Source organism: Triturus cristatus, chromosome 4_2 (genome assembly GCF_964204655.1).
Source record: "Triturus cristatus chromosome 4_2, aTriCri1.1, whole genome shotgun sequence".
Taxonomy (NCBI): domain Eukaryota; kingdom Metazoa; phylum Chordata; class Amphibia; order Caudata; family Salamandridae; genus Triturus; species Triturus cristatus.
Genome location: NC_140586.1, coordinates 201698444 through 201770532, shown reverse-complemented (window position 1 = coordinate 201770532; position 72089 = coordinate 201698444). Strand labels below are relative to the sequence as shown.

The 72089-nt window shown below is 45.8% G+C and overlaps 3 long non-coding RNA genes across 3 annotated transcripts; 1 reads left to right on the top strand and 2 right to left on the bottom strand.

The window, feature by feature from the left end:
• Positions 1-32622: 32622 nt before the first annotated feature.
• On the bottom strand, positions 32623-35665 carry LOC146833386 (uncharacterized). Its single transcript, XR_014960228.1, has 3 exons — positions 35566-35665; positions 34019-34138; positions 32623-33362 (listed from the first exon to the last, which is right to left on the bottom strand). It is a non-coding gene; the product is annotated as an uncharacterized LOC146833386 (long non-coding RNA).
• A 19830-nt stretch (positions 35666-55495) lies between these two features.
• Positions 55496-57092, bottom strand: LOC146833385 (uncharacterized). The gene is made up of 4 exons (XR_014960227.1): positions 57007-57092; positions 56755-56919; positions 56530-56651; positions 55496-55942 (listed from the first exon to the last, which is right to left on the bottom strand). It is a non-coding gene; the product is annotated as an uncharacterized LOC146833385 (long non-coding RNA).
• Positions 57093-57907: 815 nt separating this feature from the next.
• LOC146833384 (uncharacterized) lies at positions 57908-59464 on the top strand. The gene is made up of 4 exons (XR_014960226.1): positions 57908-57988; positions 58076-58240; positions 58344-58465; positions 59053-59464. It is a non-coding gene; the product is annotated as an uncharacterized LOC146833384 (long non-coding RNA).
• The last annotated feature ends 12625 nt before the right edge of the window (positions 59465-72089 follow it).

The following is a 72089-nucleotide window of genomic DNA, read 5'->3' as shown; positions in this document are numbered from 1 at the left end:
GCCTTCTCCCTGGGGGAGCTAAACCCGGCCGCCTTTTGTGAAAGACCTTCAAACGAATTTACGCACAATTCTCACTGGCAGAGGAATGCAGATGTTTTTTCCCCCGTGAACGGCGTTTATCAAAGCAATTCTCATCTGAGTGTAAGATTTTTTTTCACTATTAGATGAAAGACCAAGAGACGACACCTTTGAGTCGGGAAGAACACAGCTGTTCTAGAGATACACCGAATTATCAAGCTAACCACGATATTAAATCTTTATAGATAGGTGTCTAGAAAATATTTTGTCTCTGAACACAGACATACTAGACTTTGCCTTATCTCGAAATAGTGGTATAATTGTATCGACCTTGAAAGGCCCAAAGGCTGAGCTGGCCCTGCTGGGACTTAAAACTGTGATCTGGTCTAGAGGCAGGCGCTCTACCCACTGCACTATCGCAGCAGCTATATCTGGGCATTACAAAATCTGGTAGAGTTCTAGTCAGTCATTTCCTAATACTTAGACGTTTCAATGCTCTTTCAATATAAGGATTTTTTTTCCTTGGGGGCCCCTGGCAGTAAGTGAATGTGTGCGGGCTATCTAATTTGCATATAACATGACATGGCATCACAGGAAATGACACCACAGGAAGCGCCAGCAATTGACAATTGTAAGCTAGCAAGAAGTAACTTTCTTAATGGGGTTATCAGTAAAACATGAAAAACATAAATATTAAAACTAATAAAATAAGTACCTATATTTTAAAATTCTACTAAGTGGAAATATATTAGTCACACTCGGTGGAAAGCTTTAACCTAGGCCTCTCCAAAACTTATATCTTAAATCAAATGTTAACAATTTGCAGATTATTGCATTAGGTATATATGTAACATAGGGAAAAAGCTGTGAAGTATTGTACAGGGTCAATGTAAAGCATTCCCAATGGCAAGCATAAAGTCAAGGAGTGATAGGAAAGGTAACTGGTTTGTGGGTTGTTGATGCATTGTGAAGGCTTTGTAGATGATGCAGCTGTGTTTGAAGATAATGTGGGCTTGCAGGGGGACCTGTGGTGTTCCATTGCAGTGGAAGGATGTAGTCATATTTTTTGCTGCAGCATATAGAGTTCTCTTAAGGGGCACCAGTGTGGATCACAATTTCAATATGGTTTCTCAGATACACAGTGCAAGATAAGGTATGTGCAAGAAATATATAAAAGCAAATAAAACAGCTGAAAATAGCTTGACTTCTATCAAAAAAACATCACCCAAGTCACTGAAAAACACCAGAAGCTACCAGACTACAATCATATGCAGGCAAAAAGGGTGTAATGCCATGTGCCATGAGCCATAGCTATAACATGTTTGTCAATGTCCTCTGAAGACTAGTATACACTTACATAGTTCCAGAGTGCAGTTCCTTTTGTAAATTAGCATGATGCAGATCCAATTAAGTCTTTTGATATATATCTCCTTTCACCTGCATATGATTATTTCTCTCAATGTTGTAGAACATCTGGAAAGCACATGTTCAAATGCAATTAAATAATGCTGTAAACCTGCCTCACTGGCCCATTTCATTGGGTCTCACATTACTGTACTATAGCTACAAGGCCCTGGGAAGGGGGCAGGCCTCTAGGGTTGTATCTGGTCAGTATTTTACTGTAATGGCCTGTACTTTCATGTCTTAACCAGAGCAAAAAAGAGGAAATGTCAGCAGAACGTATTGGGAATAACAACATAGAAGAAAAAATTCTTGCCTCATTAACTAAGTAAAATCTGTTAAATTGGAAGAGTGGAGAATATAAAGACAAATGGTGTAGAGCAGAGGTTTTCAAATTGGTGAGAACCCACCTCCCTGCACCCTGGGGGGGGGGGGCTTCAATTGATCTCAGGAGGCTCCTCCCTCTGGCAAGGATAAGCATTTATCATGCTGCAAGGTAACATAGACGGAACATCATGATTATTAATACAGTGCTGCATATTTAGTGAAACAAAATAGTAGCAGTGAGCCACTCTATAATGAGCCATCAGTAATTTCTTTTTTTTCACTTTTGTCCTGGCGGAAGTAGGTGTCAAATTGGTAGAGGGTTCCAAAAACTCTTAAAGGCCATTCTTCCATTCCAGATAAATGACCACAGGGGGTGTGGCGCTGAGGCCAGGGTGAGTGACACGGACGCTGGGGCTCACGGTTCGATCCCCGGCACCAGTGGCAGGTCAGCCCAGCACCATGTGCCTCTGGGCAATAGCTCGCTTAATCTTCCCAACGGCCCCCAGCGCCGGGATGCCTCCGGATAGCTGTGCGCTTTACAAATACTGGATTTACATTTTACTTTTACACCCTGCAGGGCTCCAGCTGCCACTGGCATAATGGCAATCATGTATTTGATTACATTTTTAAAAGGAGGGATAGCTGAACATAATTTTAATGGGTGAATTGCTAAATATGTTCAGTTCGGCTAATTTGATAGAATTAATATGAGAAAATGGGTTTGTCATACTGGGGGCTTCCATCAACTCACTTCTTTTTAAAACACAAGGGAGGGTGCATCATTAAAATGATTTAAGACCGTTGATATGGTGACTATGATATTATTAAACGGACAGACATTATCAGCATAACTGTCACATATAAATGGAAAACAGGGAAGCCAAGAAAAGCTGCACATCTGATCGTATCTCCCAAGCTTTGACCCTGTCCAAAGAACTATTCCATATTGTATCAGAACTAGGATCTCCTTCAGCTTTCTTATTTAGAGCACTCCAAACATCTATGTGATCATTTTGCTCCGTTCTTATTGAACAAGATTAAACTAAAATGTGACAGCATCCAGGCAGAAAAAAAATCCTATACCTGATGACCACTCACAACAACCCAACTTTGATTACTTTAAACTCTTTCATACCAATTACTGGAGCTGATCTTGGCGCCGCTGTTAAAAGCTGCCATCCATTAGGCTTATGCCCAGCCAAATGCATGAAACTTCTGTTCCTTTTTCTCAAAACTGAACTGCTGGACATGTTTAACTGTTTGGCAGGGCAAGATATTTTCCCCACTGACAGGAAAAACGCCACTGTAAAATCCATTAAAAAAAACCTACTCACTGCACAGGATATAAATAACTTTCGACCAAATGTGCCTTTACAATTCATTAACAAACTTTTGGAAAAGTTGTTTTATGAGAAACTCCAGCAATTTGTCAAAGACAACAATCTTTTTGGTAGCTTCTAAACCAATTCTGGAACAGGGCACAGTTGATGATCCTTTTGGTTTAGGATGTGCTTTGACGCCTAGTGGACAATGGGGGTGTTAAGGAACTGGTACTTTTAGACATGCTAACAGCCTTCAATACTATAAATCATTCTTCCCTGAAAAAACCTAGATAAAATGGGGCTGGGCCGCCAAGTCTTATTTCATGCATAGTTAATTAAAACCATTACATGTACATATAAAACAGGTTAAAATATTTCCATTATAATACAAATAAAGCTCCCTGTTTACCGCTTATACTGATTTTTACAGATAAATACAGACAGAAATCCATTTATTTTCCTCTCTGTATTCCTTTTTAAATGCGGATAAAAATTGAAATTGGATTGTTTTTGAGTGATTTTAAATGCTGTCAGTCATGACTGCCAGGCCAATAGCTGTGCGGATTGACAGACAAAGGGATTACAAAAAGATAGGGATTTTAGTAAAGAGCCTTAAACAGCAGTAGGTTTGCACAACCTTAATACTAAAATGTACATATTTTCTTATATATGCATATTTTACCATCTGAGTGTGTATGTATCATTGAAACCTGTCAGGTATTCAGGCACGAGTGCACATTAACTAGTTAAGTAAATGCAGAAGTAAACACATCTCAGCCTCATTTTTTCACCAAACCTAAAATAAATATGAATAAATACAGGCAAAAGTAGCAAAAAATAAATATGGATAAATACAGATGGCAAAGACAAAAAATACCATAAAACCGGAAGACCTAAATACAATATAAACATTAAGACATCAAAAATAATATAATCAACTAAACAGTACATGTTATCAATTTGGTCTTTCGGCCACCAAGGTACACACAATAATAATTTAATACAATCAATTAAAATATAACCTCCAATGTAATAAGTATAGACCAAGGACTGCTTCAAGTGGAAAAACCCCTCTGACAAGTAATAGTAGAAGTGCAAATGTGCTGTGCAAACATTACCATAAGTAACTTTTTGTACTACTTTATGGTGTACTGAATAAAGTGCTGTTTTCCATACAGAAGAATCTAACAAAATTACAAGGCTTAATGTTTGTAAGATACTTCAGTCACCGGCCTAGAAGTGAGATTGTACTAAAAACGTTAAAACACTGACAGGTTCCAAGGTGTAAAAGAGTTGTATGTCTGCTATCTCCAATGGAAACCAAAGATCTAGCCGTGACTAGGAACGCAAATCAAAGAGTTAGGTGCTAAAATGTTCATGGTCCATAGCAGGAAGATTCAAGGATCTCACTGCCTTCCATACCAATTTCACTGAAGCTCCTTCCAATAGAGAAATAACAGCTGGGTGGCATAACCTGATTTGCAGAGCCCTTAGAGAGGGGCGTAAGAGTCTTTGTCTGTGTGTTAACAAGGCCGGGCAAGCACACAGTAGATGGAACAATCATTCATTGTTTTGGCCACACAGCCAGCACTCTAGTGACCCAGTGCTTTTTCCAGGGGGGCATAAGATCTTTCGATGGGAACATGCCCAAACGTATAAGCATGAGATCGTGTTTCGCCTTTGAGAAGTGCACAGATAAATAAGTCTGGGATCCCTAAGATGTGTATGACGGCATGACCTCCCACGCAAGCCCTTTGCTTGCTACAGTGGCCTTATCAATAACAAATGATGACATTTTGGCAGCTTTATTTGTGATACGTTTAAAGATGGCATAGTACATGGGGGTATTCCAGGCATCTTCTAGTCAGACAGCTGCAATGCAAAACAGTAGTGCTGGAAATACAGAGTTCTTGTTGTGGGCTTGCCTTTCTATTTCCACCCAACACTGGTGTCCCAGTGAATTAACTTTGGCTGCCCTCATCCTCCAACAGAATTTTACCAGGGCGCCCTTCCTGGATAGGCCCTAGTGGAGCAGGCCAAACTCAAGTTTAATTTGGGCTTGCAAGACATACTGCGGGATCAGAAAGAGTTTTTTAAAGAGGTTCAATTGCAAGATGTTTAAGGTTGCAGCATCTTTCCCCCGAAGCAATTCCAAGCTGTAAGATATTGAGGGCATAAATTTGGCTCCCACGACCTGAAGAAGATGAAGCATTGAGGTGTTTCTGGTCTTGTGTTACAAGTTTTTACATGCAAACAGCAGATTCTTAGCAATGGCTCATCTATATTATATATGTAATTTGTATGTTAGATAGGATCTAGATGGACACCGAGATACTTATAGGTCTTAACCACTTCTAAAATATTGCCACCATCCCACCAAGCAAATTTAGGCTGCCTTGCTACCTCAACATCTAAAGCAAAGAACCTTTGTCTTGCTATAGTTCAGGCTCAGTTTCAGATTTTTGGTGTACCCCAGTAATTGATCTATCAACCGCTGTTGCCTCAATTGGGGTTTTACTCAGAAAGACAATATCAGCAGCTTATTGTAGGCTTCTAATCTGTGCCATGCACAACCTGGTTGGATCCCCCTGCACTAGGGCCAGGTGGCTGAGATCGGCCATGAAGATATTAAATAAAAAAGGTCCAAAATGCACCCCTGTTTTAAGCTCACATTCATATAGATTTTGTGGGTGGTTTTTCAGCCATCCCCTATCTTGATTTGAACCCATGTTTTGGAGGTTGATTATTGCCTCCAGAAATGTTGCCAGTACACTCCACCTTGCCAGTTTGATCCACAGTAAGGCCCTCAGGACTTTATCAAAGGCAGCCTAAAGGTCTATAAAACGAAAGAACAGCTTGCTTGTTTATCCAAGAGGGTGACACCTAGCAAGTTTGTTAGAGTGCTTATTCTTGCCCAGAAGCCAGTTGGGTTTTTCGGGATTATGTTCGAACGGTAATTTGAGGCCCAGATCTTGGCTTCTATGTCTGTCAAGGCGATGAATCTATGGTTGCACGGATTGGAGCGCTTGTCAGATTTATAGAAAGGTTGAAAGATACTGCCACGCCAGGCTCCTGGAATTGTGTTTGATACTATGGCATAATTGAAAAGAGGAGTTAAGTAAGAGGACCAGAATCAGACTTCTTTTCTTTTTCAAAAAGGCATTTGGAAGGCCATTGGGCCCTGGTGCCCTATGATTGGAGCCTTTTTTATAATGTTTGGGCTACCTGTTTATCACTGAACAATAAATAATCTGCATCTTGTGGGAACAGGCGTCCTTGCTTCTCCCTGCTAAACACACCAGACTCTGCGTGTGGAAACGAGGGGGGGAGTGATGCTGGTCCACTGATTTGTAGCGATGTGTGTTGACCAGGCCGCTTCCGTGATGTCAACAGTGTAGTGCCGATTCCACCCATAGGTCAGTTTGTTCATTTCGTCCCAGAATAATTTGGAACTCGTTTCCTTGCTTGCCTATAATAATTTGATCCAAAGGCCCATACTGAAATTTTGGAAAATAAAACCTAATTGGGTAGAACGCCCCAAAGTCAGGCACTCCTGATCTCTCTATTGAGTTGGTTCTACATAGTGTGTAATTGTGGTGTAAACCAGTCTTCCCTACTCTGGCCAATACCTTGATGTCTTGGTGGTTTTGTAGGAAAGTTTGCGGTAAGAGATTCAACAAAATTCTCCCATGCCTGGTTAGGAGACAATCCTGAATTGGAGCTCAGTGTTTCCTGTGTGAGGTGGTTGGTGGTAAAGTCCATGATAGTCCCTGCTGTTGTGTCCTTCCATATGAGGCACCTCAAGTTGAACGTCTGGGATAGTGATGACAGACCTTTTGCTTCTGGGGCCGAGGTGGAATGAGCTGCAATGTATATGTTTGGGCAAAATGATTGCTATCAGATCTTGTTTTTATAGCAAAATATGTAAGTCCTTTGAATAGATCAGGGTCAGCCAGAGTAGAGTCTAAAGTGGAGCCTGACTTGTCTGTGAATCTAGAGAAGAATGCTGGATTATCCTATGGACTTTACCCACTGAGAGTACAGAAATCCAAGGCTTCTAAATCTGTTATACACGACTACCCTTGTAGAGCCCTTCTTGTTTGTTTTCAAGCGCTTTCCGAGATATGATTTGGAGGTTTGACAGCTGACCCTTGAAGTAAATATATTTTAAAATCACCTGATGCCAATATGAAAGCCTGTTGATACATTGGATACATGGCATTCAAGGCTTTAAGTAGACCAATTAGGGTTTGGATCTTGACGGGTTTATGCTTATGGGCTGGGTGGATGTACAGGTTTACAATTAATAGGGTGGTATGAGCTTCACGCACTGCATCCATGAAAGACCCACATCCACTGCATCTGGTGGCCACAAAATGTCAGTCGAGATGTAAATCGACATGCCTCCTATGGCCCTGCTGCCAGGTTTTTTCCAAGAGTGCAAAGTCATAGTCCAGTAGCAATGATGGAAAATCATCCTCACCCACCTTTGCATCAAGTCTGTTAACATTCCAGGCCCAGATTCTGCAAGAGCGGCCCTGGAATCAGGCTTTGGGGCAACCTTCATGTGGCTCTGAAAGGGCTTTTCACTTTGTAATCATCGCTTGCTGGAAGTCATCAGGATTAACCTGCTGCTGAACAACTCTAAGTGGGATTATTGACTTTGTTATTCGTAGACCTATCCTAGGTACTGTGGGGTGCTCTAGGTCGATCACCCCCTTCAACATACCTGTTATTGGCAGAGGAGGGAGCAAGGGGCTCGGTTAGCAAGCTGTTGAAGGATTCCTCATGTCGTTACCCCAATCTACGAATGTTTCCCTATAGGACCAGACTTGGGATGCAGTGGTTTAATCGGACTAGATAATGGTGGTAATGTCATTCCCTGGATGGTCAGGTTAGGTCTAAATTCGACCGCTTCTCTGTTGATAGTCCCAATATGATGCAGGCATTGTACTGCTTCAAGCAACCTTAGCACTGTGCTCTGATTTAAAATATTGTAGCGGCCCCTTGATTTATATTAGAGTGTGAGTTAAATCTTTGTGCTATCTTGGTTAGAAATTCTCTGCCCCTGACACCATTCCTGAATCGGGGTGATTGTCACAGGTTCCACTGGCGGCCGCATCCAAGGTTGAGAAGCTTGAATAGCAAAAGGGTTCATCTTGGGCGCTCTTTGAGTTTCTGTGTACGAATCCACTATAGTGACCCTTCTTGGAACATTATTCCCTACTGCATAGGGATGCCTGTTGAATGATTTTGGTCTGTCCGGATTACTAGCCCATAATTCGGTAATTGGAAGTGGTCTATCCGTGGAACCTTCAACACCCTGATGTGTCACTAGTAGACCTATGTTGTGGACAGAGGAGACCTGAGTGGAGATTTGCAAATCATACGTTTTTGCGGCTCGTGGCCGAGAGTGACCTCTTGGAGCGGTAGCACGATTCAAGGCTTCAAGGTGTTCTGGCTTTGTTAGAGCTAATGGCCCAGAGCAGCTGCTTGGTGAAGGAACCATGGCAGAATCCATGACTTCGAAGTGCACCTCCAGTTGCTGAAATATCGTATATGGAGTGATGATCGAATCTACAGTTAGGTTCAGCTCTGTGGCTATCCTCCTATTCGGGTGGCGTTGATATGTTTGATTTTAAGTGGGAGTTATGCTGTTACTCATTTTTTCCCTTTCTTTTTCTGGATTTTCTGAGTCTCTTATATTCCCTCTTTGAAAGTGAGGGTTGTGGGCTTGAAAGCGGAGCGGTGTCTACCAGGTCACTTTGTATGGCAGGGTGTGTCAACAAGATGATGACTGATTTATCCATAAACGGCACCTCTCTTTGCAAGGCAACTTTTTTTCAAGCTCTTCCTGTGTTGAAAGTTGGAGCAATGTTCCTATTGTTATTGGGCTATCAAGTCGGCCCTGTTTAAAAATAACACACCGATAGCTAGAGGAGAATTTTGTTTTGGACGCCTTCAATTCTTCCAGTAATTCTCAAAGTATTCTTATGACCATTGCAAGCGTCTCCATGTAATAGAGCATTGACTAGTGTGATACGCGCTAGCTGGATCACGTTGTACTTTTCTGATTGAAGTGTTTAACTCCTGCAGTTTGAGATCAATGCTCTGGACGTGCACAACAAGTGTATTGAGTCGATCAACTTGAGTATGCAACTTATCGGTGTGATATGCCAGTGCTAATGAAATCACTTCCATGGTGCTCAATAACAGAGGCCAAATGGATGGGCCTGACGGCTGATTTGTGGTAACCGAGGATGACCATTCCATCTGACAGGTAAGGTGGAGGCGATGTCCTTTTGGGCCCTTTTGTCTTCAAAGGCAAATAGAGAAGGATCTAATCGTCCCATTGTCTGCTCCTCAATATTTGTCCTGCACTGGGAGCCTTCCTCGACAGAGGTGGGGGGGGGCCCTAATGATAATTTGATCGGAAAGAGCTAAGAATTATAGCTATGTTTTGGGGCAAGGGTGGGAGAAGAGCAGAGCTGGACTGTGGGTAATACATGTGAGTGTTTAAAAGGGCTTAAGAGCATTTCATGCAAAACTGAGTAGTCTTCATTGGCCCTCTCCAGTACAGCATCATTCAAACCTTTGTGAGCCTGTTTTGGATAGTACATCCCAGGCATATCCCGATCTGCATGCTGGGGCTGGTGTGGTTTAAACCCCCATCCAGTTGGAGGTCCTGCTCCTGTATTTGCTGATGAACTGAACAGTCAGTCACGGAGCTTGGTCTATGGGGCCTCTGCTTCATTTCATGTACTAGGACCTCTACCAGAAGCTGAACCCTGGTCTGGTTATCCAGTTGCGCCGTTGTGGAGATGGCAATACGTGATGGTGAAGGAAGCCCTAGGACCTCTACCGATGTTCCTGCTTCCCCTGTTGGGCATGGCACTGACTGTACTTGCTGTTTGTCCTCGACTATAGGAGTTGGTAACTCCTTTGATAGGGGTGATTCGCTATCACAATCAATCCCTTGGTCTGCCTGGGCAGTAGAGCTGGAAGCTTTACAGGTGATTGTTAAAAACTCTGTAATCTTGGCTTTTCTTGGGCCCAGTAGCTTAGAACAAGGTGCAGTTGATGTTGGGAGGACAACCCTCCCCTCAGCTCCTCTCTAAGAAGGGAGATGTAGCTGGAGCCAGAGAGTTGACGTTGAGCATTGGCTTTTCCTTCACTCCGCCCCGTGTATTTTATTGGCCTGGGGCTTAGGTAACCCACATACCTTTCCTGATCTCATGTTGCTTGGCAGTGAGCTGGACTGGTTAGTCATGGTTCAGCAGCCCTAATTTGTTGAGTTAAGGATGACTGAGAGAAATATACTGCTGAAATCAAGGTGGGAGAGCTTCTCAGGATGCGCAAGCCGCACCTGATCACAGTCAGACTGCTTCCGCACCAGTCCCAGCTCTAGCCTGGACTACAGAATCTAAAGATGTGTCACACCACCCAAATCTAGACTGGGTAGTAATCCTTTTTATTAGCCAGTCAATTTAGACCTGCTCTTGCGTTTTTTGAACGTACACTACACTTTATTCTATGCATCTAACTGCTCCCTTAGCTTCTTTAGGTCCCCTACTGGTTCCTGGTAGCCCCCACTAGCTCCCGGTGGGGTGGACTGGATCTTTAGCTGGAGGCTATGAGCTGAGGGCTAATGTGCTGGAGCTGGAGCTGGTGAGGAAAGACCAACTGTATAAAGAAAACCCCCAACACTCACCACTTGCACATTACCATAGGCTCTCGAGCTGGTGAAAGCAGCAATCAGCAGATCCTTGGCTTGCTGGAGGATTTATGTGGCCTCCAAGGGCAGCAATCAGTGTGTCCTTTGGTTGCTAAGGATTGATATAGCCTCCCAGGGCTGTGTAGAGACATTCATGGGGACATGGCTGGCAAAACGAGGCAGAAAGTGGCAGGCAGTCTCCAAACAGAGGATGATACTGCCCTCTTACTGCTGCACCCCTTTTCTATTTTTGGCCAGAAGTTCCATGTCTCCCTAAACTCCTGCCAAACTCCAGCTGCAGGGCTCAATATGATGCAACATTGATAGCAGCAGTTGAGAGTAGTTGAGAGCAGCTAAAAGCTGGTGTCACCTTCTTTCATGCACCCCAGATACATGAGTCACATCATTGGCGGCACAAACACACCAACACACTGCACTGCTCTGCTGCCCTTCTCCTTGGCTCAGCTTTAAGATTTGCTGTGGCCGTGGCTGCGTGGATCTGGGTGCCGGGCTGTGGGCTGCGAGCAGCGGGCTGCCGACTGAGGTGATTGATGTTGATTATGCTGCTTTTCAGGGCTGCACTAGATGCTGCGCCAGTGCTGTACCAGTGCTGCCTACCTACACACTCCCCCGAGATGCGGGTAGCATTGCCACAGGCATGAGCACTCCATTGCTTGCAGCTTTTCAGACATCACAACGGTAAAAAAAAAACAAGCCCAGACTGAAAGATACAGCTATGGACAGCTACGTGCAGCCAAGTCATCAAACAGATTGCATTATTTCTAATAGCCAATCAGCAGATCACTATTTTACCACCTTTTCATTCCACACCTAAGCAACATAACTGAATCCTGTCCCACTGCTTTTCAATCCATCCTTCTACAACACCTAGGAGTCAGTTTCTTCTGTATCTATGTGGAAGGCACTCACATTATATTAAGGGCCTACTTTAGGTTTGGCGGTCAAAGTAAAGGTAGACAGGTTGGTGGAGGACCTTATGTCTGCCACTCTGCCTTTACTTCGCTCACCAAATTTAGAGATGTCCACTGGCCAGTGGGCATCTCCATGACATAGTAGAAGCTGCCACAATGCTGGTTCCTGTCACTGTATGAAAAGTTTTTTTTTAGTTTTTCAAAAACACACAGTATATTAACACAACCCTCCAGGTGTGGAGAAGTCTATTTCTTCTCATCTTGGGATTTGGGGGTATTTGTCCATACCCTTTCCATAGGTCTAGGGTTCTGATGAACTGGGCTTCACCGGGTTTATCTATCATTTTGTCTCCATGGTAAAGGAAAGGATAGGTATCAAGTTTTGATATTTTATTTACCTGGCAAAAATCTGTGCAGAATCTGATGGTACCGTCCGATTTAGGTACTAATACAATGGGGAGTTCTATTAGTAACTGGATGCTTGAATGGCCCTTAATTCTAGTATAATTCAGACTTCCTTGTCTATAGTGACCCTCCTAGCTTCTGGTATTCTATAGGGCTATAGCTGTACTACTTCGCCAGGCTCTGTGATAATGTTATGTTGAATAACATTAGTGCGATCTGGATTAAGGGAGTCAGGAAAGCGACTTAAAACTTCTATTATTTATTTATTTTTTTCCTCAAAGTTCCTCCTCAATACAGGCTAGATCTGCAATAGTTTAGTAGAGGCTATCTCTTCCTGATGTGATCGTGACAGGGCCCCCCATTGTGTCTTTGCATCGTTGGAACTCTTCAACCTCTTTTAGTGCTGTCTTCGGAGACCTCAGGTCAGTGATTAGCTTAACAAAGTTAGATTTTGTTTGTTTGGATTGTGAAACACGTTTGGATTCTTAAGCTGCACCTACATACTGGAACTCTGTCTCGCCTTGTAAGTTGTGCCATGACACTGGCTGTTGAGCATTCACAGAGTTATTTAAAGATCCTGAGTAAACCTTTTTGCTGCTCGGCTAAGTTGTGAAACTTTTTTTATTTCAAGATTAATTTTATTGAGGTTTTATATCAGTAAGGTACAGGTACAGTAAAGATGTAAGGAGAAAAGATAAAACAATTTCCTGTGGAGGTATCATAACAGGCAGTTCAGATCAATCTATCATTTTAGGTTGGAAAAAACTGCATGTATTGTAGTTGGTGTGTGTTATTGCAGACTCTATTTCCTAAGGATGTGGGTTTTTAGTGATATTTGTATGGAAGATTATGAGGAACTGACTGTTAGGTAGCAATCAGAAGTAGGTTATCCATGTTGATTGTATGGTATATGATAAGAGCGGTAGGAAAGGATAGAAAGAAGAATAGGTAGAAGCCAGGTCAGGCAAGAGGAGAGACGGGGGTGAGGGGTGTGGGGACAAGTGTATAGAGGTGGCGGATTGCCAGGAGGGAAGGGCGGTGTGGGTAGGGAGTGGGTTGAGGGAGTATGGGGGAAGGGACTGGTGGATACTATCGGTATGCATTCTGAATAAAGGTGTCTAACATGGACCAAATGTTGTCATTTTTCCTATAGTTAGTCTTTAGAAATGTGTTTAAGGAGTTATCTGCCCCTCTGGTGAATTTTATCCTTTCCCACCGGTGTGTGGGCTTAGTTTAGAAAGATCTTTCCATTTGGAAAGAATTACTTTGAGACCAGTGGTTACAAGAATATCCCAGGGAAGGTGGTCTTCTTTGTTAAGTTTATAAATTATCTCAGGAAGAAGGATACCCAGGGCGATAGAGGCTAGGGTTGGTGTCCATGTCAAGTTCAGAATTTGTGATATGGTTTTCCCCATTTCAGTTCAATAGTGTATCCTGACCCTGAAATGGTTCAAAAAAGACCTTTTCAACTCCTTAGTAGGTGTATACCGCCGAAGCGTGAAGGAAATGATTCCTTTTGTTATTTAACCCTCACACACCCTATTGGTGTCATGCTTCATCATCGGGTTCACCCCAACTCCTAAAGGTCAGGGTTGGCTCGACCATATCTCAGGGAGCGCTTAGGAGATGTAGGCCAGGGGGACTTAAAGATAAAAATCCTACTCCACCACCCAGGTATCTCTTTATTAGTGGTGATGTAGTGGATATTAAAAAAGGTATAACGAGGGTGTGTGTCGGAGGTTATGGTCCTATGACCCTAAGGGGTAGCCAACATGTTTCAGCCCGTAGAAGGATGGCCAAAAATGGTCCTGGGCTTTCGTCATGGCAAAAATGATGAACCCCTTCCCTATTTCAGCCCAGATGTTTTTAGAGTAGGTGTTTTCTAATAGCATATGACCGAGGTCTCCTGGTCCTTTTTCGCAACTCCAGTATGCGACAGAGTTATGGGGGTCTAATTTAAATAGTTTAACAGGGGTCCAGTGGGTCATATGCGCCACTCAGTCTTTCCTCTGAGCTAAAGAGGGTGTGATCTTGTTAGAGGTAGGATTTGCCTAAATATGTGGACAGTTCTGTGTAGAGTCTGTAGGATTGTTAGTATCATGGAGGAGGGATTCCCATTTGTTTTGTACTGGTTTTGTTCATGCAGAGCTGGTTGGTGATGAAAGTAGGGAGTAAAGTCTAGAGGCTAAAAAGCCCCTTTAGAAAATGTTCATAGAGTAGTAGGCAGATCAGCAATCACTGGGAGTGTATGCTTGGATATAATAACTTTAATTTTTTTAAAGTAGTAGAAGTCCAAATCATTTAAGTCATATTTAACTTCGAGTTGAGAGAAGGGCATAGGGTTGCAGGGGGAGCTTAGGTCTCCTATGTATAGAATTCCCTTTTGTGCCCAGTTTTCTAAGAATAAGGTTTTGCCGTCTAGTTTCAATTGTAAGTTGTGCCATTCCCACTCCCCACCCTCATTGCCTTGAAACCCTTGTGGGTATGTAGTGCGCTTTACAAATTATTTGATTGATTGATTGATAGTGAGGCCAAAGTGGAGTGTTGCATTTTATTTGGAAGTTTGAGGTCATTTTTACGGAGTGCTTGTGCTCTGCATGTGAGGATCCTTGTTGAGTGTTCAGTTATTATTCTCTTAGTAGTAATGAAAGAGATGATTGAGAGGGATTCCGCTAGTGCCTTTTCAATCTCAAGCCACAAAGGGGTAGATGGTGTTTGAGGGAGAGAACCAGAGTCTACCTTGTTTAGCTAGGAAAGCGTGCTGTTATCGTTTGTAGTCTGTGTATACAACATCAGAACAGGAACAGTCTCTCAAAAAATCCTTTGGCTCAAGCAAAATAAAGGTACTATTCCACTGAAATGTTGAATGTTTACTATAATGCACCTGTTGCTAGACTGATTCTTTGGTATTTTTAGGTTTCTGTAGAATGTTCCCATTCTTATGAAATTCATGTGAAAGAAAGGAATTGTACACAATTGAAATTGATGTAAGGGCAAAAAGTAACAGAAGCCTTGTGTTCTATTTAATAAAAGCTACAGTGGTTCGAGAAAATAATATTTAGAAAAGAATGATACATTTGCAATCAACAGTGCATGTGAATTTGGTTTATCCTATTTGGTCAGCCTGCCTCCACATTGATCATCTTCGGAAACGAGGTAGCCCATTTACCCTTACATCGCTGCTCAGGCGATAAATATCAGTTTTATATATGCCCGTCATCCATGCGGTGCTCTGTCTTGAACCTTAACGTGAGAAATTTATACGTACACCAAAAAATCAGATTAATTCCATAAATATTGAATGCTCCTGCGTATATCACCACAAACCAATGCGACCCTGAACAAAGATTATTGTCATCATATCCGCAGTGGACTTCTATAATATAAAAGGTCTCATGAATCACCCTAAATCATAGATCTTTGATTCTCCAGTTTTGGCGACAGATTACACAGATTTGTGGCTTTTCCTGACGAAGGCGTATTTTTCGCCGAAACGCGCGTCGAAGACTAAGATATGGCCACATGATTGTCTTGTTTTATAAAAATTGCTATTTTATGAAATCAGTGCAACAAGTGATTATATATTGTATGTTTGTATTTCACAAATGTGAAGTTTTATCTTGTGATATCTGATGATATCAAAAATAAATATTATTTTGTAATTTTTTAATTCATTCTTGGTTACACTTATTTGACACACACAACATAGAAATGTTCTAGATCTAATTATTGCCTAGGAAGTTATTGTTTCATTGTGTGACTTAATCACATACAAACATCACAAAATGGAGAAATCAGAAGGGGTACCCAACACAAAAATTATTAGAAAAGTATATGTTTTACTATAATAAAAAGGTATGAAAAAACAATTACACAAACATGGTGCTCACATAATAATACAAAAGGCATAATTCATGACATAATATACTGTGTAAAACAAAAAAAACAATAACACAAATTTAAAAGCAAAAATCCTTCCAGTCCAATAACAGGAACAGAAAATGGCAGTCAATGCTTCCTTATAAATGTAAGTCAAGAGTGGGCGTCAATGGCGTTTCGACCTATATTATTCTAAGGTCATCATCACGACAGAGGCACGTTTAAGGGAGCATACCAAAAATAGAATTTTCATGTTTCTGGAGGGACATTTCGAATGGGAACATATCATAGCAACTAACCTTATGGCCGGGGAGGGAGTCGCTGTCTCCTTTTGATTCATCTTACAGTGTTCAGATATTTGTTGCTCTGAACCTTCATTGAGTTGAGTTGGAATAGTGTGCTGCTTCTGAATTTGACACATAATTTATGATCTGTGCTTCATTCTTCTTTCTTTTGAATTTTAGATTCATTTTGGATGAGGTTGCTACGATATGTTCCCATTCGGAATGTCCCTCCAGAAACATGAAAATTCAGTTTTTTTGGATGCTCCCTTAAATGTGTCTCTGTCCTGAAGATGACCTTAGATCAGCTTAATCTTCACATTACCATAGCTAATATCAGCTGGTGAGATGGTTGTCACTCAGTACGGGCCAACACAGATCTGAGGTGATGGGACGGGGGGGGGGGGATTAGGTATACTTACCTCCTCGCCGCTCTGTCCCACGTCGTCTCTCCTCCACTGAACAAGAAGCAGCCATGCTCCCCTGAGCCAATCACAATGCTGCAATGCAGTGTTTTGAGTGGTCTGAGTGCGTTCAGACAGGGACTGGGGGCCAGGGCATGTTCTAAATGCAAGCTTTAATGCAGCCTGAATTGGAGAACATGCTAAAGTGCACATGACTGTTTGGCTGGCCGAGAGGGCCTGTCAAAGCAACATGAGCACTTTAACGTGGCCACCACTCCTCCCCTGCTATATCAACAAAGCAGTAACGCTCTCATGCTCCTGCAGCAGGGAAGAATAAAATGATAATAACATTGTGTTATTATAATTTAATTGTCCTTTCTTTTACTGCTGCACAGCAGCAGTGGGGCGACGCTCCTCCGTCTTAGCCGAGGAGACGCCACTTTTGTTACTAGTTTCAGTCTTTCCTGTTTCTTGTGCACAGAATAAGATTTTGTCCTGCCCCCTTGGCGGGTTACATCACTAGATTATTCAAAACCACCAGTCTGTCCAGGTTTATACATGTGCATTCTCAGCCCATCCCTGATAGTGTCACTGCAGAGAATGACATCTGAAGTTCTTCACCTAAGGGGCAGGCAACACACCCCCTCCAGCAAGTATTTTTCAAAATTTCTCATCGGTGCACATGACAGAATGCATCCATTCTTAACCATTTGACTTCTGTGGACCCCCACTGAATCACCACTCAAACCCAGGGGCACTGGACTAAGGAATTTCTTCGATTTGAACCTCAAAGCAACACCAGAAATATAGCAGCAAGTACACATCAAACAAATACACAAATTATGAAATATTGTATTTAATTCATAATCTACAAATATACAACAACCCACCCCCCAGGGAACACTTAATGTAAGTATTGTGCAAGAGTCTGCCTGGCAATGGTCTCCTGACCCTTGTTGATCTGACAGAGCATGGAGTCCTCCCAGGCCAGAAGTAGCATCACCAGGGTCAGTTCTGGGATGCCTAGACTACAGTTGGCAACCCCTGACCTACTGGTCCTCCTACTGGTGAGCTACTGGTGACTGTCTTCCTCTCTTACCCCTCAGTTTGGACTTCTGCACCCGCCTCTGCGGAGTGGTACTGCCAGGCACAAAAACTGTTGAGACGCTTGTGGCAGACGCCCCCCAAGGTTCTCCTGACACTATGGCCCCCCCCTCAGTGGATGGCCGCCTGGTACAGACTAGGCTTCCTCACTGGGGTTGCCTCTAGGAACTATCCAGGCTCTAGGACTGGGTATAGGGCACCCTGGGCCTCTGCCCACCTCTACCTCTACTCTGAGAAAGGACATGGGGCCATCTACCCATCCCACTACACTGGGACCTGTCTGGGCTACTGTGAACCTTGGTTGGGGGGGACCTGAGCTACTCCCTTTAGGATCACTCCCAAATGACGTTCCAGACCCTCTGGCACTCACTCAGAAGTCTGTCTCCTTTGTAAGTTCCCTGGGGTCAGACAACTTACACTTCACCAGGTGGCGGCATAGCTCTGGAAAACAGTGACTGAACATATACTCTCTTGCAAACAAATTATACAGCCCCTCAAGTGTGTTCACCATACTACCCTCCACCCAACCATCCAGTGACTTGAAATAGAACCCCACAAAATCCCCCAGGACTGGCGAGACAGTATCTCACTGCCCCTGAAACTCAACGTACACTCTTCTGGGGCAACTTCATACTTCCTTACCAGGGCTTCTTCCATGGGGGTAAGCCTTCCATGTCACTCCCTTCTAGGGCCAGTAGAATGTCCCTCCCACCACCAGGAATACGACTCCTTATGCCAGTTCCCCAATCCTCCTCTGGGATCCTGCGCCCCTCTGAGGCTACCTCATATGCCTGAACCCCCTGGTGTATGTTATCCCCCTCCGTGAAGTTAGGCACCAAGTCTCTGGGAATTTGGACATTTTCTTCAGTACTGAAAATGATACTTTCACTGCCACCACCTGTGCTGGACTCAGCCTTCTGGCTTCCAAATCCAGCTTTCTCATTCTCAGCTCATGAGCAAAAATTATTTCCTTCTCTTCAATCTCCAATTCCTTGTTCTCCATTTCCCAATTTAGTTTTTCCAGCTACATCGTGAGTTTCCTGGCTTCCAGTCTGCCCTCCAGCTCCTCTGGTGACTGAACTTGAGAGTAAACAATGCTGCCAGCTCTAGAGGGAGGTTCCCCCACCCCACAGGCAAGGCTGGCTCCTCCATCCATTCCTGATGCAAACTTGGCTACTCATCCTCCATAACACCATTCCCATTTTCTGGTTGCACAGCTGCATCGCTGGCTGCTAACCAGGCCTTAACCCCTTCGGTGCTCATGACGGAACGGTTCCGTCATGAGCCACGGTTGAGCTGTGCTCATGACGGAACCGTTCCGTCATGACCACGCCCGCGCAAGATTCCGTCAGCACAGCGGCGGAATTTGCGCAGCATGGAAGGGGTTAAGTGCATTTTGCAGCTCCTCTTTTCAGTGAGAACATTTGAGCTCCCTGCGGAGACCTTTGAGCTGGGACACCATTTAGGTTTCCAATTTCTCCTGCTCAAACTCCAACTCTGCACATACAGCTGATGGCTCTCCAGATTGAGGCAGGGTTGTTGCAAAAACTCAAAAGGTTGTGAAAGAGAAAAAGAAAAAAATAGTATGCTGGTACGTAGTGGTCTGAGATATAGAAGTAGTGTACACCAATCACTGTAATGTACAAATCCAAGTCCCATCTTTACAGCTGAATAAGAATGTTAGAAATGGTGGTTTCGATTTGGCAGTGGTTTGCACCATGTCCAAGTAGGGACCTTCACTCTAGTCAAGGTAAGTAAGTTACACCCTCAGAATAACCTGTGCTTACCCCCTTGGTAGCTTGGCAAGAGCAGTCAGGCTTGTCCCCAGAGGAAATGTGTAAAATATTGTACACACACACAGTAACAGAATGAAAACACCACAAAAGTACTCCACAACAGTTTGAAAAATAGCCAATATTTATCTGAATGAAACAAGACCAAAACAACAAAAATCCAACATACACAAATCAAAATACATATTCTTAAAGCCTAAATGCAGTTATAGTGCTTAGAAACACAGTAGCTTCAACTGAGGTTATGCGGTCATACAGACCCTGGTTAAAGTACCCTGGAAACAATGACAAAACAAAGACGTTGCAAGACTCCGGGGAGGTGAGGCGATGCTGAAGCTGGTGCAGCGTCAATTCCTTACTGTCAGTGCAGGTTGTTGGAACGTTGGGGCTCAGGACGGTGCATTGTCCAACAGAAGTGAGGCGTCACAGAAGCAAGTGAGGCGTCAGTTCCTGGAGGCGGTGCAGAGTTGTTGAGCCAAGAATGCCCGGGGATGTTGCGAAGCACAGGGGAGGTCATGTGGCATTGGCGGCCAGGCGGCAGCTCTACTTGCGGTGTGGAGTTGACGAAGTGTCCAGAGTCAACCCATGCGGTGTCGATTTCGCAGTGTCTAGGTCACACCTTGGGGCCACCCGTGCGGCAGCAAAGTCAGAGTCGTGCGCCACAGAGTTCAGTGACGTAGTACTCAGGACTCCCTCTATGGCAATTCTTCAAAGGCGCCACAGGGGCGCCGTGGCCTGCGTAGCAGTTTGCGTAGAGTGGGGACCACTGCTCCAGTGCAGGAGGCGGAGCGGTGTTGGAGAGCAGCGCCGACTCCGAAGTCACACTCGAAGTCAATGTGCTGGTTATTTCTTGTTTAGTACAGCAACTCACATCCAGGAGCCCAGGAACTAGATTTTAGCACCACTTGGCAGAATAGATCTCTCAGCAGAAAAGTCCAGATGGTGCAGGTGAAGTCTTTAATGGCCCTGAGACTTCCAAGGGGAAGAAAGCTCAACTCAAGCCCTTGGAGAAACTTTGAAAGCAGAATGTAGAGAGCAAAGTCCAGTCCTCTAACTTCAAAGACAGAAGCAGCATGCAGCAGGGCAGCACAACAAAGCAAGCTCTTCTTGGCAGAATGTCCTCAATCCAGAAGTGTTATGAGTATATGGTGTAAGAGGTCCGGTACTTATGCCCATTTCAGCCTTTGAAGTTGGCAGACGTCAAAGGAAAGTCTTTGTAGACACACTACAGAGGGGTGGAGACTGCTCCCACCACTCTAGCTCAGAAAGACACATCAACCTGGTGATGAGCCATCAGTTTATGCAGGGCACAATTCAGGTCTCTTTGTGTGTGACTGTCTAGAGTGAATTCACAAAGCCCAACTGTCATCCACCACAGACGTGTATTCTAGGGACAGGCGGAGGCACAGACTGGTTAAGCAAGAAAATGCCAACTTTCTTTCACCAAAAGATTCATTTTGAAATTGTGAGGCCAGATACACCAAACTCCAATTTGCAGTTAGTTCCCAATTGGAAAATAAATTTGTAAGAGTTTACAAGGCAGCTCCAATGCTAACCTATGGGAGAGATAGGCCTTGCTATAGTGAAAAACGAAATTAGTCATATTTCCTTTTAAATACACTGCACCCTGCCCATGGGGCTACCTTGAACCTACCTTAAGGGTGTCCTACATGTAATAAAAGAGAAGGTTTGGGCCAGGCAAGTGGCTGTCCTTGTCAGGTTGAAATGGCAGTTTAAAACTGCACCCACAGGCTCTGCAGTGGCAGGCCAGAGACATGTTTGAAGGGCTACTCATGTGGGTGGCACAATCAGTGCTGAATGCCCATTAGTAGCCTTTGATTTCCAGACCCTGAGCACATGTAGTGCATGGTACTAGGGACTTATTAGTAAATCAATTATGCCAATCATGGGGAAACCAATCATACAATTTTTTTAAAGGAAAGTGCATATGCACTTTAGCACTGATTAGCAGTAGTAAAGTAACCAGGGTCCTAAAGCCAACAAAAGAAGGTAAAAAAAAAACAGCCAAAAAAGGCAAAATATTTGGGGATAATCCTGTAAAAAGGGCCGCGTCCAACAATACCGAATTCATTTTTAGTCTCCAATTAATTTCTTTCCCCCTCTACAGGGTGCTTTATTTTAACTCTTAGATCGTTTTTTATGTATGTATATATATATATGTGATCAAGGCTCCACGGAGTCGAAACGCGCCATGGCAGGCATACCCTGAGCTAATAAAGAATTATCGTATGCACCGAATTGTGGTCCGTGCTCCTTTCTGTGGATCGACAGGCGCTTTCCAGGGCGGAGGCGAAGGAGTGCTTTGGATATATATATATATATACACTTTATTAACCAGCTAATGTTATTTAATTTTCTAAACAGTCGCAGATCTCCTGACTAGGCGTTGCAGACCCTAGGTTAAAAAACACTGACAGAGAGCGCTAGGTGGCGCCTGACCGGCATGGCCGCTTCGTGGTGAAGCTCCGGGCGCCGGACCCCGCCGATCCTCCCTACTCCGCTGGATCCTGCCCTGGCCGGCCGCTTTTGGCTGTCCTGGGGCCCTGAACCGCCTGGCTATCACTGGCACGAGTTTGGGGCGTGATTGCCCCCCCGGAGCTGCACCCGCCGTCTCTCATTAGTGCCCGGCGGGAGGCGGCTGTGATCCTGGTTGCTGGGTGCGGGCGCGCGGCTACTCAAGCCCGCGGCGCCCACGACGCGGCTAGGCCGGGAGGTCCTGGCGGCCGGGAGAAGTCGTCGCTGCTCCTTCCTGATGCCCTTCAGCTGGAGGCGAGGAGCTGTGGGGCTCATTCCAGGACGCGGAGCTGTGCTGGAGGTCAGACGGTGAGTGCGTCGCTGACTGGACTCCCCGGCGGGGCGACTTGAGTGGCTGTCGGGGTTGGAGGTGGCGGGGGGCCCTCCCCATCGGGCCGGGTGTCGGAGGTTGTGGCGCGGACGGGCACCCTGTGACCTTGGCTAGTGTGCGGTGGCCTGACCCCGGCTGCGGCGCGGAGTAAAGAGTGGTGCCCCTCCAGGCAGGATCCAGGGCTGCGGACGAGCAACAGCTCCTATGAGCACATCGGTTGCCGGATTGGGCAGTTGGCGAGGTGATACACCGTGGGGCTTTTGGCGAATGGCCTTCTGATCTGGTGAGGTGTCCTTCTGCCGGTCGCATCCCGAGTCCTTGCGGAATCGCCGAGGCTGGTTCCGTTGCCCGTTGACTGGGCGAAGTGCCCCGGTGCCTGCGGTGCCACCGCCATGGGTAAAGACAGGGCTTCCAGGCCGGCGCCCGCGGCCACCCAGACTAAGATGGACAAATTCACGACCTCCGAGAAAGGGCCGAGTCCCGCCGGGGAGGTGGCCCAAACCCCTAGCACGGACCTTGCTGCTATCTTGCAGGGCATCACAGCATCCCGCTCCTCCCTGGAGGGTATGGTGGGAGAGGTGAAGGTGGACGTGGCCCTTCTTCGACAAGACCTGTGAAATGCCACCGCCCGCATCTCTGAAACTGAATCTAGAATTTCGACAGCTGAAGACGATATCCGCCAGCTGCAAGACCAGGTGCGTGAACTGACCACCCACTCTAAAGAACTGCACCGCCGGGTTGAGGACGCGGAAAATCGTGCCCGTCGCTGTAACCTCCGCCTGGTGGGTTTCCCGGAGGGAGCAGAGGCGGGCCGTGCGGATGATTTCTTGGAGCGTTGGTTTAAATCCTGGATGCCGGCGGACAGCCTCTCGGCCTGTTTCGTGGTGGAGAGGGCCCATCGCTCCCTGGCTCCTAGACCCCCGGGAGCGCTGAATTTCAGAGACAGAGATGCGATCCTACGGGAGGCCAGGTGCTCTACGACTCTCCAATACCAAAATCACACTATAATGGTATTCCCGGGCTACACCCGAGAGGTCCAGGAGCTCCGGCGCTCCTATATGAAGGTAAAGCAGAAGATGCGATCCATGGGCCTCCAATATCAGCTGCAGTTCCCAGCCCGCCTCCGAGTCATTTTTCAGCAAAAGACCTTCTTCTTCGACACGCCACGGGCAGCCTGGACTTGGCTCGCTGAGGAATGTCCCCTGCGGCGCGCTGGTCGGGGATTACCGGTGGAGGGGCGAGAGAGGCGAGAGGCGCCCGATCCTCCAGATCCCGACGCCGACGGCGCACGCTGCCCCGAGGGCGCGCGGGGGAAGAGGTGATTGTCACGCGCTCCGGGGGGCGGCCGCGCCGAGCATCCGGGGCCTCCTCAGCCTCTTCGGTGGCGCCCGCCAGTCCTGCTGCCGCCGGGCGGCGGGCCGTATCCCCCCAGCGAGCGGACTCTGCGACCCAGCATGCTCCTCAAGTGGACACTTCGGACCTTTCCCGCAGCCCTACCATTTGACTTCCATCTACTACTTGTAATATTTTTGTCGGGGAGGGGAGACTGGGATGTGTTTCCTGGTTGTTGGACTTAGCAGTCGGGCCTCGGTGCTCCTACACACTTGTTGCTCTCGGCCAGGGCGGGGGAATTGGGTTTGCTCTGATTTCTTAAGGGGTCCACTGGCACTCAGGCCCGAGCGTTTTAGCTTGGTTTTGGTTACACACTGTTAGGGTGACAGATGCTTCTGTTTTCGAACTATAGGGTGGGGGGTGCGGGTTGGGGTTGGTTTGGGGTTGTTTCTTCCTCCTAGGGAGGTTTTTGTTGTTAGAGGGTGCAATCCTCGCTGTTGTGGTTCTACGGCATCATGTAATGTTTGACCTGCTCTCCTGTCCGATCTCTTCATGTCCCTCCCTCCAGGGAGCTCTCCTGCCCACGCGCTCATTGGCCCCTGTGTGGGCACGGTGCCCGCTGGGTGATGGCTCCATGCGCGCTTCCCGACTCCCCCACTGCTCCCATTCGGGGCCACCTTGTCTATCTCCTGTCATGCATGCCCCTGCTTGCTCCCATGGCGGACACACCCATGCCTAAGGCTGCCGTGCGCATCTTGTCCTGGAATGTTAATGGCCTGCTGGATCGTTTTAAGCGTATGGCGGTCCTCAAATATGCGCAGCGTGCGGAGATTGACGTGCTCCTTCTTCAAGAGACCCACCTTATGGGTAATAAATGTCCCTTTCTCGCCCGCTACGGATACGATAGGGTCTGGCACTCAGGCTTCGCTAGGGGCTCCCGGGGGGTGGCTATCCTGCTTAAAAGCTCCTTTCCCTTTGTACTGACTCAGGTGCATCTAGACCCCCAGGGAATGGCCGTTACGGTATGTGGCATCCTGGAGGGGCGGCCGCTTACACTGCTGTCCCTCTACGCAGCGCCGTCCCTGTTGCAGACCGCTCTCTCTTACACCGCGGATCTCCTCCCCAAACTCCCGACGGGATCTCTTGTCCTCGGTGGAGACTTCAACGCGGTCTATACACCCCATCTGGACTCGACGGGCCCGGTCTACCTTACCAGAACCGCTCGCGCGAAACAGTTATCATGTTGGGCTGAAGCCCAGGGCTTGTGTGACGTTTGGAGGGTTTGGCACCCACGCGATCACCAATATACCCACACTTCGGCGGCACACCGTTCCCACGCCCGGATTGACCTAATTTTTGTCCCCTCTACCGACTGTGTAGGGGTTTGTGATGTCCACATTCTTCCGAGAGGCCTCTCTGATCACTCGCCGGTGCTTCTTGCTCTTGGTCCACCTCCCTTTTCTGCCCGTCCGACGTGGCGTTTGAATGCCTGGTTTCTTCAGGACAAAGCCTTTCGGAGGGTGGTGGAGACTGGGATTACGGAGTACTACCTTCACAATGTTGGCTCCGTCTCCTCCTCGCCGTCCTCTGGGAGGCCAGCAAGGCGACTATTAGAGGGGTTGCAAAGGGGCATCTGCAGCAGCAGCGTCGACGCCAACTCCAGCAACTTACAGCTTGTGAAGCGCAGGCCCTGGAGCTCGAGCGCGACCAGGACGCGTTGGGAGCCACCACACGGGCGCGACAGCTGGCCTTTCTCCGAGAGGAAATACGCATGCACTCTCTGGAGGCGGCGAAGACTCTTTGGCGTTCCTCGGTGGCCCGGGTTTACGGGTGGGGGGATAAGAACGGAATGCTTCTTCACCGACTGGCCACATACCCTCGTGCAGGTGGGTGATTCCGGCCATCACAGACGCCTCGGGTGGGACCCACACGGTGTCGGAGGCAATAGCTCAAACCTTTGCGGACTACTACTCCCAACTATACCGGGCGCGGGCGCAGGGGATCTCCCTTGCGGAATTGATGAGGGGGAGTGGGGTGGATCTTGAACGGTTGGGACAGGAGGCTAGCGAGACCTTGGACCTGCCCATTACCCTGCAGGAGGTTGAGATGGCAATCACCCATCTGGCGCCTGGGAAGACCCCGGGACCGGACGGTTTTCCACAGGAGTATTACGCCCATTTCCGCGACACCCTGGCCCCGCGGCTTCTGGATCTCTTTGCAGAAGTGGTGGAGAAGGGTTCATTCCCGCGAGAAACAGATACCGCCACTATAGTCGTCCTTCCGAAGACTCAGCCCCCATCACAGACCTGCTCCGACTATCGGCCAATATCCCTCATCAACACCGAGCTTAAAATATACGCTACCATCCTTGCGCAACGGTTGCGCCCGCTTCTTGTCTCGCTGGTCCACCCGGACCAATGCGGGTTTATGCCGAACCGAGGAACCAGACACTGCCTGCGGCGCTTACATCTTGCTCTGGCCCACTGAGAGCGCCTTTCTCCTTATCTGGCCCTTCTACTGGTTGACTTCGAGAAGGCCTTTGATTCGGTGGGGTGGGAGTACCTTGGACACCTTGGAGCGAATGGGGTTCGGCCCCCAGTTTCGCGCCATGGTTCGGGTTCTGTACGCGGCCCCATGGGCTCGAGTGCTGGTTAATGGGACGTTGCTTCCCTCCTTTCCACACAACTACGAGAGAGACAGTATCCCATGAAGATCATTAAGACATCTATGAAAAGAGCCACACACAATCACAGAGAAGCTCTGCTGGAGAAAAGGATCCACAGTCCCATGGAAGATGACAAGAGAATCACTTGTGTTAACACCTTCTGCAATTACTCGAATGCATTGAAAAAGAGTATTCTGAGAAACTGGAAAGTGCTCAAAATAGAGGGCAGTGTTCTACCTCCTCCTCTGTTTGCTTTCAAGAGGAGCTCTAACTTGAAAGGCCAACTGGTGCATACACGTCCTAGGGTAATGAAAAGCCCTGACAAAACCACACTATGGGGTTTACCACCGGTCATTGGTCATTTCCCATGCGGGATGTGCTCAGTGTGCCCTCAAACGTTCCACACAACAGAGATAGATATTGGTACGAGCAGACCTTGGTCTTTGAAGACGCACACAAATTGTAACAGTGAGAGGGTGATCTACCTGATAAAATGCCCTTGTAACAAGAACTATGTGGGCATGACATCACGTAAGATTAAGGTGAGGATTTCGGAACACAAAAGCACCATCAGGTGCAAGAAAAGTGCAACCAAACTTACCAATCACTTTATAACAGCAGGTCACAAAGAGAATGAGTTACAGTGGGTAATTCTGGAACAACCACACATCCCACCACACATAACTGATATCCAAAAGTTCCTGCTACGCAGAGAACAAAGATGGGTACACAGGTTACATTCAGATACTGAGGGTTTGAATGATGAAATTCCTTGGCTGTAAGACAATGTTGTTCTAGCCCTTCTGGGTTACGTATCAAACAGACATAACCTTGCAACACAGATGATATCACAATGTACCAAGGGTATGGGGAATGTGCACAAGGTTGAGTGTCTTCCCTTATGACGCTACATTCAGGAGACAGTTGCCATTTGAACGTTTAGGCATCTAGATTAGCTGTTGTCCACATTTTGTATGCACTGATAAATTAGACACCGCCGGACTTGGCTCTGTCTTTCTTCCTTGTCCGTGTATACATTTGAAAAGCAATAGACACTGACTGTGTTGCAGCTTATATGGTTCCAATATTTCTAGCGACCTTGGCTTTTGAAACCCTGTTCTTGGTGTATCTATTCACACTGTTTTTCATTATTTCTATCGTAGAGAAAGCGGTTCTCTTTCTCTCTTTGTGAATATTTTAAGCGGCAGATTGTGCATGCAGTTTTTAGACAGTGGCTGTATGCCACGCATGCGCAATGAAATGAAGCGAATGGTAGTTAGTATCGGCCCTCCTGCACATGCGCATTTACGTCTTGAATCGGGACAGGCACTTGCTTAGCCCCCTCTATCTTTTCTCTCACCTGCGGTCACTCTGGCTCCAACTTGGATATATAGTGATTGGAGACCCCACCGCCGACACCTCCGGTCTTAGTTCAAAGACCGCCCCGGGGTACCGACGGATAGGTGAGTCTATGAGCAGTGCTCTTTCTCGCTTTGCAACTGTGTAAAACTTTCGATCTTTTCTGTCACTTTGAATATATTGTCCAAGCACACGTAATTAATGGGATGATTTCAGTCTAACCTCTCTCATCCGGAGTTGTGGTTGCCATCTTCGGCACATCTGTTGTTTTGAGTGTTTGTAGACTTACATAAACAACTTGTCCTCTATGCTTGGAGGCTTCGATTTTGTTTCGATTTTGACCTGTACAAACTATCAACATTAAGAATAGAGCGCGTCCTGTTGCGCACACTTATCTTTTTCATACTTATGGACAGTCTTCTATTGTCCTGTTCTCTCACATTTCTTTACACTGTACATAACGTACTTTTAAACTACCACTGAATCTTGGTGGTGTTAATGACCATGTTGCCATTCATTGTTTTTACATTACATGGGTGTTTTTTCATGTTCTTGAGCCATGCTTAAAGAGGAGAGATTTTTCAGGTGTAACAACGTGCGACCTGTTTTTTTCTTTCTCCTCCTGTTTCTTCTGAACTAGAGCGGGGCCCCTTTCCCTGAGTTGAGACCAGGTTGAGGTGAGGGCAACACCCAATTTATATGGGTAAGTGCAATTTAATTTATTTTATTAAATGCTTCACAGCATTATTATATGCGTGTTTTAGTGTCATTCAAAAATTAATGACCCTTGGCTGAGTTTTTTCTAGACACTAGGTTGTTTGTATTTCTCAAATTCTTTTTTTGTCCACAGGTACCCGGTTTTGATTTCTTCTGAACTGACCGGTGCGGTAGGAATATTTTATTCACACAAACCCTTTTTGGATTTCTTTTTTACGTTTTCACATTGAACCACAGCAGTATCATAGGTCCTGATGAAAGCCCTGATACTTTTTGATCAAAAATGGGCAGAAACATGTTGACCACATTGCTATGGACATTAGCATAATGACAAACTTATTTGTGCTAGATTGCCATATTGCTTTTTAAACATGACAGGGGTTCTCTACCAATAAAGAACATTTGAGCACCCTTAGCCATTTTTAGTTACACTATTATTATTTAATACTGCTGACTTTAGGATCTCCTTCACTGATCTATGGGTACAACGTTATCCCTGACAAAATCCTTGGGAGATCTGACAATAACCCTCTTTTGCTGCGTCTTCTTTGCACGTAACCAGATCGCTATTTCAGGAACTGGTTCGTCATGTTGAAGTGCACAGACCCAAATGATGATAAAAACTAACCACCTTAAGTGATTGATGGGTCCTGTTCAAGAAGGTTCTCTCTTATAGAGCTGTCAGATCAAGAATGGGGAATACTCTGGCCTGTTAGTGGTTGATTTTTACTCAGCTTGAGACCCGGGTTGTTTCAGTGTTTATTATAATGGGACGTTGTCCCATGCGTTTTCCATAGGACGGGGGACACAGCAGGGCTGCCCGCTCTCGCCCCTCCTCTTCGCCCTGGTGATGGAGCCCCTGGCTGTGCTCATTCGGGCAGATCCTGCTCTCCGTGGCTGGGACTGGCCGGGTATGGTCCGTGATAAAATTGCGTTATATGCGGACGATGTTCTTCTTTATCTTTCGGATCCGGCTGTCTCGGGTCCTCGGGTACGCCGGACTCTTCATCGGTTCGGACAGGCATCTGGTCTCCGTCTGAACTCCGGGAAGTCTGTCTTGGTTCCGTTACACCAGTCTCAGGAGTGTTTTGATTGGCAGTCTGACATTCCCCTCCGACGACTGTCCTTTAAATACCTGGGGATTTGGGTTACCCTTCTCCCGGAACTATGCTGGGCTCTCAACGTGGCCCCCGTGGTTAATAAGGCCAGATCAGACATCATAAAATGGCAGTCACTCCCGCTGAACCCGTTGGGAAGGATTGCTCTTTATAAGATGATGATCCTCCCTCGGTTTCTATACATGCTCCAAAACACGCCATGCTCCTTCCCCCGCTCTTGGTTTCGGGACCTGGACAAGACTGCGACTAAATTTCTTTGGGGTGGAGATAGGCCCCGGCTGGCTTTAGACCGCTGTCGAGTTCCTTCCTACGACGGCGGCCTGAGCATGACTAATCTTTACCTGTACTATCTTGCTACGCGGCTGCTGGTGGTCCATGACTGGTTTTCGGGTGGGTGGGATGATCCGGCTTATTGACTGGAGGTGCAGATCACCGGATTCTCTTCTATTCAGAATATGCTCTATGGAGCGACGGTCCCTCGATCGCTTCCGTAGGTCGTACGGGCCCCCTTTCTGGCGTGGCGAGCGGCCCTACAGCACACCTGCTGGTCGAAGGTACTAACCCGGGTTACACCGCTCTGGCATGGCACTTGGATGCGGGAGGTATCGGGACTCGGCGGCTTTCGCAACTGGGACCTCTTGGGGATCTCCTGCCTGGGTGACATCTGGCGAGGAAGCCACATGTGTTCCTTTCAAGAGCTCCGGAGTCGGTTTTCTTTACATCCCTCGCAATTCTATAGGTATCTCCAGCTGTGCCATGCGCTTCAATCTCATGTCCCCCTGAACTCCAAACTCCCCGACCATAGCCCGCCTGAAGCTCAGGTGATGCTGGGATGTCTTGGGAGGGGGGGCATTTCCCGTATTTACCACTCCCTGGTTAATAATACCCCGATGGATTGGAGTGGGCTGAAGCAGCGGTGGGAGGCCTGGGTGGGTCCGTTGGACGACAATGATTGGAGGGACGCCCTTATGGTGCCCAGGACAATCACCGCATCGGCTCGATTGCGGCTTATCCAGCTTTATTACCTTCACACTGCCTACCTGACCCCGGAACGTCTGTTTCGAGCGGGCCTGTGCCAAGGGGCCTCATGCGCTCGGTGTGGGGTGGAACCGGCAGATTTCTTTCATATGGTCTGGTCTTGCCCTTGCCTGGAGAGCTTCTGGGGGAGATTGAAACTGAATTGACTGAAGTTCTGGGGTGGGAGGTCCCCCATGACCCTCGGTTAACGCTGTTGGGAATAACGGATGGGCTGGATGGCTCCCGTAATGAGCAATATTTCCTAACCACGGCCCTGGTGGTGGCCAAAAGAGATATCACGGCCGCCTGGAAGCAGATAGACCCACCCAGAGGAGACAAATGGAGGAGAGGGGTGGACTGGTGCGCTGCACAGGAACGGACACTGTACGCTGCACAGGGTTGTCCCAGAAAATTTAGTAAAATATGGGGGAAATGGCTTGGGGGCTTTGTTTAGGGGAGGGTATGCGTAGGGCGGGAACGGGAGGGGGGGTGGTCGAGAATACTCATGCGGCTGATTTTTACTGATTATGTGACAGGTCTGGTTGATGCCAAGTTGCTCAAATTGCTGTATGTCCTTTTTGATCTTGATGCCTATCTGAAAATAAAAATTTGTTTATCAAAAAAAACAACACTGACAGAGCTTCTTGCTCTCCCAGACTTTGGCTGGCACACTGTGTCTTGGGAGCCTGGACCAACCAGGCTGAACTCTAGAAAAATAATTTACAACTCCCAGACTTTAGCTGGATTTGTTTCCAGGAAGAACAAACCATGGAGCACAGAAGAACATAGCCACAGCAGCCTCCTCAGATTGGACTCTGCAATTTATGAATTTATTATTTGGGGATGGTCAGACCTGTGTATGCAGAGGTATAACTATCAATACTGCAGTCTGTGCATTGGCACCATATCTCAGGAGAGTAAGGGTCCTCTTCACCCCAATTGTGGCACCCCCATAGTCACTGTGTGTGAAAAGGGTGCACATCAGAGTGTATGCAAAACTGAGGAAACTATAGAGCATGGAATAATTCTAACTTTAAATGACCTTGCCATCATGTTTAGCTAAGCAGATTAGGGACATCTTCTAATCTTTGTTTCACTGTGTTATTAAACTGTCAAGGTCTACAAAGGAAACACACTCCCAACAAGTATGAACCGGTCGTGGAGTTCAGTTACAGCAGCAATGTTCTGCAACAGGCTACAGGGAGAAAGCGCACTGTAGCAGAATTCAGGAACAAGGCAGTTAGTGTCTTCCAAAGGTTTCACGCTTAACTCATGGGCACTGCAGGGCGTAATTCCATGCTTGAATTTAATGAAATATTTTTCCGAGGATATACTTTGCAAACGCTGTATAAAAGCCTGACTCAAATTTCTTTATAATCTGCGATTTGTGACGTACTCAATCCCGATTATAAAGAAAAGACTTCAGAACTCGACTGTAATAAGTTATTAGTGAGGTCAAGTTGCAACATGGCAATGTCTGCTGCCAGAGCCCAGAGTCCAGGTGAAAGGCAGGCCAGGTCACACAGCAGCTGTTTAAAGCAAGGAAAATGAACTGTTGATTTTTTTCATCAACAGTGACCAGCCCAAGAACAGGTTTATTTTTGCATTAATTGGATAATTAAAGAAAAATTTGGATCTTCCTGTATGTTTCTACACATTTTGAGCTACTGCATCTTATAAAAAAACACTGGCTTGTATTGAACTATTTCTAATATCATTTTGCAGAAAATATCTAAGAGGTTTTCAACATGTTTATTTTTGCACTAGAGGTTCTACTTTTATTCTTCATGTTTGCAAAAATGCTCTCTCTTTCATATGAAAGAGCTACACACCAAGGTTTTAAGTGGTTTGTGGGAAGGGGATGGTGTGACCATGTATTATATGGGATAAATTACCTCCTGCCGTACATTATAAAGATATTGCAAGTCACCTTGGAGTTCCATACCTTAGAAAGGAACTCGGCCTCGTTCTTCTATATTGTTATGGAACTCCTTGTTGACTTGCAATATCTTCATAATGTACAGCAGGGGTCACTTTATCCCTTATATATTGCTGTGGCTGTCTCTCTGCTTTGCGTCAATAATTACATTTGCTAATTAACACATGAGGTGCCACACATGAGACATGAACTTGTCAGAAATAGCCAATGTGTTCAAATGGAAATGTCACATAAATGCAGGCAAAAGATTTGCCGCAGAGGGACTGAAAGAACTGCTGCGTTATCATAGTCACCTGAGGCAGTGCTGACTTTCATAGAAAATAATAGCAGTGAACGGACTCCGCGCCTTGTAGCAAAGTACCACAATCCACCTCAAGCTTCTAGGCTTCGCGGACAAATCCCAGAATCTCCTGGCCAAAACAAATCACCTTGTACACCTCTCAGGAATGGAGGTCTAATGACGTACAAGCTTCTGCATTTGCCTCTTTCTAAGCACCTCTCTAACCCAGTGAGCCTCAAAAAAGACTGGCTCATTTTTCTGCCTCTCTGAAACAAGGCACACCCACTTAGGATACAAGGAAAGGTGGGACACCACTCAATTCTCTTCCACACAAAATATAGCCACGTTGTATAACTCTTTTTCCTGAACCTTGTGGCAGCACTGCATCAGCACACCACCCAGGTGTGGGGTTCCTTTCTTTTCCTTCCCAGATTCAGTCTCATTGCAGCTTGCTCCGAATCCATAATGTTCCTTCCAGCAGATTGATTTCTATGGAAAGAAAGATATAAATAGACACAGGGTCAGTTCTAGGACATTTGGGGTCCCAGGCAGAAAGGGAATGTGTGAGGCCCCTCTAATTTGTATACAGCGTGAAATCACAGGAAATGATATCACAGGAAGTGCTATCAATTGACTATTTGTAAGCAATTTGCAAGAAGCCACTTTTTTGGTGCAGATATCAGTAAAACAACTAAAATATAAATATTAACACTAATAAGATAAGTACATATAGTTTACATTTCGATTAACTGGAAATACGTCATATTAATAACACAGTATGGAAAGGTTTGGCCTACGTCTAGCCAAAAAACATAACTTAAGCTCACAAAATGGCATTATTTGAAACAGGAGTCACAAAAACAGCACAGCACAATGGGAGGCTTCGCGGACAAATCCCAGAATCTCCTGGCCAAAACAAATCACCTTGTACATCTCTCAGGAATGGAGGTCTAATGACGTACAAGCTTCTGCATTTGCCTCTTTCTAAGCACCTCTCTCACCCAGTGAGCCTCAAAAAAGACTGGCTCATTTTTCTGCCTCTCTGAAACAAGGCACACCCACTTAGGATACAAGGAAAGGTGGGACACCACTCAATTCTCTTCCACACAAAATATAGCCACGTTGTATAACTCTTTTTCCTGAACCTTGTGGCAGCACTGCATCAGCACACCACCCAGGTGTGGGGTTCCTTTCTTTTCCTTCCCAGATTCAGTCTCATTGCAGCTTGCTCCGAATCCATAATGTTCCTTCCAGCAGATTGATTTCTATGGAGAGAAAGATATAAATAGACACAGGGTCAGTTCTAGGACATTTGGGGTCCCAGGCAGAAAGGGAATGTGTGAGGCCCCTCTAATTTGTATACAGCGTGAAATCACAGGAAATGATATCACAGGAAGTGCTATCAATTGACTATTTGTAAGCAATTTGCAAGAAGCCACTTTTTTGGTGCGGATATCAGTAAAACAACTAAAATATAAATATTAACACTAATAAGATAAGTACATATAGTTTACATTTCGATTAACTGGAAATACGTCATATTAATAACACAGTATGGAAAGGTTTGGCCTACGTCTAGCCAAAAAACATAACTTAAGCTCACAAAATGGCATTATTTGAAACAGGAGTCACAAAAACAGCACAGCACAATGGGAGGCTTTACAAATGCTACTAATCTGACAATTGGTGATATAGACATGTTAATCACCCTGCAGGAGTTAGAACAGGTGATGCCCAAGGAAAGGAGATTACCAATATTGAGACATTTCTGGAAGAACTAGGCATTTTATATGACCATACATCCACAGTGAATTTAAACTTTAGTCGACCTTCCTGCTGCAGATGCCATATGATGCAATTAATTCATTCCATGAAAATATCACAAAGAAACGCACGAGACTTACAAACAAAGGTCATAAGAAAATATGGAATCTATCATGGATTCAGAGAAAGGCGATAGAAGTGATTGGCAGTGATGACAATATTGTGATCCTCCTGGAAGATAAAAGTGGTACTATAGTAATTCTATTGAGAGACATGTACATCAAAGAAGCCAAAACAGGCAGATGAGTGGCAGCAGCTGTTATGTAGAGACTGACAGGAATACCTACTACAAGACTGACTATCACTAAGTACTGGGCCAAACTGGAGAGGAGAAGAAATCAGGGTCTGTTATAGCAAGAAGAGTTCAATTATCTTACGAGTGACTTATACAAGGACACCAGTGTTGTACTTACCCCCCAAGATACACCAGGATAGGGGCAAACCACCGGGTAGGCCCATAGTTTCCTTGAGAGGGAGTGTTCTCAAGAATACCTTAAGATATCTTGATTTCTTCCTGAGAGACTTGTCAGGACGCACCCCTCTTATATACAGGATAGTGAGGATTTCATGAGCAAAATAGAGGGGATTGTATAGTCTGATGGCCTTGTTCTTTTGATGTTAGATGTCTCTTCTCTCTACACCAGTATTGGAAAGGATGAGGCTACTTAAGCCTGCAAGCATTTTCTAAGGGCCATACCAATACACATTTTAGCCCATTCTGAAATGATTACCATCATGATTCAGTATTGTTTAGATAACAATGTGTTTATGTTCGCTGGTACTATATACAGACAGCAAAAGTGTACAGCGATGATGTTAGACCCGTCAGCCTTAGGGTGGTCTTCCCCCAGACATTTTTTCTGCTTACCTCCTCTTTTTGCTGACTCTGATCGTTGGACTTAGGACTCTGAGCACTGACCAGTGCTTAAGTGCATGTGCTTCCATCAGGATACTGGCAGATTGACCACCTAACAGAAGGAGCAAAGGAGAGGTCAGCCTTCCCACTCCAGGGGGCCACTACCAGTTTAGAGTGATGCCCTTTGGACTCAAGAATACCCCTAGCACCTTCCAGAGGCTGATGAACCATGTTCTGGCTGGAATGGAGGCCTTCTGTGCTGCCTACTTGGATTACTTACTAACTTCACCAGCAGCTGGAAGGACAGAAGGACCACCTTTTTCACCTCCAGGAAGTGCTTCAGGCTCTGCAACAGGCAAGCCTGACTACAAAGGCCAGTAAGTGCCAGATAGGGCAGGGGGTCTGTGCAGTACCTGGGACACTTGGTGGGCAGGGGTATGGTGCAGCTTCCTTGCCCCTCCAAACCAAGATACAGACTGTCATGGCCTGGGAGCCCCCCAAAACCCAGACATTCTTAGGCCTCATTGGGTACTATAGGAGTTTTGTCAAGGGATATGGCATCATTGTTGCCCCCTTAACATAGCTGACTTCTAAGAAGCAGCCAAGAGATTCGGTTTGGACAGAGACATGCTAAAAAGCATTTGACTCCCTAAAGCAGGCCGTTAGCACAGCCCCTGTGGTAGATGCAAAGCTTGCAAAAATAGTAAGAGTAAGAAAGAGTATGCAATCCCTAATGACAAGGGCACCAGGGACATTACCCGATTGCTCACTAGCAGTTCACAGTATTTGGTGTATGTCCAGCCCATCTGGGGAAAGACTGATGTGTTTGCAGTAGTTTTTCACCCTTCGGTTCAGCCTAACATATGTTTTTACCTAAGTGTTTTTCTTTTATTACAGGTAGAAAGAAAGGGAATCTCGTTCTAAGATGTGGTGAAATCTCTTTGCAGGAGTCCCCCAACCTTTTCTTCACATGTGCATATTTAAGATACAATGGAGACAGCAGAAAACTGAGAATGCTTCTTGTACCACTGGGTCGATGGCCACGTTGTTCTACTCTGCACATCAGGAAATGAGACCTTCGAGAACCCTATCTTGGGACCATGGCCACATTGACTTCATTTGTACATTTAGGTTTGATTCACTGTGAGGACTTTGGAAACATGTGGCACCCTCCTGGGGTAATGGTGTACAAGTGCAACACATTTTCTTAATTTTACAAGGTTGACAAAGTTCAACACATAACATAAATGTGGCCGCATGGGCCATCCGTGAGAGCGCTAGGTGGTAAGTATAATAGTAACCAGGAAACAGTAAGCTAGATGTATTCCCGATTCACCAAATCATTATAAAATTGTGTACAAGCCAATACAGAGTCATTGTGCATATATTGCATCCATATCAATCCAAGGGGCCTCTGTACTGAATCCAGGGCATCCATATGCACTCAAATTTGTGCTGTACTCCAATGCTTAATACAATAGTTAGCCATTGCTGCACGGTGGTCCATACCCCTGACCCACTCCTGCAATGGCGGTGGCCCCTCATCAAGCCAATGCCTTGCCAGATCTCTCTTGGCCACTATATATACTGTGTCTATGAGTGTTTGTGTGGCATTAGGCTCCCTCAAGAGGTCCATAATCCCCAATAGCACAATCTTAGAGTCGTTGTCCAGCGGCCAGCCCACCACCCATGCATCCGACTGGTGACTTCTCACCAGTATCCCTGGAGAAGCCGGGAGAGTTGCTGCACCTAAGATATTCAGGCCCTGGGGCGTGGCCCATCCAAGCATCTTCGGGGAGTAATAGAACCAATGTAGGTAGGTACTTGAACTGCATCAAGCGCAAATGCATGGATATAGCCAATACTCTGGAAGCCATTTTTGCCTCCGCCCACTTATCATCAAGGGGCTCCACTTTATCCTCCCACCTTGACTTTAGGGCCGCAATGGGTTTAGTGTATTTACGGCCACTGACATAAAAGTGAGGGACACCTCCCCTGCCCAGGTCCTCTGTCACTGACTTGCATTCCAAAGGAAGGCTGCCACCATTTACATCAGACCAAGAAATTGATAGGCAGAGTCCCACAGCCCCACCCTTTTCAACATATGCATCACACCGCTTGCCAACATCACCCAATCACAAGATATTACCCTCGTCTCCTACGCCAGTGATACCCAACTGATCCTCTCCCAGACATACAAGAGAACCACCGCCAGAACAAACTTCAACTGCATGACCATGGTAGCAGACTGTATGCGAACCAACTGCCTGTAGCTCAACTCCAAGAAGATGGAATTACTGGTTTTCTGCAACAAAATCCCCATGGGGCTCCACCTTGTGGTCATTGCAGCTAGGCCTAACATCCACAGACCACGCAAGAAATCTAGGGATCATTTTAGACGACGAGCTCAACATGATGGCTCAAGTCAATGCACTGTGCACCTCCTGCTTCCACATCCTACGAATGCTATGAAAGATCTTCAAAGGTTCGCCTCAGAACACCAGACGGACATTCACACAAGCACTCATCAGCAGGCTGAACTGAAGCAACACTCTCTATGCCGCAATCTCCAAACAACACCTACACATACTCCACACAATCCAGAACACTCCTGCTAGGCTCTTACTATACATCCCACACCACACCCACATCACACCGCACCTCAAGAAACTTCACTTGCTCCGCATTCACAAGCACAGCCAATTCAAACTTCTCATACACACATACAAAGCCATACAAAGCAAAGGACCAGAATACGTGAACAGCAACACACACTTTCACCAACCCACCAAGCACCTATGCATTGCCTCATACTCACACATTCCCCTTATCTGCAAAAATGGAACTGGCATTCGCTCAATCTCCTACATCGCACCCAAGACACGGAACAAACTCCCTCAACACATCAGAGCCTCCTCCTCACTTCTTGAGTACCACAAGGAGCTGAATACCTAGCTCTTCATATAAGCACCCTGGGGACCACACACCTAAATACCTGCTCAAGTGCCTGGAAACCCTCTCGGGGGAGTAGTGGACTATAACAATCAATATAACATCACATTACATTACATTACAAAAATACATTGCTTATAAGTCCATGGTGCTGGGATGGCAGGGAACAACAGTGCCTGTTCTAGTAGCCCTAGAACCTCTCTGTCTGATCTGCATCATGGTGTGAAAAATGTATATGCCGAGGAGGTGCATCGTGCACCAGAAGGGAATACAATTATAAATTAAATCCCCCAATACCCAGGCGTCTGAGGTCAGACTTCTATATGCCTATAAGAATTCCTACAACCAGCATCCTAGTTTTAGCTGCGTAAAGGGGATAATTCTCAACCAACACCCTGGGCTGGTAGGCTGACACAACTATGGAGCCCCCTCTGCAATGCCTCTGATTTCCTTCTGGCTGTAGGAGGAAGAAGAAAGCAAAACAGGTCTGGTGCCATCACCCTCAATATTTGGACTATTGTCTATAAGGTCCTTCTTGGTTGACACGGTCGCCTTTGATCCCCCTGCCTTGACTGACCCAACGAAAACCGGAATGGATTCTCAAATATAATACCAGTTGGTCCGGGCTAGCTACTGGGTTTTAGAAGTATCTATGTAAAATGAAACCTCTCAGTTGAGAGAAAGCACAATTGGCATCAGTGAGCAATCAAATAACTTGCTGGGTTTATCCAGCCAATTTGTGTGAATCCTCCTCTGAGAAGGAGTTGTCCTTGGCTGTATGGGCATATTCTAAGATCTTTGTGAGTTAGCCTGTCATATCAAGCTGTTTGTCCTGGCATGAAAGCAAGGCTTGTTCCAGGCCCTGTTTAGAATCCCGGGGGAATTTACCAAGGAGCAGGAACCTGGTGTTAATCCTGGGGTGCTCATGATGCCCCAGCATTGGTCTAGGACACCCTACCATGAGGTGGCCACGAACCTCTTTATCCAGAGGATGCCATAACATTGTCGAAACATAATCAGCCATCTTAGCTGAAAGAGTGCACTCCACAATCTGAGGTACACAATCTCATCTGAGAAAAACATTTCCTCCAAAACTATATCCTAAAGGTACAAGGGACCCTCAACAGGATCTGGACCACCCTCCAGATCAGCTGCACTCTTATGCTACCAGGAAAGGAAAAGCCAGAACCTTTAGTTTTCCTCTTTAGATTCACTAATCCACTCTCTCCTCACAAGAAAGGTCTGACTCTGCATTGTGGTCATCCAGAGATATGGGATTGTTGATTAGTTCTGCAGCATGGAATACAAGCATCTCCTGTGTCACTTGTGTCTTGATAAGGAGCATCTCCTTGGCTTTCTACACTGGATCACCTGAACCCCTGCTCAATTTCCCATAGGTTTAGGTGAAGGGGTGGTGGGTCTTTCTTTAGGGACAAAAGACCTTCAACTTTCATCTGAAGCCTTGTGTTCACAGTTGTCAGAACCCACTATGGTAGGCCCAGGCTGAGGACATTCTCACAGTTGATCCTGTAACAGTTTTATGGCAGTTGCCAGTGGGCGTTACACTTTATCTTATGCATCAAGTGAAGATTCTCTCCCAATATGAAAATAGCGATGGCCCTGTTGAATATATCACAATTGGCTGATTACTGATATTAAGAAGCTCTCAGACTTATCCTAAATCACCCTTCTAATTATACTGAGTATATCTAAAATAAGTGGGAACCAAACATCACCAAACTACTGGACGTTCGCAGCTCACATTAACACCATTCGTTAACTTCAAGGGTTACTATATTTGAACAGTGTAAGATATATTATTCAGTGCCCTGGCACAGTGTCCTGACACAAGACACCAGGTAATACTGTGTGATCCAGAAGATTGTCCAGCTTCCACTGTGTGCTTCCAAGGGCTGCTTGCATTTATGGGGTAGCATCTGCAGCGTGTACTGCACCTTTTCAAGGTGCTTTTCAAGACAAATTTCGTTGCGCACGCTGCATTGCCAAATGCGATGCAGCGAGCGCAACGAAATTCGTTTTATTTATTTATATGTTTACTTACCTGTAATCGGCCATAATCCGTAATTTACTAACCCCCACCCTGCTCCTCCCCCGCCCCACGTCAGCGCCCGGCAGCACTCCCGCTACTGGTCCTAAGGTTACCCACTGTGGTTAGTGACCTCCATATCAGGGGTTTCACAGCAGTTTGTGGTTTTTTGGAGCTTTTCATATCTTAAAGGGGGTAATTTGTAATTTTTATTTCTCTACATGATTGTTATTGCTTGGTTTTATCCATGATAGCGTCACAGGGTCTCTAACTGGCAGTGAAATGTCACTCACATGCACACTGAAATCAACCATCTCAGCATCAGCACCTCAGCACCACCTCAGCACCAGCACAGCACAGCACAACCTCAACATCAGCACAGCACAATCTCAGCATCAGCACAGCACCACCTCCGCATCAGTGCACTACCACCAGCACAGCCCCAAAATAGCACCAGCGCAGCCCCACCTCAGCAGCAACTCAGCACCAATGCAGCACCACTTTAGCATTAGCGCAGCACCACCTAAGCATGTGTACAGCATCACCTCAGAACAGCACCAACTCAGCATCACTCAGCACCACCTCAGTCTGCCCTCGGAATTTGGCATCTGCTGATTTTAGTGACCGTCCACTGCTCGTGTTATTATTCAGGTACTATTTCCCAACCTCCGCCCTCCCGTTGTTTATGTCCTCCTCACCCCCATAACAAAAACAGCTATTAAAAACAAGCATTAGAGCAGGCAGGAAGAAGTTGCCAGCCATTGGAGGGCGGAGCTAGCCACGCCTGAAGATGGCTGCATTCTGAGCAAGCTCCTTTGGTCGCTTACAAAATCCTGAACTTATCCTGCATTAAACCTGCATTGCTGAAATGAAAACCATGATCACCTGTGTCGGAAGCTCCCACCCTTGCTGTGAAGCTGATTACTGTCACCGAGGACAACCAGAAAGCGCTGTAAACACCGTCAAGGCCACATTGTGGAGGTGAAGCCTGGAGCGCGCACACAAGGATATATGCTGGATGGAACCGTGCTTTGAAATACGGAGGCCAACAAACAGGAGATCAGCCACAGGTGTTCCCCCCAGGTGCAGTAGCTATAACTAATCATAAGCGTGGGCCGAAACGGGTCGCTGCCTTCACTTGCGGACACATCGTAACACACAGGCAGGATCGGCGCCCCGGCTCAGAGACCAGATTAAGAACGCTGCCTGTGACTGCCTGAAGATCGAAACGACCCCCTCGGCTCTGGGTAAGAGCCACGGGCGGATGCGAGGGCAACCGGGTGAGGCCGTATCCCGGACTGCTGAGAACACACCCCTGCTCAGAACTGTATGGCGCAGACCCAGACAGTGAGGTGGTGGGGAGTTGCTGCCTAGCTCAATACGGGCCTAGTGTATGCGCGCTGTGCAGTTGAAAGTGCACGCAATCAGTCAAGCAGTAACAAGCAGCGAAAAGTACTGTTCGGAGCCCAGCACTGGTTGATGTGTGCACTATCGAGGTCCTCACAGTGAGGGGTGGTGAACACGGGGAATGATGCACGGACCGGGGGTTAGCCTCGGGGACACCGCCACCGGCAGGCAATCAACACGCTGCTACTTAGAGTGCCTGTAGAGATATTATATGTGGCACCGGGTCCAAACCTGTGGCTCCCAGGGGAAACGAAAGTGAGATAGCAAGACCAGACTCTCGTGAGGCCAGGCTCTCCACCAGGACGGCTGCCGGGGAAATATGAGTCCTGGCCCACACACCACACTTGGTGAAACATCAACGTGCCCCTGCTCTACAGGATCTGCAAACGACTAACCCAATCTTGTGCAACTAGGGACCGGAGACAGACCGGAGACGACAAGGCATCCCCCCACCATATAGACTGCACCATCGCCTGTCAGCTACGGATCGAGGGGATAGCTCCTATTGGAGCTGGGCTGAAGGGCGCTGAAAGGGATCGGGCCTCCACCGGGGTGTGTGACATGGACAAACCCCTCTAGAGCCCAGGAACTGCGCGACGTAGAGCTACCGGATTGGCGGGAAGATACCACCAATGAACAGCGTGCGGTATGGGGAAAAGAGACAAAACACAACCTAAGATACACTTTGACCAACCCAAAAAGATGCCAGAGGCGAGAACAGATACCCCGCAAACCAGTGAGGCGGTCACGACTGCCACGGGCACAGAAGTCAGTGGCGAACTCCATGCTATGTTTTCGACAATTCAAACCTCCCTATCAAATATAGATGTCAAGATAGATGCACTGACCTACAGAGTGGACCGCATGTCTGAGCGGTTGGATAGGCATACAGAGAGAATAGATATGGCAGAGCATCGGATATCAGAGGCTTAAGATACGCAGCAACAAATGGAAGTCAAGCATGGAAAAATGGAAAAAACCCTTGCAGCGCTGGCAGCGAAGTCCGAGGACTTCGAAGCGCGCTCACGCCGCAATAACCTTAGATTCATGGGAATAGCAGAATCCACAAATACTGGAAACATGGAACACTACATAGACACGCTATTAATAACCCTCCTGGGCAGAGCAACCTTTTCAGATGACTTTATTATAGAAAGAGCGCTCAGATCGCTGGCGCCTCTGCCACCTCCCAGGGCCAGACCATGACCAATAATCGCAAAAGTGCTGAACTATAGAGTTTGCGACGCGGCACTCTGCAGGGCTCGAGAGCTGGGAAACCTGCAACATGAAGGAGTGGAAATATCTATCTACCCTGATTTTACTCCACAGGTGCAGGAGGCGATAAAGAAATTCATGGTGGTCAAAAAGAAACTACGTGAACAACAGATTCAGTATGCTATGATATACCCGGCCTGGTTAAGAATTACTGATGGCGGTAAAACAACAATATACAACGATCCCAAGGATGTTACCCAGTATTTACGCAAGAAAGGCTCTCAGACTCTGCGGCGGAAATCACCAAGAGGAGAACCAGATGAACAAGATCACACCTCTGATATCGATGAAAAGAAAGACCCCCAGAAGTGTGTGAAAAAGACATGTACATGAACAATGGCACACTGAACAGCGCTCTGACGGACACAGATAAGTGATAAACCTCTAACTGTATGCCCATATGACAAAGTTCTAGTTGCACCACTCAACAAAGTGTGGTGTCCCTCCTATAGAAGATTACGGATTCACATGGTGGGTCAATTACACAACAACTGCGTCAACTGGAATTCATTACCAGGCGACAGCTTAACCAGAGACTTCATGCTTCTACGCTTGTTCAATACCATAAAGCAAAGAGAATTCCACGTGGACTACGCTTGGCTATTAAACCGATGCTATTTCGTTTTCATTTGAATACAGGCTTTATGGAGAAGTGGTACTCAATCCTTAATAAGTGCTCACTGGATCTCATTCTCCTTATAATTGAAGAATTGTCTAAAACAATTAAAGACTTAGAGGATGAAATCACCTCCTTAAAAACAGAATTAGAGTTTCGTATGGAAGCGGACTCTTGGAGATTACATCTGGAGATTCTTAACCAGAAATTAGATGGATACGAGAGGGAACTCCAAGAAGGTAAACTACGAAAGTATAGACGCGATACTATTGACTATAAACTTAATGAGGTTTATACGTGGGCAGAGATATACACTCGCAAAAGATTTGATACCAAGAAGACACCCACAACTTCAGATGAAAGTTTAGCGTCAGAGAAAGAGACCACCACCAGCCGTACACCGGCATCCACATTACATACAGCTCGTCCGTCAGGTTCCACCACATCGGGGGATCAACCATCAACGAGTACAACACCTTCAGCTTCAACATCGTCTACATCTACTTTTTTGTCACAGGCAGCGGACCAAGGACGTCCACCTTCCACCAAAGAGATACCCAAATCTACTCCGCAAGAAAAACCAGGAGAGGGAAAGGAAAGCAGCGGCAAAGCTCTGCGAAGCGGCAAAACGGTGACCTAGTCATCAATATATCATCTTACAGTCTTTCCTATCAAGAGAAATCCCTTTTGGGACGCGGCCTCTCGTTCGTTCCAACGACACATACCAACCATTTGCAGACACAAGGTGAATTCTATAGATTCATGCGAACCATACGATTGAAACATTTTTTCAATGAAGTTGAAATTGAGACTACACCAGATGAGAGTTTCACGCATCATCCTTTTAAACCTAAGAGCACCTTCATGCCACCAACAACGCACAAAACTTTGGATAGTTTTGAGACGCTGGTTAATAAAGATTTGGAAAAACTTAACTACAAACCAAAACATCACAACAATTTGTCTAAACATGAACGACTAATTTTGTCCAAACTATCACAGAATCCGTCGATCACAATTCAGCCGGCGGATAAAGGTGGGGCGATAGTGTTGATGGATACAGAATATTATCACTCCAAAGTCCTGTCACACATTTCTGATACCAACACTTATTTACAACTGGCAGGTGATCCCACACTACAGCTTTTGGAGCTACTCAAGTCTATTCTCAATGATGCTCTTGAACAAACATGGATTGACAATAAAACACGTCTCTTTCTATTGTCTACTAACCCACAACGGCCCAACTTGTACATGATTCCTAAAATACATAAGGATCCTCAAGACCCTCCGTTCCGCCCAATAGTTTCTGGATGTAAATCTATTTTTGACCCTATTGGGAGATTTTTGGATTATTTTCTTCAAAAGTTTGTACAAGCCTGGCAAACCTACATCAAGGATACCACTCATTTTTTACAACTACTTCAACAAACAACAATTGGATCATTGGATTCTGTATATTTATGCACCATAGATGTTACAGCGCTCTACACCTCCATCCCCCATGCAGCTGGTCTTGAAGCAGTAGAATGGGCATTACTCCAAATGGAAGATGTGAACATTGAGAAGGTCCTGATTCTGCAACTTTTGAAGTTCTGTTTACATAATAGCTACTTTCAATATCAAGACAAATTTTATGCCCAACTGAATGGCACTTCAATGGGTTTTTCAGGAGCACCTGCCTATGCAAACATCTATATGGCTCAATATGAACTGGAACATATCATTTCTAACCCGGATTGGTGGTCAAAAATTCGTCTCTACTGTCGCTTCATAGATGACATCTTTCTAATTTGGGGCGACTCAAAACAGTCTTTCATTTCCATGATAGAGACACTTAATAGTCAACATACCCATATTCAGTTGACCTACAACATTCAGCAGGATTCTATTCATTATCTGGATGTACAAGTTACTAAATCACCCATGAATCAATTTCACACAACTGTTTTCCACAAACCCACTGATCGCAATAGCTTACTATCCTTCACAAGCTTTCATCCACGTCATCTAATCAACAATTTGCCAATGTCTCAATTTACAAGAATACGTCGCATTTGTTCTGACCCTGATAACAGTACTTTACAACTCCAAACAACTGTTGAGAAATTTTCAGCAAGAGGGTACCCCGAAGAGGTTCTACAAACTTGTCTCACACGAGCCATATCTATCCCGAGGACTGATTTACTCAAACAGAAACCCAAGACTTCTTCAACCAGATTGGTATTTGTCAGTAATTTTTCAACATCTTCATCCAAAATCAAGAGTATCATCTTATCACGGTGGGAATTATTACAACAAGAACAGGATTTCCAACAACTGTATCTGGAAAAACCGATATTTGCTTATCAAAGAGGCAAAAATTTGCGGAACCTATTGAAATGTTCTAAAACCATGGATAAATCTACTACTTATCATGGGACCCGTAAATGTCACGCATGTATTCATTGTAATAATGTCATCACTGGGAACACTTTAACCCATCCCATGTCTGGTTTAAACATTCCTTTGCGTCACAACAGTGATTGCAACACAACTCATGTCATTTATTGCATAAAATGCCCTTGTGGCAAAGCCTATGTAGGCAAGACTGAAAGGAAAATAAAAACACGGATCACTGAGCATAAGTCCAGAATCAGGAATAAGCACAGCACCTCCAGTCTAGCCATGCATTGGCTAGAAGCCAAACACTTGATTTCCCAACTACGGTTTCAAATCATTGAGTCTATGGATGTGAAACCCGGAATGGACATTACAAATGTTCTTCTACGTAGAGAGCTCTTTTGGATTCAGAAACTTCAGACATTGACCCCTAGTGGTCTTAATGATCGTTTAGATCTTTCATGCTTCTTATAATTACACTTATTCATAGATTGCGGTAACCCTTTTAGTCAAGCGTATGAATTCTAGCATCACCATGACTTGTCTCTGTTATGCAAATGTGTTTCCAATTTCCATGTTTGTCATTTCACAGGATTTTTGAAACCCGAGGATTGTTTTAACCAATGCTTGTTTGTTTTTATTACTGACCATATTGAGTGTCTTTATATCACTTTTACTTTTTTACTATTATTTATATTCATTACTATTTTCCTTACTATTCACATGTTGGTGCTGACTCTTCTTTTTCCTTTTTAAATTGTTTTTTTTGCATCAATGCCTTAGAACTTTATTGACTAGCGTGTAATGGCTACAATTGCCTACGGTGTGGAGCATTTATTGGAACTTAAAATCTGCTTGGCATGCTTTGTTGCCTTTTTATCCATTGTTATCATATTTTGTTTATTTGGCATTACCCCATGTACGTTCGGTTGATATGAACGCTTTCACTCGTGTCATTATCATTTTTTTATCTCATTTTTTCGTTTTATTTAAGTGACATCACTACCCACATTCTCCACTCGTTGTTGATATTTCGTATCATCCCGACGGGTGAAAACATCACGTGCGAGTTATTTTTTTAGCCTTATTCACTTGATTCAAATGGAAGTCCTCATTAGGTGACTTAGAGTATTTCAACACATCGCGGCGTTGGGTAAACAATATCATTTTAACGTAAAGCATTATGGCGCTACCTGTCAGTCCTCTGTCTATGATCATAAGCCTCTCATTGGCTCAGTCATCGTAACGGGTTTAAATTTGGCGCGGTTTTCGCTAGTCGAAAACTTTTCATGCTGAAGAGAGGATACCGCTTGTCAGCAGCTGATTGCACTCCGTCGCGCACTTGTAGTAAGTTGTATTCTTCGTTTTAAATTGAGCTGCAGGTCTTTACATCTTAGCTATAAAAGCGGAATCTAACAGTTAATACTCCTTACGTTCTCTTTTGTTATCATTTCGTCTGTAGAATGTCTTACTGAAGACGAAGTATTTACGTCGGGTTCACATGCCGTTAGAGATATTCAGACGCTGCATTACCCGCTCCAATATTTACATTTCCGCCTGTTTACTGGGGGTAAGTTCATGTTATATAGCAATACTCACCAGTGTGAAGGTCGGTTTGAGCATTTGTGTTCATGGAGTCATTTCTTTTGGTTTCCAGTGTCAGTGTACCTGCCTATACCGTTCCATTTTTCATCAAAGCCACACCTATATAATATTTGAGGTGAGCTAGCAGTATTATTTATTCAATCGATTTGTCGAATACACATAGTTTTTCTGAGCATTTTTTCTGGATTTTTTATTTTTGTTTTACTCATTCTGATTTCTAAATGTTTTCGTTGGGAGCTATGGTCTTTTAAAAAAACTTTTTTCATGTGCACTGTTGGGTGATGGTATTCCCTCTGGTTAGACTCGTGGTTATCTTTTTTTAAAAAAAGAAACGTTGATTGATTAACATAAAACATCACGGTTGTATTCATCAGGACCATGTGAATCAAGTAATCTGTCACTATGTATCTTTCCTGTGAAAATAGGGTAACAATGTATTGTATGTATAATATTATGTATTTATTCCACAGAACGCCCCTGACGAAGGGACAACCAAGTCCCGAAATGCATTGGGCTCATCACAAGCATTTTTACGTGATCTCATGAAACATTATGTGGCATGTTCATATATTATATTGTGTATTGTTCATGACAGTTGTTTACCATTCTCTGTAAAAATGTTGAGACATGACTAATGTCATTATTATTTATTTGAAACCGTTGCTAGCATATATGTTGAAAATATATGTTTAAACGAGTATCTGTGTTGGATGTTTTTTGATTGTTGATTCCTTGTAAATTTTTGCGAACTGAGATTATTCATTCAGTGACGTAGTTCACAATTAGCACAGTGCGCAGCGTCAATCATTAGGTGATTGATTCATTGTTTCTAGTTTCTTTATGCCTGATAGACAGCAGGCATTGCGCTGCAGCACCTATATCATTTAGATTGAACCTAAGGGTTAAGGAGTAAACTAGGAGTGCTCTGCTCTCACTGTTTAGTAGCCCTCCTATAGCACAGCCACTGTGTAGCGACGATGTCGTAGGTCAATCAAAATGTTTCAAAGGGGTAGGGTTGACATTTTTTATTAGTGGTAATCCACTACGAGATAGTCTTCATTGTAGTCATGAGCATCTCAAAAGAGTAAACAATTCAATAATTCGATGTTCAAGGAAAAGCCTCAATGCATTTCGGGTATGAGATACCCTTCGTCAGGAGGAATCCTGAAAAGACGTAAAAAGATATAGGAGTAAATCGAAGCGACCATTAAGGGTGTTAGTATTGAGGTGGCTATTGAAGACACGCAGAAAACGTGTGTTATTGGAGGAAAGTAAGTGTCATGGAAGTTTTGTGAATTAAATCAAGGTGAATGGTAATGGAAGTTAAAAAGTGATAAAAAATAAATAAATAAACCTTATACCGTGAAAAGATGCCGATCCGTTGTCTAACGTCGACACGGAAAAATTTAAGAATACTAGTTGCATGGAAACTACATATGCGCAGAATGTAATTGCCACTAATCAATAATTTAGAACCCAGTGACGGAAATCATGAGAGTGATAAAGCAAATTAATAATGGTGATAAAGCAAACGTACCTAAACCGAACCAAGGAGAGCGTGCGGCTTGCTCCAGTTGGAGAATGAGTCTTCGTGTCGGCCATTTTAGCCGGTGATTATAAATAGGAAGAAGAAAGTGTGTGAAGGGCTGTTCCTGTGGTGGCCATATTGAAAAGGTAAACAAGATAACGGTAGCAATAGATTGAAAGAAACAATCATATCAGTAAACGTAATTAACAGAATGGAACTGTTGTCATTCAAATGAAAATGTTAACCAGTACAAGGAGGAGTAACCAAAAAATAGTCCGCGAGAGATTTATAGGTGTGTAACAGAAATGTCAATAAAGTTACATTGAGAGAAATAAGAAAAAGAAAAAGTGAGAGGATGCAGTAAGACTGAAAATCTGTGGAGACAGTAAAAGTGGAAGTGATGAGACAGTGTGATCAAAATGTAATGAAGGTTCAAACTAGGATAAAGAAAAAAGGATGAGGAAATGGCTGAAATAAAACCAATGATTAAAAAAATGTTAGAAAAAGATAAAAAAGGGATCAGAAGAAGATACAATTCAAAATATCGTTGGTGAGAACCAATGAATGCTGTGGAGGTAGTAAGAATTAAGTTGTGAAGTAAAGTTAGAAGGAACCAGATTATTTAAATAAAGCAACTAAATTCAACGCGGTCATTGAGTCCATGAGGTACTAAAGTGTTCATTCGATAAATCCAAGCGGTCTCTCTTTGAAGTAAATTTTCGGTTGTCTCTGCCTTCTTTGATTGGTACTGTTTCGCATACCAGAAACCTTAGTTGACAAATGTTGTGTTTGTGATCATTAAAATGCATCGCTACAGCAGATTTGGCGTTTTTGTTGCGGATGTTGCTCTTGTGTTCATTCAACTGAATTTTGATTTTCCTTTCTGTTTTGCCAATGTATACTAGGCCACAAGGGCACTTCAACATATATACAAGATTTTTGGAATCACACGTTGCTGTCACATATAGCTTAATGTTGGATCCACGTGTCGGATGCTGAATGGTATTCCCCTTGATAATATTATTGCAATTACCACAGTTGTTGCAAGGTACAGTACCTTTGTGTATCGATGCTCCATCAAAAGATTTCGGCGACTTCGTACATATGACAAAGTTGGCATTACGGTGTAAGAAATACAGATGGGAAGTACTTTAGTGTGGCGTCAACTTGGGACTGTGATAGAAACAGTAGAACCGTCAGGTGAACTACCAATAACAGGTTACGATGCACTTGTCTTTTCATTTAACGCGGAAGCGACCACCCGTGTGACATCTCACCGGGGTATACGGCAGGCAGCTCTCGCCACACAGTGTGCACCACACCAAGTTCGAGTTACTTAAGGGGACCTTTATGGGAAGAGGGGAAGGGGGACAAGTGTCAGGGGACTGTCTCTGCCATAATTGGAATGGCAGAATGGGTGGGGGAGGGAAGGGGGGAAAATTTTGAAAAATGGTTGGACATATGGCGACAGAGGCACTACACGAAATGTGTGAAAAAGATACACACGAATATAACATGTATACTGCACTGATTCAGACACATCATGACCACTAGGATGCAGAACACTAGAACTCTAACACTCATGACCTGGAATGTAAGGGGCCTGCACAACCCACAGAAAATTCGGAACATCATAAAGTGGATATAGCCTGTATCCAAGAGACCCACTTCACTGACTCCACAGGCGGCAGAATAGGCATGAAATGGGCGGTACACCGCGTAGCCTCCTCATACTCTAATTATGCCAGGAGGGTATTAATCCTCATTAAGCGTGGGACACCCTTTACATTAGTAAGCTCGGCTGCTGATGACCAAGGGCGCTACATCATACTTTAGGGCAACTTTGGAGGGACGGTTCTGACCCTGGTCAACACCTATGGACGAATACGGATGACCCATCCTTCTTTACACAAATCTGGGCCAAGATGCGTGCACTCCACCCGTCGGCGGTAGTATGGAGGGATTTTAATACGTGTATAGATTCCACACAGGATAGATCCACAGGTAACGAGAAGTATGGGAAACAGTCGGCTAAGGCACTTTGGGATGGTATGGAAAAGTATGAAATTACAGATATATGGCGCATGAGACACCCGGGACCCAGAGAAGGTACATGCATATCCACGACCCATCACACATGGTCTAGAATAGACTTCTGGATAGCTACCCATGACGTCGGCACATGGGCAACTTCAATAGAACATATGCTCAAAACGCTATCAGACCACGCACCGTTCTGTTTGGGACTGCCCCTCCCCCGCATACCCCTAGACAGTTCACCTGGCGTCTCTGACAGAGTGCGCTGCTGGATCAGGTGTTCCAACTAGACGTGAAACAGGCCATCCCCGACTATTTCGGGAACAATGTGGGTTCAGTGACCAGCACACGAACGCTATGGGGACCATTCAAAGTTACAATCCGGGACTACTGTATAGGGAAACATGCAGGCATACTGAAAGACATCCAACAACAGCTGTCTAAGGTAGAACTAGAAATTAAACAATTAGACTACACTACCATGCAGAACCTAAAGATACTAGCGGACATCAGGAACAAACAGAACTCATACCACAAATTTGCAAACAGTGAGGTAAAATACATCTCACGTAGATCAGCAGCACGTAACTATGGGGTGGTAGGACTTCCCAGCCGAGCACTCTCCAGTAAGATACGCTCTGCGCACCCAAGTACCTACATAACACAAATGCTAGACGAACACGACATACCTCACTATGATACCCAGTCTATTATAGGCTGCTTCTCGAAATACTACACACGCTTATATTCTACAGAGAAAAATGAGATAAACCAGTACCTTGACGACATCGCCTTAGCCTGGCTCTTAGATGCTCACAGAGAATACGTCTGTCATCCTATCACAGAGGATGAGATCAGAGAGGCGATCAACTCCATCCCAAACAATAAAGCCCCCAGAATGGATTTGCTACCTGGGGAGTTCTATAAGGAATACAGAGATTTGCTTAATCCCCATCTTGCCGCAATTTATGAGGAAGTCTATGAGGGGGGGCACTGCTACCATCACCGCAGGAAGCTATGTTAGTGACGCTTCTCAAGCCGGATAAAGAACCCACTAGATGTGAGTCATATCGACCATTATCATTGATAAATATAGACGCAAAAATACTGGTCAAAATCATTGCACTGCGAATACAACCCTTAATGCGCAATCTGTATCTGCCAGATCAATCTGGATTCATCCCAACTAGATCCACAACGCAAAACCTGAGAACCATATTCACCATGTTTCACCATTTGGATCCGGAGTTGCCTGCCGCTGCGGATCTCCTCGATGTAGCGAAAGCGTTCGACTCTGTCGAATGGCCTTTTATGTTCACTGTACTGCGGAGAATGGGATTTCCTGAACCACTCCTACGCTGGATAATGCTATTGTACATGGAGCTGAGTGCACGAATACGATTTAATGGTAGTATATCCAACCCTATAAAAATATGTAAGGGGACAAGGCAGGGATGCCCACTCTCGCCACTCCTATTTACTCTTACATTGGAGCCGTTAGCCTGTAAGATCCGGCAAAAGCACGCACATACCGCATTGCAATTAGAACTCCGACCAGTCCGTATATCGCTCTACGCTGATGACGTGGTCCTCTATACATGTCACTCGGCAGACAACTTAAATAAACTCATTAGAGAATATATACGCTTCGACCACTATTCAGGCCTCAGTCTAACTGGAATAAATCAGTGGTGATACCGCTCACACCCACTACAGTGCAACCCCCGTTGGACTACCCACTGCAGTGGCAGACGGATCCAGTGAAGTATCTAGGCATTTGGATCCACCGAGATCATGAGCTTTTACTCAGAGAAAACTACGGAAGAGCCATGTCGAAACTAAATGATCAGATAGATAAATGGATTAGATTGCTGCTGTCACTGGCGGATAGGATAGCTATACAAAAGATGGTGGTACTGCCGCACTATTCAGGCCTCAGTATTAACTGGAATAAATCAGTGGTGATACCGCTCACACCCACTACAGTGCAACCCCCGTTGGACTACCCGCTGCAGTGGCAGACGGATCCAGTGAAGTATCTAGGTATTAGGATAGCTATACAAAAGATGGTGGTACTGCCGCACTTCCTTTACCTATTCATGAATATACCGGTCAAGCCTACACAACAGGTATTCAATAAATTGCGTGCTTCCATGCTCCGGCTGCCATGGGCGGGCAAACATGCAAGAGTGGGATGGGCAGAAATGACCAGACCATATATACAGGGTGGGTTCGGCGCACCAGATCTGCAACTATACTACTACTGTGCGTAAGCACAGCACGCACATTACTGGTTACATCCGCACGCACATATACAGCTCATAGCAGTAGACTTTGATAGCGTCACCTATATACTGGAACCGAGACGCAGCACCCTGAGAGCTGAAATAAATCCAGTATGTTGCACATCAACGACATGGCATACGCTGGTGAAAAGAGCTCATAAACTCCCTACATATGCACCAGCATTGCCCATGACGCATCACCCAGGAACTAACGGTGATACAAGAAAAGAAAATTATGAAACTACTAAAAGAAATGGGCCTCAGCGCCATGGGTGACATATTCCGGAACGGGCATTTCATAGCATCAACTGACGTCTCACTAAACGCACACCATACACCCTTAAAAATATTTGCGTCCCTCAGATTACGGATGGCAGTGAAAGAACCCTACCCCACATTCCCCAATGACCCACCGACACACAATGCGCTACAAATTCTTTTAACATCACCAACACGCCAACGCCTGGTCACTCACCTCTATACTGCGGCCCAAAGGGAGTAATACCGAGCACAAGAAAAGACCCTACAGAGATGGGAAGAAACACTAGGAATTCCCATTGTCCAAGCAGACTGGGAGTATAGTTGCGCCCAGATGCAAATGCTTACGTCGAACTGTAATCTGCGCATCATACATTACAAATTTATACAGCAATCGTACTACACACCAGTGAAACTACACAAATATGGCCTCAGAGAAGATGACAGATGCCATAGATGTAATGCCCCAGGGGCAGATTTTTTACATATGGCATGGGTATGCTCAAGACTCCAACAATATTGGCAAGAGGTAACCGATATCCTCACTGCTATGTTAGAAGACTAGATACCCAATACACCCTTAGTCTGTCTACTAGGAATATTAAAAAAATTAAGCACGCTACACGACGCAAACTCTTAGCAGTGGCATTGCTATTATCCAAAAGGCTCATACCCCAAAGATGGGGAAGCAGGCGAACACCACAAAGCAAGGACTGGATCACAGACCAGACCTATTGTAAGGTGCAACTGGAAACGTATGATATGATATGATAAAATTATTTATTGAGCGCACGTTCACCAGCGGTTTCTTGGCGCTTTAGACGGAATGCGTAGACAGATGTAGTGAGAATTAATTAGTTAAAGGCCTGGGAAAAGAGCCAAGTCTTAAGGGATTTCCTGAACTGAAGATACGAGGGAACTTGACGTAATTCGGGGGGGAGGGTGTTCCAGAATTGAGGCGCCAAGGTCGAAAATCTTAGACCACCATGTTTTTTACGCTTGAATGAACAAGGGGTCAGTAGATTCAAGCTGGAAGAACGTAGCTCACGAGAGGGGGCATAGCGCTGAATTCTGGTGGCAATGAAAACAGGTCCTTGGGACAACAAGGCTCTGTGGATCAGGTAGCCAAGTTTGAAGAGACAGCGCTGGGTCACTGGGAGCCAATGGAGACTCCTGAGCGGGGGTTTCGCGTGGTGAGGTTTTGGCTGGCCGTAAACAAGCCAGACGGCTTGATTCTGTACCATTTGAAGCCGGTGCGATTGGTATGCAGGAATTCCGGCGTACAGTGAATTGGCGTAGTCGATACACGACATTACTAAGGCCAGGGTAACTTGGATAAGGGTCCACTAAGAAGGGGGACCCCTGAAATAAGATGCGGGCAGGTATACCAGGGGAATCGACGAGTACCAGAAGAGAGAAAAGTACCTGCCACAGATTGATAATAAATAAGGCCCTGAACAGGGTCCAGATAGTTAGAAACCACAACCGATGGGCAAACCAAGACAAGGAAAACAACAACAAGACAGGGTCTAGATGAATTTAAGTATTTTAGAAAAAAGTCTTTTTATTTCATCATTATTGTTTGTATAGATGTGAAAATCATTTTTTGAACTTTGACAGTGTAAATTAGCAGAAACAATAAAGAAGAATATCAAAATAATATAGTTTCTATACAGCAAATTACTAATAGTCCCACAAACGCTCCCTCAAACAAACACGCAATCGTACTATCTCGCATCCGACAGCAACATCAAACAACACATAACGTTAATACATACTAATAAAACCATGTACAAGTTGGAATGGTCGTTCCACAAATCATATGCTAAAGGATGGATTTTAAACAGCCCGTAGGGCTAAAAAGCACCAATGAGCACGTTTTAGAGTAGCCAGAAATATGGTTACAGAGAGCCAACGCGCGTTTAGGTGAACAAGCCCCAACAGGGGCTGCACCTTCATCAGGGCTAGGGAGGGCAGAGATGGTGGGACAGGCGCACCTGTAGACAAGCAAAAAAAAATGTTTTAAACAAAAATTGAGGAATACAATAAAGAAAACAAAATATATACACACATATATAGGGGTACAGGTGCGGGTGTTATCGAAACTCACACAATAAATGCATAATACAGTCTGAGACTCTAATTCAGGGTCAATCAGGGATCAGACTAAACACGATAAATACAATCTGAATTGAATAAATCAGGAGTCATAAAAGGTTTGCCAAAGGTTAGAAGGATTGGATATAGGTTAAGAGAATAGCATTAAAAAATTGGAATAAGGTGCAGAGGGAAGGTAGAACATATGTCTACAAGTGTTTTTTAAGAAAAAGAAGGAGAAAATGAGTACATATCAGTCAACATGCTGTAAGTGAATAAGAATATGGAGAATTTCTCTCTAAATAAAAACATTCACAGATATGTGGGGTAGCAAATGAAAAAATGAAAAAATCCCTGGCAGAGAATAGATGCGTGCTAGGACAACAAGCGAAAAGCGTGGGCCATAGATAGTATAGCCTTATATCCCTTTAGGTCTATGGGGATCCATATGGCTAGTGACGAAGGGGAAAGAAAAATAGATGCTCACTGAATAAGGAAGCCAGCCAAAACCTAGCGGTCAGGGAATAAACGCCAACCAACAGTTACGGTCTTTCTTCTGGGAGATAACAGGTTTCTAATGACAGATGGAGGCCTTGAGCGATACGATATCTAAAAAATTGTAAGGACAACAGTTACAGGATAAACCCCAACGCAAGTCTGTAAACAGGTTACACACAGAACTAACAAGAAAAGAGTGCTACAAATCACCTACCCGTGGGTTATCAAGTGATAAGTCCGAGTTGGAACATGGTTAGTCGTCGACGGGTAAGGAGAGAAGGTTATCCTATAACGGGGCAGAGGATAGGCGTACAGATGGTCTCTCAGTCAGACGGAACTGCTCCGGATTTTGGGAGGTCGGCGGTGAAGATAATTCCGCCTAAAACGGTGCAGAAAAACGATATTAAACCCCCAGTCGGAGTGCGGATAGAACTAAGGGATTCCAAGTCTCAGGGAGAGCACTTACCCAAAACGACTCGCCGGGACGATAGACAAACGAGCTCGAGGCACAGGTCTCTACGGGAGCACAGCAGATGAGTGGCTTCCGTGATTGGAAGTGTCAACAGGGGAAACACTTTCTTTTATGTCTATGTCGGTAATAGACTGGCCAGTAAAAGGCCGGGGGTGGTAAACACAAGAAAAGGTGATGGACATTGAGGAGGGACAGGAATGGAGGTGAACACGGCGGCCATCTTAGACAGGCGAAAATAGTACCTCAGAGAGACGGCTAGTTCTGGGAAATCACATGGGGATTTGTAAGCGATGGGCTGATGGATATAGAGTGGAGAATAAATAAAAACAAAATAAAAAGACAGAGATAAATCTATCTAGAGTCACAGAGAGTCCAAAACTGAACAAGAGCCGCCAGATCTTGAAAGTACAGTACACAGGCGGGAGAGCCTCGGGAGAGTCCGAAAAACAACAACAGTTGCAGATAGCGGAGAGAATTTCCAATAAAACCGAATGCAGGGGAGGGGAAGGGGGGGGGGAAAGACTCTCCCGAGGCTCTCCCGCCTGTGTACTGTACTTTTAAGATCTGGCGGCTCTTGTTCAGTTTTGGACTCTCTGTGACTCTATCCCCCTCTAGATAGATTTATCTCTGTCTTTTTATTTTGTTTTTATTTATTCTCCACTCTATATCCATCAGCCCATCGCTTACAAATCCCCATGTGATTTCCCAGAACTAGCCGTCTCTTTGAGGTACTATTTTCGCCTGTCTAAGATGGCCGCCATGTTCACCTCCATTCCTGTCCCTCCTCAATGTCCATCACCTTTTCTTGTGTTTACCACCCCCGGCCTTTTACTGGCCAGTCTATTACCGACATAGACATAAAAGAAGGTGTTTCCCCTGTTGATACTTCCAATCATGGAAGCCACTCATCCGCTGTGCTCCCGTAGAGACCTGTGCCTCGAGCTCGTTTGTCTATCGTCCCGGCGAGTCGTTTTGGGTAAGTGCTCTCCCTGAGACTTGGAATCCCTTAGTTCTATCCGCACTCCGACTGGGGGTTTAATATCGTTTTTCTGCACCGTTTTAGGCGGAATTATCTTCACCGCCGACCTCCCAAAATCCGGAGCAGTTCCGTCTGACTGAGAGACCATCTGTACGCCTATCCTCTGCCCCGTTATAGGATAACCTTCTCTCCTTACCCGTCAACGACTAACCATGTTCCAACTCGGACTTATCACTTGATAACCCACGGGTAGGTGATTTGTAGCACTCTTTTCTTGTTAGTTCTGTGTGTAACCTGTTTACAGACTTGCGTTGGGGTTTATCCTGTAACTGTTGTCCTTACAATTTTTTAGATATCGTATCGCTCAAGGCCTCCATCTGTCATTAGAAACCTGTTATCTCCCAGAAGAAAGACCATAACTGTTGGTTGGCGTTTATTCCCTGACCGCTAGGTTTTGGCTGGCTTCCTTATTCAGTGAGCATCTATTTTTCTTTCCCCTTCGTCACTAGCCATATGGATCCCCATAGACCTAAAGGGATATAAGGCTATACTATCTATGGCCCACGCTTTTCGCTTGTTGTCCTAGCACGCATCTATTCTCTGCCAGGGATCTTTTCATTTTTTCATTTGCTACCCCACATATCTGTGAATGTTTTTATTTAGAGAGAAATTCTCCATATTCTTATTCACTTACAGCATGTTGACTGATATGTACTCATTTTCTCCTTCTTTTTCTTAAAAAACACTTGTAGACATATGTTCTACCTTCCCTCTGCACCTTATTCCAATTTTTTAATGCTATTCTCTTAACCTATATCCAATCCTTCCAACCTTTGGCAAACCTTTTATGACTCCTGATTTATTCAATTCAGATTGTATTTATCGTGTTTAGTCTGATCCCTGATTGACCCTGAATTAGAGTCTCAGACTGTATTATGCATTTATTGTGTGAGTTTCGATAACACCCGCACCTGTACCCCTATATATGTGTTTATATATTTTGTTTTCTTTATTGTATTCCTCAATTTTTGTTTAAAACATTTTTTTTTGCTTGTCTACAGGTGCGCCTGTCCCACCATCTCTGCCCTCCCTAGCCCTGATGAAGGTGCAGCCCCTGTTGGGGCTTGTTCACCGAAACGCACGTTGGCTCTCTGTAACCATATTTCTGGCTACTCTAAAACGTGCTCATTGGTGCTTTTTAGCCCTACGGGCTGTTTAAAATCCATCCTTTAGCATATGATTTGTGGAACGACCATTCCAACTTGTACATGGTTTTATTAGTATGTATTAACGTTATGTGTTGTTTGATGTTGCTGTTGAATGCGAGATAGTACGATTGCGTGTTTGTTTGAGGGAGCGTTTGTGGGACTATTAGTAATTTGCTGTATAGAAACTATATTATTTTGATATTCTTCTTTATTGTTTCTGCTAATTTACACTGTCAAAGTTCAAAAAATGATTTTCACATCTATACAAACAATAATGATGAAATAAAAAGACTTTTTTCTAAAATACTTAAATTCATCTAGACCCTGTCTTGTTGTTGTTTTCCTTGTCTTGGTTTGCCCATCGGTTGTGGTTTCTAACTATCTGGACCCTGTTCAGGGCCTTATTTATTATCAATCTGTGGCAGGTACTTTTCTCTCTTCTGGTAACTTGGATAAGGGCTTCAAAGGAAAGGAATCTGCTAATTTTCCGAATTCTTCGCAGGTGGAAGAAGCAGATGGAGACCGCCGAATTAATCTGGGCCTTCATGGTGAGGTCACTATTGATTGTGATACCTAGGCTTTTGACCGAGCTGACTGGGGAGGGTGGGCTGGGGTTCCAAGGGTTGGCTGAAGTCCCTGTGAGAACCAGCTCCGTCTTATCAGGGTTGAGCTTTAACTGGTTAGAGTTCATCCAGTTGCTGATGAAATTCATGGTCTATTGAAAATTCTCCATGGAGGAGGGTGACAAGTCTATGGTAAAAACAAGCTGGAGGTCATCAGCGTAATTAAATGTGACTACTTCTCTCTTCCGAAGATCTGAAATCAGGGGAAAAATATATAGATTGAATAGAAGAGGGGAGAGGGAAGAGCCCTGGGGGACCCCACAGGTCAGTCTTTTTTTCTCAGAGGAGAAATTGGAGCTACGAACCGCTTGGTAGCGATCGTTGAGGAAGGAAATAATCAATTTTAACGGGAGCCCCCGGATGCAGGCGCTCTCGACTCCATCAACCAATAAATTGTAGTTGACGGTGTCGAAAGCCGCCGACAAATCCAGGAGCACTAGTGCCTGCGCGGAGTTCTGATCAGCCCCCTTCCTGAGTTCATCATGGACCGCCAGAACAATGGACTCGGTGGAATGTTCAGGCCTGAAGCCCTCTTGATGGGAGTCTAGATAGTGGGAGGATTCCACAAATGTGCTCAGGCAGTTTGCTACATGGGACTCCAAAATTTTACCCAGGCAGGGTAGCAGCGATATTGGGAGGAAGTTACTGAGTACAAGAGGGTCAGAGCCTACTTTTTTTAGGATGGGTGCAACTTCCGCAGCCTTGAAGAGATTAGGTCCTATGCCCGTGGAGAGGGAGTTGTTGAGGAGCGATAGGGGAGGTTTGGGAAGGTGGCAGAAGACCTCCCGAGAGATGTGAGGGGGGCAGCTGTCCATCGGGGAGCCTGAGCAGACCCTTTTGAGGAGGGAGAAGAAGACCTCCCGAGTGATCAGTGGAAAAACATCAAGATGGAGAGGATTGCGGTAAGGGCAGCCAGGATCGGGGGGTAGGGTGGCCTTGGGGATACTAGCTTTGATACTGGTGATTTCGTCAATAAAGTAAGTGTTGAGAGAGTCACAGAGGGATTGTGAAGGGGTGGGTTTAGCGGTGACGCGGTCAGGTTTGACGAGTTCATCCACAATGGAGAAGATGTCTTTAGCTTTGTTAGTGGATTGCAGGATTTTCAGCGAAAAATAATCTGATTTAGCTCTGAGGATGGCGCTCTTATAGTCTTTGAGGGCCGATGTGAAGGTAGATTTTTTGATTGGGCAATAGTATTGTCTCCACTTGCGTCCAGTTTGGCGCAAGGCGAGTTTTATTTCTTTGAGATTGTTGGTGAACCATCGCTGGGCGTCATGGGGCCGCATGTTTTTGAGCCTTCTCATGGGAGCCAGGCTAACTCTCGCCGAGGCCAGCCAGGCATTGATGTTTTCAGCCTGTGCGTGCAGTGAAGTCGGGTGGCCATTGGACAGAGGGGTAAAGGGCATAGAAGTGGCTAAAAGGGTGCAGAGTGTTAAGGTATCTGCCCGGCTCCAGTTCCTGGCCATCGAGGAATCTTGAGGAGGGGCTTTGGTGGAGAGAATATTAGGGATTGAGAAAGAGATAAAGTGATGATCAGACCAGGCGCAGGGGGTAATCGGTAGGTCAGTGACCTCGAGGTTGGATGTCCAAACCTGGTCCAGGATATGACCTTTTATGTGGATGGCTACCTTGATGTGCTGGATGAAGTTCATTCCTGTTAACAGGTCAGTGAAATCCGCCGAGCGGGGGCTTTCTCGCGCATCATGTGGCCAATAATTTAAATCGCCGATGATCATCACTCTGGCATGGTTTATAGCCAACTCCGCAATCGCGTTGCCAAATGGTTGTGGGAAGTTGGGCATGAGTAGGGAGGTCTGTAAAATAATCCACAGGTAAAGGAAGAGCAGTTGGATTCGAACTTAAAAAGGAGGCAGTCAACAGAGGGAATATTAGAAGTGGTTAAGGAGGTAAATTTGTGTGACTGTAATATAATGGCCGCGACCCTTCCCCCCACCTTGCTCTCGAGTCTGTTGGCCTGGAGAGCATAGTAGTGGTCAGGGATTGCAGCTAAGATGTCTGGGGTGGACTCTGCTGTTAGCCAGGTTTCTGAAAGAAGGAGTATATCAGGCTTAAGGGTGTCTAGGAGATAAAAGATCTCTAATTGATGCTTGACCAATGAACGGGTATTGAGATACCAGATGGACAGACTGTCCTGGCTTGTACTAACGAGGGGGATAGGAGTATTGGGGAGGGTGCCCCTTGAGATTGTCAGTGGCGTGTATTCAGGAGGGTTGCTTATTGATCTACAGGCAATTTTCTTATGGGACAAGATCCCTAGTTTGTCTAGGACGGGTAATACATTGGCATATAGGCTGCAAGCACAGCACTAGTCGCGGTGCTACGCCCCTAACTGTCACTGAACAAATACTGTCAGCCTGCACCCTCCACATCAGTCAGAAGAGCCCCGTGGTGGACCGGGGTGCAGGCAGCAAAGCAAGAAAAAAGACAGAGAAATACACTTTAAATCAGAGGTAAAATAAAACGTATACTGTTAAAAATGTGCTAGTGAGCAAATCAGTTTTAAAAAAAGACGTTTCTGAAAGAGGCTAGCGGGCTGCTAAAATTAATGCTGGGCAGGAAGGACTCACCGAGCCTTACATAATTAAGTCACCGCTACCGTTTGTCAGCGCGCGTCCCATACGTATGCGGAAGAAATACCACAGGCCTCTAGACCTAGGGATTTCTGGGAACTGCTACTGCAATACCTTAGCTCCACACAAACGGATGGTGAACTATACAACCCAATATGTATGCAATGCTTGTACTGCAAGGTTAATTGTATTGTTCCTATGTGTTTGATACTAATGCCAAAAACATGCAGTGCTGTGAGATGGGGCACCGGAGAACCTGGTCGTCCCTCTCGTCCAATATAAGGCATTAAAACTCAACAGCAATTGTGACATGGCAGAACCCAGCAAATCCCAGGTTTGAAAAAGACAACTGTATAATGACATATACATGTAAGTACTTGTAATAGACTGGATGTAAAGTATCTCTACAAATACTGTGGAACTCTGTATGCTGTGTTTAACCAAATAAAATAAACTAAAAAAAGAAGTTGCCAGCCTTGCAAGGACAAAAAAACTAGAAGTCATTTTCTATGTTAATTCTTTTTTCATTGGGTCAGTCAGTAGTACATAATGTCTTCTTGGTTATATATAAGGTAACAAAAATGCTTATAGCACTTTTTGATTATTACTTTTCAACATACTGCACAGCAGCCACAATGCTCTACAGCATAGCTTAAAGACTTTGGCAAAGCCAATAGCTCTCGCTAAACACTTATAAGGTCCCAAAGGCGAGACATATTGGGGCAAGCATGTAACTATGTAACTATGACAGCACTCAGAGGGGTATATTCACAAGAATGATAACTACCGCAAGAGTAGCCTAACGCAACTTCCAACATCACAGCCCAATGTGGGAAACTTACGCTGTGCCAACCAAGTATTCACAACGCGGCGCTAGCATGCGATAGTCACCAGATAACGTGTCAAATGGCCATGCAAAATCCAACGCCACACCGTAAAAATATGAAACGCGAATGCAAAAAAAGATGCGACGAGGCCAACGCGGTATTAAAAGTCGCGAAAACCAGCCACAGGCCTGCAAATACCACACGTCTGGCAGGCAAATGCACCACAAAAAAGACAGAAACAACACACCAGAAACAAGCCAAAGCACGTAGTAACATGGAAGCCAACGGACCCAGTGCAGAGGCCAACGCGAACCCCACAACCCCCACAGACCACCAGCAAGGAACAACGGGGTCAGGGAAGGCCAAGGAAAAGAGGGAGAGGAAGATGGGGTGCAGACCGCAGGAAAACAAGACCAGAGTCACGGAGGCAGAACACTACCAGCAACTGACCCACAAGCAGCCCACCCGGAATGCAGTTGGAGTGCCGAGGAGGCCAATCAAGGAGGCCAAGAGGCGCCGGCATGACATGACAACCGAAACCCGGCACAAACCCGCTGCCAACAGGAAGGCAGCAACGGCGACAGGAGGTGGCAGTCCAGCAACACAGGAGGAGCTGGAGGAAATCGAGGCCACAGTCATCAGTGTGGAGACGGTGCAAGGAGTAGGGAGTACGGACACAGCTCGAGAGGACCTGACACAACATCAACAGGGACTGGGAGGACGGGGGAAATAGGCACAATGGCACACATGCAGAACGAGGCGTAGCACACTGCACACCCACAATCACCCAGGATCTTGTCCCTGATCCCCTTGGCACACTGCAGCACACACACATAGCAAGAACAGCACACCCACATTGACGACAACATGGTACAATGCGCATAGCCGACACTGCAGAACAGAGGACACAACTGGCTCTGCACATGCACAGAAAAATGCCTACTACATCTGACAGGGCAGGAAACTATGAAATGGAAATATACGCGTACGACCTCACATCAGTCAGATAGTCCAAATGTTCACTGTCCCGCAGCAGGATTCAGCACCTCACAAACAGTCACATTGTACATTGTCATACAGTCTGCATGGAGACCAGAACAATGCGCAAACATACATGTCTATGGGGAGCACCTTCGCTCCTAGTGTAGCGGGACTGTACGTGTCAAATTTTGAAGAACTATATATCCTCAACCCTCAATCAATTTACAATCAAGACATCACGTTCTATAAAAGATACATCGATGATGTACTTTTAATCTGGACAAGTAATAACCAAAGACTCAACGATTTCTTGAATTGGATTAACACACTAGACCCAAACCTTCGATTCACTCACACTACAAGCAAAACCAAAATCACCTTTCTAGACCTGGAAATTGAAGCAAAAGATGGAATTCTGATGACTAAAACCCACTTTAAACCAACTGCGAAAAATTCTCTTCTGCATTTCCAGAGTTTCCACCCTAGGCCTCTAAGGGACAATCTGCCCTTCGGCCAATACCTCAGATTGCGCCGTAACTGTAGTGATCTTAAAGATTTCAAACACCAATCAGAAGAACTAACAAAAAAACTCAAAAACCGTGGATACCCAAACAAAGTTATCCACAAAGCACAAAAAAGAGCCCGCAACCAAAACCGTGAAGGTCTCTTGGAACCCAAGATGAATCTGTCAACCACCATACCACTCACGTGTGTAACCACCTTCAACACCATCTCTAATCAAGTAGCTAAACTGATTCAAAACAATTGGAAAATTGTTACCTCAGGCAAACTACAATGGGAAAAAACCTCTATTTTCATACAAGAGGTCTCATAATCTCAGAGACAGCCTAGTACCGACCAGGCCAAAAAAGACACTGAGCATGCCTAGTACAGTTTTGAATGCATGGGGACTTCCAGAAGTAACAGGCCACTACCCATGTGGCAACTGTAGTATTTGTCATCTCACTGAAGCCACAAAAACACTCAATCTTGAACAGGACAAGGTCTGGACAATCAAGAAACATACCAACTGTAATTCGGCTAACATCATCTACCTCATCACATGCCCATGTAACTTGCGTTATGTTGGGATGACCACCAGAAAGGTCAAAACCAGAATCTGCGAGCATCGCAGTAACATCCGCTGCAAACGCAGCACCACAAAACTCACTGAACACTACCTAGCCAAGGGACATACCACCAATGACATGTCATGGGTAGTTATTGAACAACTAGACCCCAGCCCAACCGACATCCAGGAACGTCTTTTCGAAAAAGAACAACGCTGGGTCTATAGACTCTCAACCCACATTACAGGTCTCAACGATAATGTACCTTGGAACAGCATACATCGACATTGATGTTTTTGATCACTCTATAGTCTATAAACATTTACTCTGTCCAGTCCTGTGCAAACGCCACTTTTTGTATTGCACAGACCCCTGCGCCCTTCACCGCCACTATCAGCTGATCTGCACCAAACACCGCTACTTCTAAATATTATCACATAGCTCTAAGCGGTAGCCTGTTAACCCGTGTCACATGTAGGCATACCGCTAAGAATCACACAGCCCTAAGCGGTAGCCTGTGACCCTGTTTTTTACCCTCTGTCCAATTACATTGGCATATTGGACATCGTAGGATTTCTCCTATTTAATTAGTTAGGAGCTCTTTACAATGTCCCACTTCTGACTCCTTAATCATTTTAATAATTTAAAATGTTTATCTGCCCAGAATCTTTACTTCTTTTGTCACCTTTACTCGGTGCTCCGTACACGGGACACCGAGTTTGCTTTTCATTTCCATACACTTTGAAGACGTTCTAGTCTTCTCAGCGGCAACACGCAACTTCCTGTTTGCCGTCCTTTTTAACCACGCCCCACACGAGTATCGGCGCTGAACAAGCGGAACCGATCGCCGCCCTAGGTATCACGGACCTGTTCTCCCTTACAAACTGTGAGTACTTACGGGTCCACCATGGACCGGTCTAGACCCTCAATACTACGCTACTTTAATCCTTTGTTTCTAGTAAAGGGCGCTCACGCTCTTACACTCTCCTTGCCATTCCTTCTCCACTAAGGGCAAGCGGAGAATCATACGGCGTTCTAACTCCAGAGGATTAACAACCTCTCTACTCAAGTGAGACTGTATTTTTATGTTGTCTGTCATCTAGTTGTTGTTTGTCTTTCAATTTTAACCACGAATGGCTGTCTGCTGAACGGCACACACAGCGGACATAATGTTGATATATACCACCATGTAATCAGCTCATTTTAATACTGCACGTGCACATGACTACCTTAGCACATCAGCTACTAGTGTTTTTAATACTTGCACAGTCACAACTCTACAAGTATAATACGTGTATGACCGCGCTATAGGCACGCAAAAAAATGGATAACGATTATGCGCACCATGTGCCCCAATACAACAATAATCACTCACCTACGGATCTCGTGGGGCACATTGTAGCCACGCAAGCCTCTATAGTGTCCGTACACCTTCACCAAATTAGTCTAGTTCGATATCACTAGCCTTCTAGTCGAAAGGAGCATGCATTTAGTATATATGCATGATTTACAACTGCTCCCCACTTCTAAATTAATTCTTCAATTGCAGGTAACCTCAAACGGAGTTACTGTGAGTACCTCATCACCACACTCACAGCACACTTTAGGGTGTGTGCTGATAGTTACACTTGGCCCATATATTTTTACGGCCATTCACCAAAATTACTTTTAACTCAATTTTGGTTGGTCCTGACGAAAGCCTCTAGAACTATAATGAAGGCTGAATCTAGTTGACCTTAGTTTCTAGGGATACAAGGAAAATAACATTCCTAATTTTATCCCCTCCTTTTTTACATTAGTCCTGGGACCCTTATAATTAAAGTTTTTCACAGGGCATTTCCCAGAGACTTTTTTAACTCTTAATCACTTCACATAGCACTCCACTCACTGCTCATAACCCTGCTCCGCTGTATCTCAGGCGTTGTAGCACAACTGGATTGTGCTAGACAATCCAGTTGGGCCCCGATGATGAAGCATGCCACCTACTAGGTAGGTGGGTGAGGGGTTTCTTACACAGCAGTTGTGCTCTCCCTCCTTTCACGTTGTTTTCAATAAATGACAGCGAAAAAAGTTTGCTTTAAGTCATGAAACTTGTCCATTTTGTTTGATCAAACATACATGTCAACACAATGTCAACATGCATCTCCCCTTCACATTGCAGAGGGGCACACAACACCTCCAGCAGAGAACACAAGACAACACATCTGTGATGCCGAAGAGGACCACCACACATTTGACACCGACACCCTACAACAGCCCATGGTCATCCCATGCAACCCACCACCAGGACCCGGGCAGACAAGCTACTCAGAGGAGGACACAGAGCCTACAACAGACCACACAGAAGGAAGCACCCGCAAGCACAGCTGGCTCACGGCACTTCACCCACCCACACATGGCACCCCGTTGCCATGTGTCACCACGCCAAAAGGAGGTGGTCGAACAGGCGTGGTTGGGGTCTGAAACCATGGAAGGCGAACTAGATCACATACATTGGTGACCATTACACTTCAGGGACCACCCACACCCCACAAAGGAGACCCACACAGCCGTGGAGACACATGCAGATGCACATTCACAGTACAGGACCACGCCCAGGGGCACGCAAATAGCAGTCACACAGCCACGTCAGCTCTGCCTAAAACGGCCCAGCCCACTCCCCTTACGAATTGAGTGGGTGATGAAAAAACTACATGGCTAAGCTCCAACACGCTGCCTGCGGTTACATGTCTGCATCCGCTGTACACAGCACAATGTGATGTCCTAGGGCCCTCATGCATACAACAAGACCACAGGGACACACGCAGATATCATGTTGAACTGGCTACGAGCACGTGCACCCGGCCCCTTTATTGGCAGGGCCACATGTACAGTGACGCCTGTGCTGGATGTGTGTGGGGTGAGTGTAAGCCAGCCCGCACGGAGTGCTTGGTGCTGGCAACCACTTGAACAGTGGACACCAGTGCAACGGAAACTGAAAAAACCTGCATAACAGAGTCAACTGCTGTGCAACATGGAGGGAGACGGAGAAAGTCCAGAGGACACCCAACATGCAAACAGAAGTGTCCATGAGTTGCAGTGCACTGTGTTTGGGGCACTAGAGATAAGCGCTCATGTGAAGAAAAAGTCTCGGATTGTGTCCCTTCGAGATTTTCCTGATGCAGATGCAGTGTGGCGTGTGAGATCTGCATCAGCTTCCTCAACAACGTCCCAGGTCTCCCACACTGCTTGAGATGAGATTGCTCCGCAGCTTCTCTACAGCACAAAACATAATCCGTAACCTAGAGTGCCTAGCAGGGTATCAGTCTGATGATGGCATCCACGACAGATGTTTATCAACTCCGTCGGTTTGTCAGGACCACCGTTTCGACTCTGGCAGATGGCGGTTGGAGGTTGTCCTGGCGGAGGTGGCGTGTGCCTCCTGCGGTGATGCGACATCATGGCCGGTCAGGACTCGATTTGATTTGTGAGCCCTGGTGGTCCGCAGTTGAGGGCGGAGGCAGCAGACAGTGCAGGGCCACATGCCCCCAGGACCACCATCACCGAGGTCATCCAATATTCAATCAGACAGGGTACCTGACGTGAGCTGCACAGTTAGTGGCCCCGGATGCACAGCGGCCGGCACAGGCACCCTGCCACGGGATGGTGACTTGCGGTGCAGTCAGATGGGCCATGCGACCTGAGCGGGTCCTCATCAATGTCCGAGGTGTATGTTGCGGAGTGTTGCGAAGGACAGTGAAAGGTGTCCCCCAGGGCATGAGGCTAAAGATCTGATGCTATCCGGAAGCAGCAAATGGTGGGCTGGAATGCCACGGCCTCGTTCTTCCATGAAGTCAGTATCACTGCCATGATGGCGACGACAAGCCCAAGTCCATGGACTCAGTCGCCCCCAAAGTCCAACCAGAAAGTGACCATGGGTCTCGGGGAATAGACATCTTGGCATCGGGGCTGAAAGGGGATGCAGTCTGTGATGAGGCCTGTACAATGACATGAAATCTTCCATAAACATACCGAGGCTGATTTCAAAGGTGTGTGTGACATATTCGACTGCAGTGTAGGCCGCGGGCAGCGGTCAGCAAGGGCCCACAGCCAGCTGTTGTTGGCTCGCAATGCACAGATTTAGTGGCAACAGGGCAGTTGTCGATAGTGTTCGATCACCTCCGTGATGATGATCCTATTCCCTCCGGGCTGCAACGCGTCAACCTCTAACGCCGCTCCCTGCGTGCGTAGATATGTAATCTGCCATTGAACAATCGATGTTCAGTTCCAGTTCTGTGACTAACTCATGCGCAGTGTAGGCCGAGGGCAATAGTCCACGAAGGCCAACAGACACGTGTGGTTGTAATGCTATGCACAGACTTGGTGGCACCACATCGAAGGGAGTATAGTGACATGAATTCTGCCTTAGATAATGTTCACTGCCATGGTGTAATCAAGACTCAGTTCCAAAAGTGTGACCTACATGACCGTGGTGTAGGCCGGAGGTGGCAGTAGAGTACGTCAACGAGAAAGGACTAAAGCGGGCCTCTGTCGTGGGGCCCGTGATGGTCTGAGGAGGCTGCCAAGGTCACGGGCCTCGGGCTTGGTGCTTGTGCCTGCACATGGTGGGCCCTCCGTGACACACACCGGTGTCAGCAGGTGAGCAGTGTGGCCTGGCGGCGCCGGGCAGGCCTGATGGGTTCGGGGTCCAGCGGTCCAGGGAACGGCATGCACACAGGATCGTGGGCAACTCCGCTCACGAGGACGGCGCCGACCTCGTGGCGTGGTGAGCGGTGGCACCCTGGCAGAGACGTTGGGCTTTCCGGAAGAGGACCATGCCCAAGGCTACGTGCTTTTTATTCACACCCCTATGCTGGCCTGGCGTATGCCGGGCCATCCCACTCTGCTCACGGGGGGGGCGTAACAGGCAGCATTTCTGCGAACTCCCCCACTGGCCAGGGTGATATGGTTGCGTCCACTGTCCACTACACTCCATACACCAGCGGTGTATGTCGCCATGGATATGGGTGTGTTCTGCATGCTGCAGTCTGTCCAGCACATCTCCGCCACTCTTGGCATTATGTGCTTTCCCAGTCATGGTTCTCCTGCCTCCTTCACACATGCCTGGTTGCAACCTCTCCCCACATTTGGCTAGAGTGTGGCTGAGGTGCTATGCCGTTGATGGCTTATGTGCAGGGCTTGCCCAGGTTACCATTGTGAGCTGTTATGTCATGTCTGGTGGGTGGGCTTGTTGTTTGGCATGTTGGTTTAGATTTGTGATGTGTGCATTGCCAGAGTTGTGAGTTGCATGGTTGTGGAGTTGAGGTGGGTGGGGTGTTCATTTTGAACTTGCCAGGGGGCTGTGCATTCCCCTTGGTGTCATCCTGGGGACGCTGGTTGCTGATGGACTGTCGGAGGTTGTAGAATCGTGCACAGTGGCTGGGTATTTGGAGGCGAGATTGGTGGGGGTTCCACGGTGTTCGGTTGTTGTCTGCACATTGCTGTGAGACGTGTGCTTTCTGTTGCAGTGATTGTGTGCTGTGTCGGCAGGGGGCACAGGTACGACATGTGTGCTGTGGATTGTCCCAGACACATGCGTGCATCCAGCTATGGCGTATGGTCCTTGCTTGGTGTCCGGTGGATTCTGCGCATTGTGTTGAACGTATAGGGACTGGGGTGACAGGCTGATGTTGTTGTCCAGGTCAGGTGTGAGGGACTTGGATGTGGCTGGCCGTGTGACTGCTCCGACTGTGGCGGGTGTTGGTTGGGGGGTACCAGGGGCCAACAGGTGCAGCACAGCCAGCAGCTTTGTGTGGGGTGGGATGTTGTTTGTCCGCTGTGTTTGTGCCGTCGGCCTGTTGGGCGTTGTTGGTCAGGATGCGTAGGATGGTTGTCCTTTTGGGTCTGTAGTGGGCAATGACATGTCAGGTGTTGGGTCTGTGAGCCTGGTGCGTTTCCTGGGGGTCTGCTGTCTTTCTCTGCGCTGCCTCTGTGGTGGTCCGAGGGGGGGGGTGTTCCGGGTGGAGTTTGGGGTCCTGGGGTGGTGGCGGTGAGTGTTGTGGCCCTCTTGGGTGTCCGGGCCGCATGACCAGTGTCTCCATGGCATCTGTTGCCCTTCCGATGTGTCTGTGGGTTGTGCTCCCTTTTGTGGTGCAGGCTGTGGTCCGACTTAGCACCAGGTCAGAGCAGGTGTTATTTTCCTGCTGCTAATGCGCCTTATCGCCGGTTTTGTGTTCTTATCGCAGTTCTGTCTGGTCGTTGTGAATGTTGTGGAGTTGTGTTGTCGTGGTTTTTGGCACGGGAACGCCTACTCTGCATCTCATTAGCGATAGTTGAGGGGGTCTTCTGTGGTGATGTTTTTTGCAGCTGCTATCACGGGTAAATTGGTGCTGTGGGCTGTTAACACCAGCTTGTGAATGGGGCGATAAACTTATCGCAACTTTGGTTGCGATAAAGTGCCGTTAACTCAGCGATAGTTCCTTGTGAATATGCCCCAGAGCGTGTTCGAAACAGTACTTTGGCCTGGATTTGTGTTTTTTGATGGTGTGTTTTTCAACAGGCGAGGAACTAAATTTCACTCACAGAAGTAACTCCTCCTCTCAGAGGAACTAAATTTCACTTGCAGAAGTAACTCCTCTCAGGGGAACTAAATTTCACTCACAGAAGTAACTCCTCCTCTCAGAGGAACTACATTTCACTCACAGCACTAACTCCCCTCAGAGGAACTAACTTTCACTCACAGAAGTAACTCCTCTCAGAGTCCTATAAGTCTACTTCTTTTGTATCCTCTTCTTTTTTCATCTCCTACCTATGATACAG